Below are 72,089 nucleotides of genomic sequence, written 5' to 3'. Positions count from 1 at the left end.
CGAATCATACAGTGGGTAATCTGGGTGGCTGGTTGGCAGTTCCCATGTGCCATTGGTTCTGGCAGGAGCTGTGGGTGCAAACGTGACATTCCCGGATGTGCCCTCCCCACTTGGGCCACCTGGCTCACTTGGGCAATGGGCTATCATGGCACTGCTTGTGGACCGCAGACCCGAGAACTTGAATGACCGGGTTCCACTGGGTCCCTGAGCACATGGGGCTTTCTTCTGGGTCTTTGGGTCAGCTGCTTTGGAGCCTCCTCTATGGTTAATTCTTGGTGAGCATCCTGTAGGGGCTACCTGCTTCTTCCTCTTTGGAGGTGTTGCGCTGGTCCTGGCCAAGTAGCAGTAGTCATCCAATTGCCTTCTCTCTTAATGTTCTTGATGAGCCAAGGCTTGTCTCTTTGAAAGTTGGAATTGTGGTAGATATGAAAGAAAATTAATAATTTTAGTCACACTAGGAGAAAATGCATCTCTTTGACATTAACTGGCCTCTCCGAGTCTTAGTCTTAGGTTATCCCTGCAGGTTATCTCTAAGGGGGTGATAGTTTCATATGAAAATCTATACTTTCTCATCCTTCAATACTATCTCATGTGAAAAAAGAGTTATCCCCTGAAATAAAATCCTTTCAATATGGCCTAGTAGAAAGATGTTCAAGTAACAGGGAACATGGTAGACAGGAGGCCTTCCTACTTTAACATCAATCTGTTTCCTGGAGAGCCAACTGAAGAGTCAATTATACATATTTTGCTGAATCCATAGAGGCTCATCAGACAGATGAAACTCTTCAGGCTGTCTGATGAAGATTTTCTCTGTGCCCCTGCAGCAAAGAACCTCCCTCTGGAAAAGATCTTCCTTTATGATCAGGGTGTCTCCATTTTCATTCCAGTGCACAGATGTGAAGGTGTTGTCCTCCACTATCCTCCAAAGCTTTCTTGGGAAGGACAGCCCAAGAAAAATGTTTCCTTCTATGTTGGCAGCAACTTGGTTTGGGTTCTGTGGTTGCAGATTGTCTTGGGGGCTTGGGTTTTGGCTCTGGAGTTGGTCTCTGTGCCCCTTCAAAGCCTCCCTTGGATCCACATTTGGATCCAGGATGTATCAGCTTGGACCTTTATTGGTGGTGCTCTATCCTCTGATGGGTCCAGCTTGGCTTTGCCCATCTCCTTGATATTTGGACTAGCCATGGATCTGCTCTAGAATAAACAGCATTTGCCACACAGATTGTATCGCTGAACACTAGGGTCAGAAGTGCCTTTGGTTACAGCAGGGATGCCCAATATATACACTGTCCCCCATATTCTGGAGTCTTGGTCATGGAGCAACCAGCTACTGAAGTCACAGTCCTCTTTCCTGGTCATGTGATGTCACAGGGCCCACTGTCCTGGAGAGTGGGCCCTGGCCAAATGTGGAGGAGTCCCCAGCTTTTCTCTTTTCAGAAAGTACAGAAAAATAAGGTTCAGATGGCCAGAAAGGGCACTTCTCTGCTGCCAGGCACATTGTTTCATGTGGCTAGGCATTTGCCAGGTTGAGAAGTCATGATCCTAGCTCTACTCCCACTCCTACAGGTGCCTGCTTATGGCCTCCTTGATTGCTAAAGGGCAAGACTCTAGTTAGTCCCAGCTTGGCTACCACCAGGACTGCCTGAGTCAGATGCACCCCTGGGAGACTGTACTTCCCAGAAGATGGTGGTGGGCCTAGTCTCAGTTGGTAGCACCCTCCTCTGTCAATCACCCCACCATCAGTTTCCTGCTTTGTTCTCTTTCAGGTGCTCCTGATGGTTGGCTGGTCCTCCTCAGATGGCCCAAACTAAATCCTGTTTTCTCACCCTGGGTCAAGTTGCCCCTAGAATAGAACCGGGCTTCCCCACTGGTTGGAGCACTCCTCTTGTTCCTGAACCTCAGTGCTATTCCAAGCACTTCAGACACAGTATTTCCCATGATGTTGGTGTGTGATTGGATAGTTGCACCCTCTGCTCTCCTGGGCAGTCCCTACTGAAGCTCTGCTTGCCCCCAGGTCTCACCCCTCTCTGAATCACAACAGCATTGGCTTTAGTTTCCATTTCTTTTCTTAAAAATATATTTATTAATTATGCTTTTGCAGTTGTCCCAATTTTCCTCTTTTGTTTACCTCTGCCCAGTACCCCCTTTCCCTCCAGCTTAGTTCTCACCGGCTTAGTTCATGTTCATGGGTCATATGTATAAGTTCTTTGGCTTCTCCATTTCCTATATTATTCTTAACATCTTCCTGTCTATTTGGTACCTACCAATTATGTTTCTAAATCCCTGCATATTTCCCCTTATTCTCCCTCTTTCCCCTCCCAGCTGATAACCCTCCAAATGATCTCCATATCTATGATCTTGTTCATGTTCTGGTTGTTTGCTTACTTTGTTGTTTTTTTTAGATTCAGTTGTTGATACATGTGAATTTGTTGCCATTTTAATGTCCATAGTTTTTACCTTCTTATTTTTTAAATAAGTACCTTTAACATTTCATGTAATGATGTCTTGGTGAGGATGAACTCCTTTAGCTTTACCTTGTCTGGGAAGAACTTTATCTGTCTTTTCATTCTTGATGACAGATTTGCTGGATAGAGTAATCTAGGTTATAGGTCCTTACCTTTCCAGACTTTAAATACTTCTTGACAGTTTTTTCTTGCCTGCAAAGTTTCTTTTGAGAAAGCTGACAGTCTTATGGGAACTCCTTTATAGGTAATTCTCTGCTTTATCTTGCTGCTTTTAAGATCCTTTATCTTTAACCTTTGGCACTTTTATTATGATGTATCTTGGTGTGGTCCTTTTTGAGTCCAACTTATTTGGAATTCTATGTGCTACCTGGACTTGTGTATCTATTTCTTTCACCAAATGAGGGAAGTTTTTTTTTATTTTTTCAAATAAGTTTTCATTTTTTTGCTCTTACTCTTCTCCTCCTATCATCCCTATGATTAGGATGTTGGTACATTTGGACATGTCTCAGAAAGTCCTTATAACTATCCTTGTTTTTTGAATTCTTCTTTCTCCTTGCTGTTCTGGTTGAATGCTTATTTATTCCTTATGTTCCAAATTGTTCATTTAAATCTCACTTCCTCCCCTCCACTGATGGTTCCCTGCATATTTTTCTTTATTTCACTTAGTGTAAGCTTCGCTTTTTCCTTTATTTTGTTGCTGTACTCAGTGAGTTCTTTGAGCATTCTGATCACCAGTATTTTGAACTCTGCATCTGATAGGTTGGTTATCTCTGTTTCATTTAATCCTTTTTCTAAGGTTTTGTTCTGTTCTTTCATTTGGGACATATTTATTTATCTTCTCAATTTGGCAGCCTCCCTGTGTTTGTTTCTGTGTATTAGGTAGAGCTGCTTTGACTCCCTGTCTTAATAGCATGGCCTATTGTAGAAAAGGTACCTGTAAATTGTGTGGGGGCAGAGCTATAGGTAGTTGCCAGGGTGGGGCAAACCACTTCACTGCTTTATGTCTCTGTGTGGGGAGAGGGCTCAGAGAGGGGACAATGCTGTTGTCTAGCTTCTGGTACTTTGCCTGGGAGGAAGCTGTCTCCCAGCACTCACACTGTTTTCAGTCCCCTCACTTTCTCCGTATATGCCACTTGTGCCCTTCCAGCTGTTGCCCTGGTGCTGAATCACATAGTAGGTGGGTTTATTCACATTGTAAGTCCATACAGGCCCTTTAAACAGAGTTTCCTGCAAATCTGTCCACTTCTTTCACTGCCCCTACCTCAACTGGTTTTTACAGAAAGAAGTTATGGGGATTTATCTTCCTGGTGCAGGAACCCTGGGCTGTGTGGTCTGGCCTGGGGCTGGGATCACTGGCTCCCGGGGTATCCCTCCCAATTTTTATCTACCATACATGAATGTGGGACAGTGTGTTCAGCCTCTGTTGCTGGCTCTCTGTACCACACTGTGCCTCTCTGCCTGTCTCTGTGACTCCATCCCTCCTACCCCTCTGGATGAATGTGGCTTCTTTAAATACTTGGTTGTCGGACTTCCATACAGCTCACTTTTCTGATTGTTCTTGGCATTATTTGTTTTTAGATCTAGTTCTAATCCTATGGTTGTACAAGGAGGTTAAGTATGTCTACCTATGCCTCTATCTTGACTGGAAGTCTAGTTTCCACTTCTTCCCCATAGGAACTCTCCTCATTCCATAATATGCACCTACCTTGTGACACCTGCATTTGCCTTCTCAAATCACCCTCCTCAGACTCTTGGGTTCAGCTTCCCTTGAGGCCTCCTCTATATCTCATTTCCTCTCTTCAGTGAGGCTGTTGGGCTTTTGCTTTCCCAGACTTCTGGCCTCCTGCTTCCAAATTGGGTCTTCCTCAGGATTGTCATGTTGACTCCAGTCATGTTCTGGACATACCCTCTGCTGGTCTGAGAGGATGTGCTCTTCCATGGAGCGCCTAGAGTATCAGAACTGGAAGATATGGAAGTTATAATTCACTGTTTATGGTCATCCTGCTCTCCTGGCCTCCCAGGACTGACTGTTATAGGGTCCAGAGTTCCTTTGTCTTCTCTCCAAGTTCTCACTTTGATTTGAGGCAGAGTCAGGGCCATGCCCTCTGTGGATCTGAGGTTGCTCCTCTCAGACCTTGTCCTGAACTCCCAAGTTCCCTGAGGAGGTTGTGGGGAATGGGGGTACTCAGCCTGAGAGTCCTGCCTGGGATTCCCCAAAGCTGACAGTAATGTCCAAAGTTGGATTCTGTAGTGTCTTCTGTAATGGGGCAGGTAGATCCCTCAGATCTTACTCAGGAGTCTTCTCACAACCCTTGAAGAGATCACTGCAGTAATGAACCAGACAAATGCTAGATAGGGAGCTGCAGCTCCCAGGACCTTTGGGGAGAGTCAGAAAAGAAGTCCCATTTCTCATGACATCTCTTCACCAGCTTGACTAACACTTTGGAAAACCTGTGTTGTAAAGGTTTTATTTTTACTGAAGTTGCTGAATAGCAGCAGGAATTTGAGGAAGTCCTGCCAGTTTGTGATTATCTGCCTTTGCCTTGCTTAGTGCTGGTGTTTTCACTTTTTGATACTCATTCATAGAAGTAATACATTTTACATCTCTACCTAGTGTATTTTTAGAATATAATTTTAATATATTATACATAATATATTAATAATTTAATATATATTATATAATATATAATTTTAATATATTATACATACAATATATAATATATATTTATAATTTTATGAAAGAATACCTATCCATACTATGTGTGATTCACTAGTTATTCTATTTCTAGTCAATTTTTATATTAGATTTACATAATAATTTTTTTGACAAACCAGTTCTTACACACTCAGGCAGTTTCAGAAGGCTATAACACAGATTCTAGAATCATATGCCTTAAATCAACAGCATCTTTGTGCATGTGTGGTCTGAGGGCCTCAGATTTGTGCAATGAAGCAGGAAAGAAGTTTAAATATTTTTGCCTACCCACCCTGTCATCTGCATCTATGCAGGCTAGAGCCCATCCCTATGCCACTGGTCCCCAAGCCTCCATCTCAAACACAAGTCTTCAGTTTCCACAGGACAGCTCACTACAGTCTTTAGTCTCCTTCAGGGCTTTCTCATGAGTTTTTAAAAAAGATTTTCTTGTTGATTTCCACCCCTTTCTGCTTCCTTCTATAGTTTTCCAGGTCTGATTTGGAGAGCAGAAGTTAGCAGTGTGAGCTTGGTTGTCATTTTGGCAGTTATAGGTAAGGTATTAAATCTGTAAATCATTAAAGCAGAATGTACATGTTTACAAAATTCTTGTCCACATCAATGAACATGATGTACTGATTCATTTATTTGGGACTTCATTTACCTGAACTTATCAGTAAACTTGCATATTTATATATATTTATACAGATACATAAACCTATACAGGGTCTGGCAGAAGTAAGACTTGCCTGAGTGTGGTTGGTAGAGTATGTGAATGTCTCACATGAGATGAACAGCAATTTGAACATTTCACCTAAAATATACGGTGTGATTGAGTGTGATATTTTTATGTTACAGAATTACATGCTTATGGTTTTGTAATAAAATATTTTGTAATAAAAAAGTGGCATTATTTTTTCCATACCTTGTAAACCACATTCACCAGGTCTGTCCAGAAAAAGTCCAGCCATTGTTGAAATAATGAAAATGGTTTGTGCAACAGTGATGTAGCCTGAGAGCCAAGAAGAGTGGACAGAAATACACATGCATGAACAATGACAACTTGACTGTACTAATCAGTGGGGGCGGTAGATGCCATTGAGTGAGCTTGTGCAGCTGTTGCATGCACAATGATGAGCAAGTAGAGCAACAAATCTGCATCATAATTGGTAGCAAGCTTGAAAATTTCTCCACAGTAAATATTCAGATGATTCAGAAGGCTGCAGCTATGGGCAACTGGTGATTGGCAGCTCCATCATGACAACACACCTGCTCATGCATCATGTCTCATGCAGTTTTTTTGTGAAACATCAAATCACCCAGGGGACTCAGCCCCTCTATATCCCAGATTTGGTGCCCTGTGACTTCTGGCTTTTCTCAAAACTAAAATCACCTTTTAGAGGGAAGGAATCTCAGAACATTAATTGAGATTCAGGTAAACATGACAGGGCAGCTGATGGTGAATGAAAGAACTGTGTGAGGTCACAAGGCACCTACTTTGGAGGGGACTGAGGTGTCATTGCCCTATGTACAATGTTTCTTGTATCTTGAATCTTCTTTAATAAATATCTCTACTTTTCATAGTACATGGCTGGTTACCTTCTGGACAGGCCTCATATGATGTGATGTGCATATATATGATATATTAGATATGTCAGATATATTATATAGCTTATATATGTCATATATTTTATAATATACATAATTATATGTAAAGTAGTTATATAGTTTTATATATAGTTACATAGATCTTGTACATTTTTGGTAGAATTTTTCATAGGTGATTTTTGAATATTGTTGTGAATTTGGCATTTTCTGTTACATGTTCTCATTAGTTACTGAATTAGTGGCAGAGCTCTTTATTTTGTTATAGTAATCTTTCATATACTATCTTGTTTCATTCACTCAAATATCCCATGTGCCTACTATACCTTTGAATTTTCGAAATAGATACTGAGATTGTCACCAAACACTATCTCTTTATTTTAAATATTTATACCTCTTACTTATGTGACATCCAGAGCTCTGGTATTGTGTTTCAGTACAGTTATGAACAGTAGGGGTGAGAATATACATCTATGTGTAGTTTTTGATTCTAATGGAGCTGTTTCTAACATTTCACATTTAAGTGTGTTTATTGTTTTAAGAATTGAAAGTTACTTTAATCTTAGTTTATACTGTGAACTCATTTTGGATTTCTTTAAAAGACTTTCTTTATCCACTGACATGATCAAATATTTTTATTTCCTCTAATTTTTTAATATTACAATTACAATATTGTAATATGTCAATTACAATTGAAAGGAGTTTCTAATGTTAAATCAAATTTTTATTCCTTACAAACTGTTCATTAAATTCACCACACTATTGAATATGCTAATAATCATCAGAAAGATTTCGAGTGGCATCCTACAATATACCTGACTTTTACTCCTCAAAAGTGTCAAAGTCATCAAAAATAATGAATGCCTGTGAAACTGCCACAGCCAAGAGTGTCCTAAGGAGGCATGATGACTAAGTGTAATGTGAGATCCTTCATGGGATCTTGAAATAGAAAAAGGACACTAGATAAAAGGTAAGGAAATCTGAACAAAGTGTGGATTTTTGTTAATAACATTGTAACACTATTACTTCATTCATTATGACAAGGGTACCATGATATAACATGTTAATAGAGGAAAATTAATGTGGAGCATATGGCAACTTATTGTATTATCTTTGCAAAATGTTTTGTAAATCTAAAACCATTCTAAAATTAAAAGTTTATTTAAAAATTTAAAAAGGGAACATTTAACAGACTAGATAAAAATATGTGTGAAAAAACCTACAGCAAACATTCTACTTATATCAGGAAAAGTTGAAAGCTTTTAAGTTGAAAATGAGAACTAGAAAAGGATACCTGCTATCACCAATTCTATTCAATATTTTGATAGAAATACTACTACCTGGTGCAATAATGGAAACAGGAAAATAAACAAAGCTGCCACAATAGATGATTAGATTGTGTGTGAAGAAAATTCGAAAGAGCTAAAGTTAAACTATTGAATCAATGACAGTGTATATAAAGGTTGCTCGGTTTAACATTAATATACAAAAGGTAAACTTTGTTTTTACAACAACAAACAGTATGAAAGTGAAAGTAAACAAAATGTGCCCTGGCTGGTGTGGCTCAGCGGATTGAGTGCTGGCCTGCGAATCAAAAGGTCATTGATTCGATTTCCTGTCATGGCCCCTGCCTGGGTTGCTGGCAAGGTCCCCAGTAGGGGGCATGTGAGAGGCAACTACACACTGATGAGTCTCTCCCTCTCTTTCTCTGTCCCTTCCCCTCTCTAAAAAATAATAAATAAACAAAATTTTAAAAAAGAAAGTGAATAAAATGTAATCTATAACATATCATACCAAAATATGAAGAACAATTTTAGCCAAAGAACATTTAATAACTTAAATGTAAAAACTCTATTTAGATAAATTAATGAAGTTGTACATAAATATAAAATATAATACAATTTTGGATGTGAAGAATCAACACTGTAAATGTTAGTTCTTCCCAAAAGTAATCTATAGATTGACTGCAATTTCAATAAAGAGTACAAAAGATTTTTGTGGGTAAATGTATGTATTTATGGACATTTGTGTATACAACACAACACAGTGTTTCTAAGATTTAAATTGATATCAATTAGGCCAATGCACTCTTGAGCTATTAGAAGATAAGAGAAGCTATGCTACTAGATAAGAATTGTCAAAATGCTACAGTACGTAAGTTTGTGGTATGGATGTATGGGTTAACAAATAGACTGAGAGAACTGAATAGAGCCCTGAAATAGACATGCTTATATGTGGACCCTTGCTTTATGAAAAAGGTGCAATTTCAGGCCAGTGGGGAAAGGACAGTCTTTAATGAATGACAGTTAAACAACTGGAAATCCATAGAGAAAACAAAATACAACTGAAGCCCTCCTGTCACTATAAAAAATCAACTACAGAGGGATTAAAGACCGACTTTAAATTTTTTTTAAATTTTATTTATTTATCTTTAGAAGGGAAGGGAAGGGAAGAAGGAGAGAAATATCAATGTACGGTTGCTTCTCGTGCATCCCCCGCTGGGAACTGGCCTGCAACCCAGGCATGTGCCCTGAAGGGGAACTCAAACTGCGATCATGTGGTTCTCAGGCCTGCGCTCAATCCACTGAGCTATACCAGCCAGCACCTACTTTTTAAATTTTTAGAAAAATGATTAACCATACATATAAGTATACAGAATAGTAAAATGAACCTTCATATATTCTATCATCTAGAGCAGAGATTTTCAACTTGTTTCATCTCATGGCATATGTAAACTGCTTACTAAAATTCTGCAGTTGAAAATCACTGATGTAGGTCAAGGAGAGCATGATTAATGCTGGAGGGGAAAGAACTGAAAGAAGCTGGGGATATTGGTGGGATCAGTAACAAAAAGGATGAAGATGGTATGAATTGAGTAGGATAGGAAATGGTAGCTCCTTCTCCTCCTTTGTCTCCAACATTGATGGCCTTGGGCCTTCAATGGGCCTTTGGGGCCTTTGTTTTCAAAGAGCAGGACCTGGTACTTAGCCATGGCTTGGGAGAAAGCTACCTGGGCCATGAATCTTCTCACTTCATCTCCCACCACACTCACCTTTGTGATTACCTCTGGAGCTCTGGAGAGTATGCCTTGATGTACCTGTAGATGTGTGACTTGACAGTATGATTTCAGAGACTTATGACAAGGGGGTGTTTTGCTCTGGAGATATCCTGAAGATACTGCTGCCCTGAAGAAAAATCCTTTATGTAGATCCCCACCACTGGGGCTTAGGTTACTTAATAGAGAAACAGAGGGGTCTCTTTCCTTCCTGAGGTCAGAGTTACCTTAAATGGTGAGAGGATAGGATTCACAGAGTGATTCCACAGTGGTCAAGGAGCTTCCTGAGATGTCAATGGAAGGCTTCCTCCTCTAGCACATGATCTACCACCAATCTGGGCAGGATGTATCATGGAAATGTCTTAATGAAGTCCCCACACCATCAAAATGGGATTTGAATTTCCTGATTTAGAAAGGCTGCAGTCTCATCTCTGAATGAAATTTGGATTACCCATAAATAGGGCCACAAGTTTGTTGGCTGAGAGGTCCCCACAGGAGGAAAGAGTCGTGCCATATCATCCACCCATTGGGAGTTGCTAGCTTAGAAATGGGCCCACTCCTGTCTCTGGTCCACACACTTCTTTTCAGCTGTTCCCACTATTGACAGGAGTCTCAGAAGAATTCAGAAAACCTGAGATTCCAGAAGAAGTTTACTTGTAGTTTTGCAGAGATTTCACTAAAGGATTGGGGCATCTTCAGGTGTACTTTGTCCAGTACCAACGCAGCTATAGTAAGACTTGCTTTCTTCCTCAGTTTTGGTTTTAGTGTTTCAAACTCAGTTAGCTTTTCCTTGTAGCTGGAACTGGGTGCTAAATCTTCAGTGCTAAAGGTGGAAAGCTCAGGTAAGAAAGGTCTTCTCCCAAACCTGGAAACAGCTAGGGGCTAGGTTTCAGCTCTTGGCCCCATGATCTCTGGGATTTTGGTAGTGCAGATGTTTGAAATAGTAAAGTACTGTCTTTCCTTTTTCTGGGAGGAAACAGATGAGGAGAATGATTGCCTGCCTTAGGCTCCTATTGAACACTGAACCCACACCCACACACCATGAAGGTATGACCTTCAGCTAGTGCAACTGCTCCAGATGGGAGTAGTGGTGATTGGCTCATGGTGGCTGGAAGGACAAATTGCAAGATACAGTTTCCCCCCAAACCAGAAAGCCCTCCCTTAAGAATGGCAGACACTCTCAGTGATGAATGGCAGCATTTGGTATTTTAATGTGTGTTGCTGACTCATGTATCAAAGTTAAAAGTGAGAAGTCTACAACAAAAGAACCAATGAGTACTTATGACTTTGAAGAGGAGCAAGTAACTTCCCTGCAAAGATCACCTCTCCTTATAGTTGGATTGGGCTATAAGTCCTAGTTAATGTGTTGTGAATGTGAGTTATGTGTGTCCTTTCCAACCACTGCAATGTTTAGTCCCACTTTCTCTTCCCCCTGCTACAAAGATTGGAGAAGCTTGACATGTAACATGTCAATTGAAGCCTGTGTCCATATGTTTCTGAGTGGCTACAAGAAGCAGAAACTTCCCTGATGACCTGCATTGGATACAGAGTGTGAGAAGGAAATAAAGATGTTTTTGGGTTAAGCCTGGGATTTCAGGCCCACTACTGGGGACCTGGCCTGCAACCCAGGCATGTGCCCTGACTGGGAATCAAACCAGCGACCCTTTGCTTCACAGTCTGGCACTCAGTCTACTGAGCCACACCAGCTAGGGCCAGGTGGAGCTTGCAGTGGTGCACCATGCCTAGAGTGAGAATGGGCTGGCTAGTTGGTCAGAGACTGGGAAAAGAGAGGACTGGAAGAGGCACCCAAATGAACAGAGTCTTGCCCAATAGAAATAGGGTATTCCAGGCAGAGTAGGGTCTGGGGTCCACTACCTCCAATAAATTTTTAGCCTCCATTTTCCTGTGATATTAAAGGGAGACTTTGCAACAAGCTGACTTATAATTGAAATTTAGAAATCTAGAGTTGAGGATTCAGAAATGCATCTTGTTGTAAGTCTTAGCCTTGCTATTGGAAGAGTTCATATTCAACTTCTGGCACTTGTTCACTTGCAGTCTCTGAGCTGCTTCCAGACTACTAGATAGAAACTTCTTTGAGTCACATGATGAGTAGGTCCTTATTTCCTTTTGCTCTTAAACATATCAGTATAATGTAATTAAGGTTATCAAAAAATAAAACAGACTTGCCTTAATTCTGTATACCTTACTAATTTCCTTGAGATTCTGATCAGGAGGAGTTTGGGAGAGACCTAGACTGGGTTAGTAGCACCACAGCAGTACAAGGGGCCTCTGAGAGGCCCTGCCATGGCTTAGAGGAAGCTAGACCAATCAATGTAGGAGGCTGGAAAGAGAGGCCTTCTTGAAAGCTTGGAGCAAAGAGCTTCTTGGTTGTGGCAAGAGCTCTTTCACCCTGAGTTAGGGAAGCCGTAAAGGGGAAGAGATACCACATCCTCCTTCTTTCACCCTATACCTTAGGGTAGTTGTATAATACCCTGAGTGGGTAGTAAGTGACAGTTGGACCACTCAGGGTGCACAGGCTCCACCTGGGGTCACAGGTCATGTTCGGACTTGCTGACTTGTCAGAGAGAACTTAACCAGCAGAAAAGAACTCAGCACCTAATAGCAGGCTCCAAATATACTGTGACAACTGCCCTTGCCCCAACTGCATTTTCTCCTTTTGTATGTACCTGTGACAACACCAGCTCCCCCATCCAATAGGAAGATCAGCAAAGCAGCCCCTGCAGGGTGTGAATGCACAGCTCTCTCCTGGCCTCCTTTGGTCACAAAAGGAATCATGGAGGAGCCATTAGGTTAGGAGTCCTGTTGTAACTGCAAGGCCTCCATCAAAAGGTACTTGGAGGTGGGTGCTCTGACAAATGTGGGCTGCAGCAAGAACCTCAGCACCATCAGCATGGTGTTTTAATGTGACCCTGCAAACTTTTAAAAACCTGAGCATGATGCCCTCATCCCTCCTTTACAGGGCTTTCTTGCTCTCTATTCTGCACACCCACACGGGCAAAGGAAATTTAAAAAAATTAAATTTAATTATTGTTCAAGTACAGTTTTCCGTCCCCAACTCCCATCCCAGCCCACCCCTATGACCGTGCTCCCCACCTTCCTCCCATTTCCACCCCCCTTCGTTGTTGTCCATGTGTCCTTTATACTACTTTCTGTGAATCCTTCCCCTTTTCCCCTGAAATTATCTCCCCTCTCCCCTCTGGTCCGTCAGCCTGTTCTGAGTTTCAGTGTCTTTGGTCATATTTTGCTTGCTTGTTTGTTTTGTTGTTTAAGTTTCTGTTAAAGGTGAGATCATATGGTATTTGTCTTTCACCACCTGGCTTATTTCACTCAGCATAATGCTTTCCAGTTCCATCCATGCTGTTGCAAAGGGTAGGAGCTCCTTCTTTCTTTCTGCTGCATAGAATTCCATTGTGTAAATGTACCATAGTTTTTTGATCCATTCATTTACCGATGGGCATCTAGGTTGCTTCCAACTCTTGACTATTGTAAATTGTGCTGCTATGAATATTGGTGTGCATAGGTTCTTTTGGATTGGTGTTTTAGGGTTCTTAGGATATAATCCCAGCAGTGGAATTGCTGGGTCAAAAGGCAGGTCCATTTTTAGTTTTCTTAGAAAATTCCATACTGCTTTCCATAGTGGTTGTACCAGTCTGCAATCCCACCAACAGTGAACTAGGGTCCCCTTTTCTCCACACCCTCTCCAACATCTGTTGTTTGTTGCTTTGTTTATGATGGCCATTCTGACTGGTGTAAGGTGGTATCTCATTGTGGTTTTAATTTGCATCTGTTTGATAGCCAGCGATATTGAACATCTTTTCATGTGTCTCTGGATCCTCTGTATGTCCTCCTTGGAGAGAAGTGTCTGGTCAAGTAGAGATTTTTAAAATATTTTTCATGAAGGCCCCTCCAATGGGAATAAACGTGGACACATTTTGGCACCAAAATGGCTTGCCATGTTTTAAAATATTTTGTTTCAAATGGCTTGTGCAAAAATGGAAACTAATTTAAAATGTGATGTTATCATTTCCCATCTGTTTGAAAACCATGGATTCAAATGTCCTGTGGTATGAGGAGGGCAGTACCCAAAGCCAGGGGTGGGGAAGGTGAGGTGAGCAATGGAAGCCAGAAGTTTCCTGTGCTTAGACAAAGCTCCCTACCAACTCAACAAAGAAACACATTGACCCATAAGCATATTTGCCATTATATATATTTATTTCCTTCTTTTGGCTATTTACAAAACTTTATTTCAGCATATTTTTCAGAAGCATAATTTTATGTTTCTTCATGTTATCCTCCTTTGAAGTCAGAACTGATCAAGTCTTTTTCATGCAAGAATTTACATTTAATATGAACAAAGGGCACCGGTTATTTTGTGGGGTGTTTGCTGTTCTGCACCCTTTTGTGTGTCAGGCCATCCAGGGCACAGGGGTCTTATTCCTTCTCCTTTCTTGGTGTTTGCTGCCTGGGCACAGCACCTGTCCCAGAGACATACATGCGTGCATCTGTAGTTTTACTTTATTCCATCTGTCTCCAGAATGACACTGCCTTGGCTGTCTTTTGAAGATTTCTTTGGAACTGTGGTCAGTTGCACCACACCTGGTCACCTTCAATTCTGTTGATGACTATTGACCCCAAAGACAATCTGGCAAGATGGTGGATGTAAAGTCTCACACATGTTGAATCAGCAAAGGTGAACCTGACCGACTGGGGCTATTTCATAATTGAAATATATGAGAGAGACACTATAACACCCTCCCCCTCCCAACCATGAAAACCCAACACTGATAATAAAGATTTCATATTGATCACAAGACACTATACGACAAACACAAACACACTGCACTTTGTAGGACAAATCACAATTTCCTTTGATGTGCAGCACCACAGTAGGGTACCATGCAGGTGGATAACTTAGCAAATGCATTCATTAGTTAATAGTTCAGAGGATTAGCTCTTTTATGTACAGAATAAGGAATGGCCAGTCTCAGCAAAACAGCTCTAAATATGCAAAGAATTTGGAGCCTTGCTATTAACAAGATGGCATGGATTGTAAGAATGCATTTGACAAGCTCTGGTATGACCCAACAGATCATCTGTTATCTCTGCAAAGGCACCCCACAATGGCAGATGAAATGAGCAAGAATTTGGTAGGAAACATGTCACGTCCCCACAACAAAATGATACTTTGGAGAAATAGACAGTATCTTTCCCATAGTAGTGATGGAGAGGGGATTCTAGGGAGAAAGTTAATATGATAGTCTATGTGAGGAAAAGAAACGGAAGGTGGGTAGAGGAGTAAAGTGGGGGGTTGCTCCATCTCACACTCAGCAACAGTCTTCTCTCTTCCACAACTCCAAATATCACCACACAAGCACTCTCTGATTGGCTGGGGCTGACAAAGCCTCCATGGGCTGAATCCCAGGAGTGCCTTGCTAGATGCTCTGGACTTCCAGAGTTACTTGGTGTGAGGTGTGGAGTGTGAGGGGATATAGGCAGCCAGTTAGAAGAGGGTATGCCTGTACCACTGGGGACAGCTGAGGAGGGAGCTCAATGGCAATGCTGAAGACAGAACATACATAGAACATGACAAGAGAAGATCTGGCAATTTTCAGGCTAAAATGGCCAACTCCATGGTAAATTCAGAAGGTTCAACTTTCTTAAAAGGTGTCATTGCCAGACCTCCACCTCACCTTGACACTTAACCTCACACAGCATGAGTTGCAGTAGAGTTCAACACATTGCAGCACATTAGGGCAAGATATTCTTTTTAAGGTATACTAATATATCTAGCTACATGGATCTATAAGATATTTACAACTGGCCTCTGTACCATTCTTCAGGGTTTGAGGTCTTCCTGTGCATTGCTGCCAGACATATCTTAAAACCCCCTTTTTTGTCCCCCACTGCTCCAGTCTCTTTCACTAGTATGACCTCACCCTAAATGAGCTGCTTACCTCCTACAGGGCTCATAGGCCTTCCAGGATCCTGGAAACCCAAACCAATCAATCAATGTTTAAGCTTTTGTGTAGTCATGGTAGGAGCTTCATATGTAGGGTCATTGCTTTCCCTCCAACCTGGATCTCTCTGTGAGGGGTGTCCAAAAAGAAGCAATCTAGACATTTCAGTGGCAACTTTCTTGTTCTTATCTGTCTTACAAGGTTTGTTGGTGTGTGTGTGTGCATACAAGTGTAAATGCATGTGATTGTGTCTGTGAACATACAGGTGGCAATGTTTGTGTGTATGTATGTATATACTGATGAAGGTGAGTGCCCAATGTGTGTATGCATGTATGTGTGACTGTGTAGGTCTCTGTGGGTATGAACATGTAGGAGGCTATATTTATATGATGCCTGTATAGAAAAGAAGAGAAGAGATGACAAGCTGGGCTGAACTAGGCAGTCAGTCCCTGGCGCTCTTTGTACTTCTCTCCTTGGTCATACTTCTCACCCCATTGATTATCTCTTTCCTTGGAGGAGGTGGAAAGAGGAAGTTCCAAATCCAAGGCTGAAGTTCAGCCAAAAACCATCCCAGGGTGACTACTAAAGCGCCCCTGCCCTGAATGGGCCTATCACCACAGTCCATGCCTGCAGCCATCTCCCAGGCACCTTTGGTTCTCTGCATCCAGTTGCTAGCAGCCAATTCCCTGGGCCATTTCCTCACATCACCCACCTGCTTGGGGCTGCCTCCAAGGTCAGGCTTACAAGGCGATTGGAATAAAGGGATGAGTTATAAAGGCAGTAATATAACCATGTCTCCAGTTCTTTAGCTTTCTATATAATACTTCTGTTCTCAATGCATCTTCAAGGCATCCCAAACATGTCCTTCCAGGACAATGCAAAATGCTCTTCACTCCCAGCTCATCCCACCATTGAGCATTCCTCCCTCAAGGCACTAAATTATCACTTCCTAGGACTCTAGGACTACATTCACTTCTTCTGTGTCTTCTATCCAGGAGATAGCACAGATGGGTGGAGGGAGAAAGACAGGAGTGGATGGGGACCGGGAGATGCTGCTCCTTGGAATAGGAATTGAAATGAAACAGTTAATCAGCCTGGCCAAAGAGCTCCCGCCTCCTTATGTGGGAACAGGCCAAGGGAATTCTGGTGGTTCTAGAAGGGCCACCAATAAGAAATACATATGCTTCCAGGTGTATTTCCTTTCATACCCATTCAAATCATAAATAAACATAGGTATGCACACATGCACTTGGACACACAGATTATACCCATGTGTATATGTGCAAGCACACACACACATAACTCACAAGTTTACACACTCTTTCATAGGGGTGTGCACAAGCATGTATGTATCCACACATTGTTATATATACACTCTTAAACACACCAATAAAGATTTACACTGATATACATATAGCTATACAGCTTCTTAAATAGTTGTATGTGCACACAGAACCACCTTGATGCACACACACACCCTGGTATACACAGAAACACAGTTAAAAGAGGAGGTGGCTGAGGAGTTTTAGGGCAGGCTGCCTAGGGAGAAAGGAGGCCCATAGGCTGAGTGCTTGGCAAATCTTGTTCCCCCATGGCCTCCATCAATGAGGTGGAGTTGCTTGGCAAGTTGGAGCACAAGCTAATTTCTAGTTCCCTTAGGAGCCCCACTGTGTGGACAGTGACCATATTCCATATGTTTGGTTCACACTGCCGACCAGCCTCTTCCTGCAGATATGCTCCAGGTGTTATAGAATTAGGTCTGGTGCATGGTAGAACCTTATTGAGTAACCCATTTTTAAAGGGGAGGGGAGAAAAAGGGAGCTCCTCAATTGGGAGAGTTAAGAGGACAAGAAGAAGGAAGAGTAAGTGGGGTGGCTCTATCACCACTGGCTGCACATCCTCAAGCTCCAGTTTTTTCCCTTGGAACACTGAGGAGAATGTGCTTTGCCTTCCCTGGCTCACAGGGCCTCTGTGAGGGTCTGACAATGTGATGGATCAGTGAACTCATTGACACTATGCACTGGACAAACAGAAAGGATTAGTATAGAGATTCACGACAGTTGTTCATTTGCTATTCTAGACCAGATGGTGAAGTAGCAGGTCAGAACTTTTCTAACCCTAGTCTTGTTTCACCAAGTGCTTGCTGACTAGTGATCAACTCTGCATCTGACCTATACGCATATACTAAACTACCTATTGCCAAGAGTTCCAAAGCAGAGATTTAGACAGGAGAAGTTTCAATTCCTCCAAAGATGTCAGTTCAATTTGGGTAATCTCCAAACCGACATCACTCACCCTCTGCAAGCTCCTGCTAGGAAAATGCTCTCACCCTGACATCTTGCTAGCATCTTGACTGCCCACCTACATTCCACTCCCAACCCTGTGCTACAACAACACACTCTCAAAATATGGCAGACAAATAGTGGGGAAAGTCACTTTCAAAATTCAATTTCCCTAGGGCTAGTCCCTTGCACTCCCAAGCCAAAGCTGCTCACCTCTCATGTACCCTAGCCCAATCAAGCTTGACTTTCTTCCCTAAAACCCTAAGCAGTAGATGAGCAAGGGTCATAATCCCTAGCAGGAAAAAGAGGGGGAAAAGGTAATGAAAAAATCAACACTTCAGGGGGACAGAACAGCCCCCAGAAATGTTTGTGTGTAAGGCGCAGCTCCTTCTGTCCCTCAGTCTGGCTCCTCTCTGTCCTCTCCACATTTCCAGGGGCTTTTCTGTGCTGATTAGATGTTAGAAGTCTTTGAAAAGGTGACAGTCTTCTAACAGAAAAGGAGAATCAATGAGTTATTTACTCTCTACTCCTCAATCCCTTTCCTTCAAGCCAGAACACATTCTTTCCAACTACTCTCCACCTCATGTTTATAGAGAGAAAGGTAGAACTGATTCGACTGCCCAAATAACCTAAAATAAAACAAAGGAAAGAAGGCAAAATAAAACCAAAAGAAACTGTGAAAGGAGCACAGCACAGTGTCCCTGCTGCTCTGGGGCACTATGAGACTAAATGGCATTGTATGGCCAGTAAACAACATTGAACACCACAAAGGCAATAGGGAAGATGATCCGGGACCACTTGTCAACCTTAGAGACGTAGTCAGGGTCAAAGAGATCATACAAAAACCTTTCACTGAAGGAGTACCCAGGGCTTGGGGGGCAACTATCACCAGACTCTGAATTACTGTCCTCATCTTGATCAAAGCCCATGAAATTGTCACCATCACGGCTCCACGTAGTGTCATCCTCATGCTGGAATTGCATCCTAAGGTCCGGGTAGCCACATTCAACTTTGACATCATCAGGCATGCTAAGATACTCCTCAGATCTTCTAGGTATCTTACCAGGGTTGCAGCATACTTCTGGCACACACCTCTGGTTGTGGACATGTAGGGCCTGCTCTGAGGTGGAGGAGAGATCATTCAGGCTTTCTCTTATGGCCAGCCAGGACTGGCCTGAGAAAGAAGATAGTGAGCTGAGGCTTTCTGAGGTGGCCAGTGGGGCCTGCTCTGGAATAAAGGTCAAAGAGTTGAGGCTTTCTGGGCTTGCCTGGCAAGCCTGCAGTGATCTAGAGGGAGGAGAGACACTTTCATCTTTGATGTTAACATGATCACCCTTTGAGGAGACAGTAGATAGACTCAAGAAATCAGCAGACTCAAATCCTACATGTATAAGCACTTTTGGGGAGGGAGGAGGGACGGGTCCTTCTTCACCAGCACTTGTAATGTGATTGTTGATCTCTTCCACTGACAGAATCTCCTCTTCCTGGGGTCTCTGGTGCACATGGGGCTGAGGAACAGGACCAAGAGGCTGTTAGCATGTAAGAAGTCCCTGGTGGCTGCCAAACATGTGTTACCTGGGGCAGCTGCTCCCTCTGGAGTGTTGTGGGGTAGACAAAGACAAAGCTTCCTTAGGCAGGTGAGATTGGGTTCCCAGTGCAGTAAGGGGTGGTGCTTGACATTAAGGTAACACCAGCAGCAAAAGTCTCAGCATGGCTTTGGGAGTCAGAAGATCAAGGGGTAGGCCAGCCACTATGGTGTCTCTTTCTTTCAGCCTACCTGTGCTCCCTTCCCCTCTGGCTTCATTTCTTTCCCTTGGAAGCATGCTAAGCAGACTGGATTTGAAGGTCAAAGGGTAAATCTAGCCCTGCCACTTACTAGCCTTGTGACTTTGGACAATGACTCAACTTATAGAGGATGATAAATTTTTCTATATGTCTTTGTTATCTGGTATGTGTATCTGTATATTAAAGGAATTACTAAAAATGTGAAAGGGTCAAGTGCTAAGCTTAGGCTAAAGAAGTACTCAGGGGAAGCTGATTATTAGTCAAAATATCAAACCTGCAGGCTCAATACCTGGTAGCGATAGCGGTTCATAATTCTTCGGGCTCTCCTATGTTGCCTGTGACGGCGCCGAGTTCCTCCTCGGTTGTAGAAAAGATAGTTGATGAACACATATTCCAGCAAGGACAGGAACACGAAGAAGAAGCATGCAACCATATAGATGTCGATGGCCTTGATACAAGAAAATTGGGGGAGTTTATCCCGCAGATGTGAATTGATGGCATTCAGGATAAGCATTGAAGTCAGACCTATAAACAACATGGCACAGGTGAGTGAAGTTCTTGGCAAAGCCACTGGGCCCACATTATACAGAAAGGGAGCAAAGACCAATCTGGGGTGGGGAGGGCTCTCAGCAAAAAAGTCCTTCAGTTCTCTAGGCCTCAAGGCCTTTGCCTTTGGTTCCCGCTGCCCTATCTTTACACCCAGCCTGTGCTTTGATGGTCCAGTGACTTCCCATTGCTCTTAGGATCAAGTTAAAGATCTCCAGCTATGGTTTCACAGTGATTTACATGCCCAGCCCCATTTTGCCCTAGAATGGCCCTTTCCCCTTTTGCCTTCTAGTCCATAGGCATTTCTTTATTCCCTTAATACTGAGGTCACATCCTTAGAAGGTTTTGTGAATCCTAAAATATTACAGGAATATAAAGTTTTAGTGTAGCATGTGCTCCTAAGGAAGGAGGCTGAGGAGTCTGCTTCAAAGATGGTGAGGGAGAAACTAGACAGGGATCTGAGACATTATTCTTCAGGGTGGGGCTAGATAAACTTAGGAGCTGATTTCTTAGGCCCCTCCATGGTACTGCTCAGAAACTTTTGATCCTCCCCATTGTTTAGCCATGAAATCCCAACTGCCTGAACTGTATTTTTAAGGTCTTCCCAAGTCATCCCAGGCTCTTTTGCTGCTAGTCTCTCCACTTCCCCAGCTCCTGCCAGAAGTACTCTATAATTCAACCACCTTTTAGGGCCCCTGTGCCTTTAGTCAAGCTATTTCTTCTTTTAGGGAATGTCAAGTCTTGTGTCTCTGTCTCCTACAAGTCTTGAAAACCCAGTTTGTGCAACACTTTCCTGATGCAGTTTTAGCCAAGACCTGGGTGACTTCCTCCTGGACTCCACTATCATCTGCATAAGCATTCCACTAGATATTCATTGAATGCAGCACTTCTGGAAGCTGTCTGCTGCCTAGTAGGGCATTTGATATGTTGCTTAATAACTGTTGTATTGCATTTCTGATTTGTATTTATGACTTGCCCATTCATTTCTGTATTTAGAAAATAATGAATTCTGATACTTTGGGCCCAACATAATGAAGATTCCAGCCCTGATTTTTTCACACCTGTCTCCAGTGTTGGTCTCCCTGCTGAGGATTGGCTAAGTACCTGTACAAATGCCTGTTGGGTAGGACCCATCTTGTTTCCTTTCCTGTGCAGCCACACTCTATTCCTAGTACTCTTCCCTTGTTTTCAATTTTTTTCTGAGTGAGATGATCCAAGTGCCTTTCTGGGACTGGGGGCCAGGGAGGACAATACCTACCCACTGTCACCCTGGTTACAGAGAATTTATAGTTCATCCAAAACGTTATCCAAGAGCCAGTGGTGATGAGGACAGTAGGCCAATAGATTTGCACAAGGTAGCTGAGAATTCCCCTCTGGACCAGAAACCGCAGTATCAGGCGTACATAGGAACCTGGCAGGGAGACATACTGATATCAGGGTGGAAAGGTTAATGTGATCTTCAGGGTAATGTAGAGAATGGAGGAAAAGAAACCAATGGGCAGTTCAGCCTCTAATATTCCAGCCTGAGCAGTCTGTCAAACTGACCACATTTGCTGCCATTAGGCCATTGACAGTGGCATGTGTCAGTAGACTGCTATGACAGAGCAAGCCTGCTTTCTCCTCCTTCCTTCCTTCCTTCCTTGCTCCATGTCAACTGAAGTTTTGAAATTGGAGAGACATGACATGTTTCAAAGCTGCAAAGAGTTGGAGGGTGAGGGGCTGGCCCTGAAAGGAGGCCTATTTTTATAAACAAGAGCATGAATCCTTTACACCTGTAGAGTGTTAAATCTGACCAAGTGATTCCACACCCATTTCCTTATTTACAGAGGGTAAACAACTGAGAGTTTATGAAGGGATTTTGGAAGCTTCCAGAAGGAGAAGGAAATAATAAAGGAGGCAGTGCAGAGGTCTGAGGCAGAGGTCTGAAGGAGTTTACTAGGGTACAATAAAAAGACAAGATACAGGAGACAAGAAAGGGGTCACACCCACCTGTGTAGAAGCGTTCCTGTTTGCTAGTTACTGTCTTTCCCAGGAGGGTGAACTGAGGGATGTGTAGCTTCTCAGTCCCCTGGACGGCATTATCCTCGCCTTCCCAGTATAACATGATGTCCTCAACTGTGTAGCCATCTGGGAGATGGCGAGAAATAGAGTCAGTCAATCTCAGAAAACAGGCATAGGCAGATTTCACACCAGAGCAGTCTGTGGAATCTAAAACATGGTCAGAACCTGCACTTTTAGGGCTTCCTTTGTGTTTTGCTGACTCTGAGCATGGACAAGGGAGGCACTTGGAAAGAAAACTGCCAGTTTGGGGATTTTTAGCGAGGAAGGAAAGCACAGCAAAGATATGTGCTCCTACTCACTAGCTGGTGCACAATTTCCCAATATCAGGGTGCGATTTCCCCATGGGACTATTTACACCTTAGAGGCCACCTTCTCCCAGATGTCATATCTATCTATCTATCTATCTATCTATCTATCTATCTATCTATTATCTATCTACCTATCTATATATTTATCTATTTATCTATCTAGTAGAAGAGAAAGGGAGAGGGAGGGAGTAGGGGAGATATGCCACCCCTCTCACTATCAAGTCTGTCTGGTTTTCTGATGGTCACAACCACAGGTAGGGAAGAAGGGGCCACAGAAGATAGACGTACAGCTCTCCACCTCCAGCTTGCAGGTCTGCTTGTCCAGAGGGAAATTCTGCAGATTCATAGAACAAGCTGCTGTGGTAGTGAGTCTGCAAAGAAAAAGCAAAAGGAAGGAAAAAGTGAGTCTAGCCAAGTTAAGCAACCATTCCTGAGAACACTGCAGGAGTGAAAAGGAAGAGTTATCCCAAGGACTGACCTGTCCCAACACTTTCCTATACTGATTGCATTAGAGCTGGGCCCTCCCTCCCTCTCTCCATCTCTTCTTTTTTCCTTCCTTCCTTCCTGGAGGAAATCTGAGTATCAGTTGTGTAGGGAGGAGAGAGGAAAATTTTATGTGACAAAGAAACCAAGAGATCTGGCAGGACTTGAACAAAGAACACATGTGTGGCATGTCAGGACACCTCAGGATGTCAGAAAGAAAAGGGCCCTTGAGGAAACCGAGTACAGAGAAAGAAAGATGGCTTTCTTGATGAAGAAGCAGTAAGGCTGTCAAGAGCAGCTCCACATCTGCTGTGTAGTGGTCATGTGCAGTCCTCAGGTATGGATGTGAGCAGTGTCCCAGGCCCATCTTTGGCCATGGAAGCTGCTCCCACCTCACAATGCTCTCATCTCTGTGTATCTGCCTATGAGGGTACTTTGGACTAGCACAATGCCAGTGAGTATAACTGGATAGAAGGGATTAGCCTATCTGAGAAGGGCCATGAAGTGTTGGACAGGGGATACAAGTTGCCACGTGTTGGGTTTGTGACAGGAATCTGAGGAGTGGTCTTGGAGAAGCCAGGGAAATGGGAGGAGTTACTGGTGCAAAGAGGGTAATTTTAAAAGCTCTCTGCAGCCTCAGCTGGGTGGCTCTGCCCCACCCCTCATCCTGCCCTCCCCATCTGTTAACCCCCAGCCTAGTGCCTTTCAACCCTTGAAGTGATTTCCATTTTGCACAGTTGATATGGTGTGTGTGTGTGTGTGTGTGTGTGTGTGTGTGTCCCTTCTGTGAATCCTCCATGCAGCAGTAATCAGGTGAGGCTCCCTTTAAGTGAAACAAGTGTGACCACTGTCCTGTTCCTTGCAAGCTTTGTTGTTCTCCAGCTCGAGTGCCTTGGTCCATGGGAAAGTGGATGGAGAAGGAAGAGGGAAACAAGAGACAGAGCAAGAGCATCCTAGGGAAAGAGAGACCCAGAGATAGAGCTGAACCCTGGCAGCTACCTCTTGGAGAAATTTTCTGAGCTAAATTTCTCTGTCATGCTTGTCTTAAGAGATGGTTTGTAAGAGCTGATGCTGTGAGGAAAGCCATGGTGGCCATCTGCTATGCTATAAATAGGTCAGTGAGGAGTTCCAGCATGCACACATTCTGTGTGTACAGGGCTATAGACAACAGACCCATACTACACACCTCTGGGCCCCTACATGATACAAATATGAGCAGTAGCAGAGATTAGTCTCCCTCTCTCATTGCATGGGCTTCAGAATTTATGTCTCTTTCCCTCACTTCGTGGGGGAGAAAAGAAACAAAGATAAATAACAGAATGTATTAAGTGCTAAGGCAGAGGGAGAGCTCTTCCAGTTGAGAGAATCAAGAAGGAGTTTTTGACAAAGAGGCATTTCAGTTAGCAATTTAATGATGGCCAAGATTTAGATTCACAGAAAGGGCCTTTCCAGACAGAAGTAACAGCAGAAGCCAGACTGTGGGGACAGAACAGCCAATGATGTGTGTAGGAAACTGGGTAGGATGAGTGAGGGAACAATGCAAGACAGGTTTGAAAAGCAATAGGATCGTCTGTGTGTCCATTAGAGTGCATTTGTGGGTTTCTCAGTGGGAAGGAGGAAACCTGCCAGGAGGGTCCTTAGGCCCCTGGGGAACTCACCGGAGGCCATACTGAACTGTTCCATCTGGGTGAAGCTGAAACATCCGATTTTCCACAGTCATTTCATGCACAAAGGCATCCTTGCTATTTAGAAAGTAGCAGTCAGGGACCCACAACTTCTCAAGCATCCGATAGTCCAGAGTTAGGTTCAGGTTAGTTTCATAGTATGCTAAACGTGGATCTTTCCAGGTCTGATGAAAAAATACTGTGATCGTATAGTCCTAGGGAGAGAAAGGTAAATCTCAATTGTACTCGAGGTTGTTCAGCTCCCTGTTTTCAGATAGTGTGTGTATGTATGCAGGTGTAAGAAATACATTATAACTATAGTGAGTAATGAAACATATGTAAACATGTTAAATGTCAGCTATTTTTAAATCGTTGTTCAATTACACTTGTCCCCATTTCCCCGTATTATTCTACCTCACCCTACCCACCTCCACCTCCCACATTCAATCCTCCTCCACCCTGTTGTCTTTGTCCATGGGTCCTTTATACATGTTCCTTGACTTGAACCTTCTCTTTCTTTCCCCTCTTATCCCCCTCCCCTCTGGTCACTGTTAGTTTGTTCTTTATTTCTTTCCATATCTCTGATTATATTTTGCTCACTTGTTTTGTTGATTAGGTTCCACTTAAAGTTGAGATCATATGGTATTTGTCTTTCACTGACTGGCTTATTACACTTAGCATAATGCTCTCCAGGTCCATCTACACTTTTGCAAAGGGTAGGAGCTCTTTCTTTCTCTCTGCTGTGTAGTATTCCATTGTGTAAATGTGCCACAGTTTTTGATCCATTCATTTACTGATGGCCACCTAGGCTGCTTCCAACTCTTGGCTATTATAAATTGTGCTGCTATGAACACTGGAGTGCATAGGTTATTTTGGATTGGTGTTTCAGGGTTCTTAGGATATAATCCCAGCAATGGAATAATAAAATGAACCTCTGATAATTAAAATTCAGGTTAAGTAATAGAACATTACCAAGAACTTTCAAGCTTGAATGCACCTCTTCCAGAACATATTTCCCACACTTCCCAGCAGGAACTATTTAAATCTTATATTTAAACGACAATTCCCTTGCTTTTTGTTAAGAGTTTATTGTTTATGCATCTATTTCCAGGAAACATATTGCTTAGTTGGACCTATTTTAAGATTTTTTCCCAATGGAATCATCCTATGTATATTCATAATTTTCTTTCATTCAACGTTGTATTTGTGATATTCATTCAGACTGATGTATGTAAATAAAATTTGTTCACTTGCACTGCCTGAATATTAGATAATATTTCCTTATGTAAATATACTATGTATATTATTGTGTGAACACACTATTCATACCAAAATCATAATAAGAACTATGAAGTGAAAGTTCCAGGTTATACCCCCTCCAAGAGCAGATGGAAGTTTCCAGCTGGTGTTGTCTGACTTTTGATTATTGTCAATCTGGTAGATGTGTAATAGGGTCTCATTGTGGTCTTAATTTGCATTTCACGGATTAATAACAAATTCAAGCATCTTTTCATATGTTTGTCTGCTACTCAATTATCTTCACAAAAGTGAAGTTTCTGGGCCCTGGCTGGTGTAGCTCAGTGGATTGAGCACGGGCCTGTGAACCACAAGATCACGGTTCAATTCCCAGTCAGGGCACATGCCTGGGTTGCAGGCCAGTTCCCAGCAGGGGACTCACGAGAGGCAACCACACATTGATATTTCTCTACTTCTCTCCTTCCCTTCCCCTCTAAAGATAAATAAATAAATAGTGTTATTTAAAAAAGTGAAGTTTCTGTTCAAATGTTCTGATAATTTTATTTGTTTTTTAATATTCTTATTAATCCACAGGAGTTATGCATATTTCCCATATCAGCCCTTTGTGTTGCAAATACCTTAGTCCACTCTGACTTATCGTTTCACATTTGTTATACTGGTTTTGTTTGTTTTATAGAAGGGAAGTTCCAGAAAGTTTGGCTAAACAGAATTTTAATTTAGTTGAAGTTATCAGTGTTTATTTTTATGTTTGTGTTTCTTTTAAAGTTGTTAGCTACCATAAAGGTGCAAAGTCAGTGTCTTATATTATCTTTTAGAAACTCTGTAAGTCTTTTAGGTCTAGAATCTATCTGGGTTTATTCATTTTTTATTCCAGGTGGTTTCAGTTTCCAAAACCTACTGTGTTTTTCTATGTGAGCTCTGTTGCAGGTCAGAACAACTGGGGTTGGCTTATGACCCTGCCCCTTGTCCCATGTAATTTGTCCCATCTTATGGATGGAGTTGACACACTTACCATAGTCATTTCTGAGATATGGTCAATACTGGAGATATACATAGATATTCCCACAGGCACAGGAGCACCTACAATACACGAAGACCACTATTACATGCAGGGTAGGTAAAGGGTAAGAGTGTGGACTCGGGAGCCAGGCTGCCTGAGTTTGAACCTCATTTTTGACACTTACTAGCTGTGTGACCTTAAATAAGTTACCTAACCTCTCTGAGTCTTAGTTCCCTCTTGGGTAAAATGGGGATCATTTATAGCACTGATCTCATAGTTAATGCAGGCCAAGTACTTAAAGCAGGGCCTGGCCCTTGACATACTAAAAGGAAGAAATTAGGGCAATATAAACAGAAAATAAGGTGATGAAGCATTCTAGTAATAAATGTTTTCCTGATTGGAACTCAGGAGCAATGAGCCCCAAAACAAGAGCTAAGATTTTGGGTGTATATGAGCATATTTGTGTGAGTGCATGTGGGTGTCCGTATTTGAGGCAATGTGTTTTTGTGTGAATGTGTGAGCTGTGTACATGAGTTTATGTGAGCATGTTCACATATATGAGTCAAAATGTGTTCATGTGTAGGTGAATGTGTCAGTGTGCATATAAGTGTATGTGAGCATGTCTGTGTGTGAAAGAATGCATGAGCATGATTGTGTCTTTCAGTAGTAAGTGTGAGCACATGTACAAGCGTGTAGGCATGTTGTGTGAGAGTGAATCTATGAGTGGGTTCATGTGCAAATAAATATGTGAACATTTGTGCATTTGTGACCTTGTCTGTGAGCAAATTTGTATGTTCATACATGTTTGCATGTGAGTGAATGTGTGACCATGTACACATATGAGTGGATGGGAGCATGTTTGCACGTATGGTTATTTAAATATTAAATATTTTAATGTTTTTGAGGGAGTGCATGTGTGAACATGTCCATAAGCCTGAGTGTATTCACGTGGATATGTGAGGGAGGGTATGTTTGTTTATGAGCCAGTGAGTCTATGAGCACATTTCTGGGTGAGTGAATGTGTGACCATGTACATGTATTAGAGTGTACTGTATGGGGGTGAATATGTGGGTTGTCTGTGTAAGCTTATTCATGTGTTAGTGTATTTGTCAGCATGCCATGTGTGAGCAAATACATGGTTATGTCTGTGTGTGTAAAGTTGTGTTTACATGAGTGTACGTGAGTATGTTTGTGTTGAGTTTATGTGTCTGTATGCAAGAACATGTTCATGTGTGTCTCTGTGTGAGCATGTTATGTGCATGTTTGAGGGAATGTGTGTGCTTGTGTGAACATTTTTGCATATGTAAGTTGATTGGTGTTTATGTGAGTGAATGTTTGGGAATGTAAGTAAATTTATGAGAGTGTGACTGTATGTGTTTGTGTGAGTGAGCATGTTCATTATTGAATATGTGAGTGTGTTTGTGTGTGGCCTTGTTCATATGCAAGTGATCAGTGCAATAAGTGATCACACTTATACACTCGGACTCCTCGCATATATGTGAGTGTATGTAAACATGTTTATGTACATGAGTGAATGTGAGCATGTCTGTGTGAGTGTATGTGTGTGACTAAATGTGTTACTATGCCAACATGAAAGTGATTCTATGAACATATTCATGTGTGTTAGTATGTTGCTGTGAAGGTATGAGTGAAATATGAACATGTTAATGTGTGCAAATTGGTAAACATGTGGACATGTTTGTGTGTGTGAATGTTTGTATATGAGTGAATGCATGAGCCTATTTGTATGCAAGCAAGTTAATGTGGGAGTGTGTGTATTTGAATACATAAGTTCCTAAATATGAATGTCTAAGCATGTGGGTAAATTTGTGAGTGTGATTGTGGATGTGTGTGTGTGTGTGTAAATGTGTGAGCATATATTAATTGTAAGCATGTGCATGTGAGTGATGTCAGTGTGGACATATGTGTGAGTAAATCTGTGTTGAAGGGTGTTTGTGTGTATTCATGTGTGTGATTGAATGTGTGTGTGTTTTTGTCTCCTGGCTTTCTTTATCAGGCCTAGATGTGAGTGTTGCCCACTCAAATGTGAACAGGGATATGAAAATATGTGCTAAACTATAAGGTGCTGTGGAAAAACACATTTTATTGTTTCCTTGTTTACTTAAATCTACCTTCACCCAGCTCCACAACTAAGCATTATTCTATGTGCATTACATCACACTGCTGCTATGGGAACATGCATGATGCTTGTAGTTCAGCCTGATGGTTTCACCGCAGGCTGACTGCCCCAGAAGCTGAGCACCAAAGTGGGAAATGTGTAATTCCTATCCCACTGCTTCAAAAAGCAAAGTGCTATTGGGAATGAGTGTATGAATGGCAGCTAAGAAGTCAATGGGCCTCTGTGAGAGGGCATAGCCCAGACTTCAGCATTCAGGATTATTGTGAATAATCTCTAGTAAAATGCTCTGTAGTGACAGAGGTTTCTAGAAACAAAGTTATTTATTATAGGCTTTCAGGTTTCCTACATGCCTTCAAAGGATGAAGGCTGTTTTAGGCAGGTATCAAGCCCCAGAGAGTCCAGGCAGCTATCCCCTCATCACCTCACTCTACTGTCAGATTTCTCATCCTAAACCATTAGTGCCACTCAGGCAACCTTAACCCTTAAAGAGCATAGCCCTGTCCAAGGGCTCCCAGTTAAAGGGGCAAGTAGGAGCTGAAATGCACTCACCAAGCCATGTGTCCTGACTCAAGGATGTAGTCTGGGAGAAGGTGACCAGGGACCTTTTGTAAGTTTATCAACATAGAGGGGATACCTTATGTGCTAGCAGGGGTTCAAGATGAGAACTCAGCTAAAGTATCCCACATCCCTGAAAACATAACATAAGGGAGCAAGAAGCTTCCAGATAAAGTGTCTAAATGCTCTCTCTGGGTTGATGGCTTCAGCCCCATATCCCATTGCTGTCCCTCCTCATGGGCTCAGGAAGTCAGGAAAAGTGGGAGAGGGTAACCACTTCCCTCCCCTGGGAAATCATGCTGCTCTAACTCCTCTTTCTTCCTAGAATCCATCAGAATGCCAGAGGAAGACAAATAAATAAAGGAATGGTGATGATGTCCCATTTGTTCCTTCACTCCACACCTAGGTAATGCCAGGTGCTGGGCTAGATGAAGTCCTCAGGGACTTGCCTTTGGCAACACTGTGGAGTCCACTTCTCTTGCCCAGAAAGAAGCAACTTTGTTAACTTTCCTTGGCTCTTCCTCCTCCTCTTCTCAAAGGCATACTATGGCTCCTTATTGAAGCTGACCACAGTTAGGTGTGGCCTCTGCATGTGGGGTGTGTGTGTGGCCTTGAAATCCGATTTCACCTCAGACACAGAAGGGAATCTGACTCTGTCTAGTGGGAGGCTTTATAGGTTGTCCTGGGTTCCCCCAACCCTGAATCCCCTGACCCAGCTAATCCACTGATTGCTTTCCCCCACAATATAACAGCCCTAGACTTAGAGCCTATAGTGTTTCCTTTTGTGTAAATGCTAGAAGGTCCCGTGTTGTCCTGGTCCTCTCGCCTTCACCTACTGTTTTGCCAAATCAGGGACCCATCTTTTTTCATAGAGCACAGTCTGCATGCTTATAAGCTTAGTGTAAACCAAAAGGCTAGGCATTGGATATAAACAAATCCTAATTAGCTCAAAATATGATTGTCAGGGGCCTTGGAAATATTGTGAACAAGCCACACCTGACAATCCTCAGAGGTTGGACCTTGTCCCTGCTCCCTCCCCCTGGCCCTGGGTGCTTTCAGAGATGGCATCTTGAAACAGTTTGGTATACTTAAATGACTGTTGATCAGCCTTTGCTGAGAAACAAGAGAACAAGGAAAAGAGAAAATGTGGTAACTACTCCCTTGACACCCACTGGTGTTTGGTGTGACTGATTCAAAACCAGTGTCATGCAATGGGATGCTGACTGTCCCCTCACACCTGAATTCCCATATTGAAAGAGCTTGTGTTCTGCTCTCTCCACTCCTGCTTCCCCATCCCAGTGCACACTCACCTTGGATCCTGGGGCTGCACCTTCTGTCCTCATGAAAGGAGCACACAACAAAGGGGACACTAGTGAAGTCTCCCTGCTCTAAGCTTAGCCCAGGGTGACCAGGTTGGTTTTCAAGGTGCCCTCCTAGGCAGATCACTGCTGCACCCAAGCACTGCCCGCCAACCCCCCCCCCCCACTGGTCTACTGCAAGGGAAAGTCCCCACAGTTGTGTGCCTTTTATCACGGAGGCATTGTGTATTCAAAAGACCTCTATTCATATGTATAAATGTGACCCATTAGCATTTATTAACCCACTACACTGTGAGGGATCTACTTCTACCACCTGTAAGAAGTAGAGTGCTCTCTCTAACTTAGCCGCTCTGTTTTTTAGCTCCTTCTCTGTTCCTTTGAGAAGAAATGTGACTAACCTCTATTTAATGCACCCTTTCTTTTGTTTGTCCTTGGTTTAGGTTTCCTGGGCCAGAGGATGTTACTCCTGTTCTGTGGGTTTCCTGTAGCTTAAAGGCCTGGTGATCTAGGTCAGTTGCCCTTTCCAAGGTGGCAGGTTAGGTAGAGATATAGGGAGAAACTGATATATTGGCTTCCCGGAGGTTCACTTTCCTTGTCATTTCTTATCTCTGTGCTTGAGATCTGAGCGCTAGGCTAAGGAGTTTGGATTTTATTTGGCAGTTAAATAAAGGCATCAAAAGTTCCTGTGGTGAGCCCTGGCCAGGTAGTTCAGTTAGAGTGTCATTCAGATATGCCAGGTTGTGGGTTCAATCCCTGGTTAGGGCACTTAGAAGAAACAACCAATGAATGCATAGATAAGTGGAACAGCAAATCAACGTTTCTCTCTCTCTCTCTTTCTCTTCTCTTTAAAATCGATAAATAAAAAAAATTAAAAATGTTCCTGAGGTGATCAGGCTGGATTTATAAAAATCACACTGCCCGCAGAGAGCTAAATGAAATTAACCTGCTGGGAACTAAAGGTTTGGGGAGCGGGGACAGAGGCAGCAAGACAAGACAGAGAAGACCATGCCCTTAGTTTTGAAGTAGCTGAATTGGGAGAGTATCCAGGGTGTGCTCAAGTAGAAGAATTTGTGCCTTCTCCATATATGGGGCAGAAGACTGTAGTCTGAGAAGCATGGCCTGTGTTTTGTCTGGCAAACCCATTTCTGGGGTTAGCATTTTTCAGCCACAGCAGGAAGTGTGCTTCAAGCTTGCTCTGTGCCATTGTAATAAAATATATGTGTGTGGTGGGGGGGGGGGCAGAAGTCCTCTTGCATAAGAAGGTAGAGAAGTGGGGAAAATTCCAGGGGTAGAGCAAAAGGCCTGCAGTTCTCTCAGTAGGTCTCCACAGGGGAGAGATATTAAATGTTGAGCCAGAAGAGTGCCACTGATCAGCTTACTAAGTGGGGCTGGCTTATTGTATCTCAGCTCTGTTTCACCTAACACGAAGGTTTCCAGTGTCTGGATGTGTCTTACCTCCAAAATTTGGTCTCAGACGGGCATCATATTGCGATAACACCCTGTCCAAAATCTTGTGAACCATAGCTTCATTTGCACAATTTTTGCTAAAACAGAGAAGTAATCAGTAAATGTCATGTTGCTTCTCAGAGAACAAAGACAAAAGAACATGCCAGGTGTCAACTTGCCAGGGCCTTACCTTCTCCTACACACATGCAGACATGTACAGTCATACATGTATGCAGCTCTCCCTGCTCCCCTCCCTCCCCACAGTGAGTCAGCCAGAAGAGAAGCAGTGACGCAGACTCCTCTTTCCCGCTCCTGACGCAGAGTCCTCTTTCCCCCTCCCCCTCCATAGCTTTCATCTAGAGGATGGGGCACACAGATTGGATCCCTGTTACCAGGCAGGATTCTGGGTGGGGAAGAGAGGAGCCTATAGGAGATGTGGAGAGGGGATGGAGTAGGGAGGTAGAAGCCCACAGATAAATGCATTACTTCAACCCCATAAGGAGCCCCACCTTAACATCAGCCTGGATACAGCTTTCTGGGTTGGTGGGAATCCTCCCAGGGACACCTAATTGCCCCAGGAAATGTCATATTCTACCCTCAGTGCCGTCTTGAGCTGAGCCAACCAGTTTACATCTTCCAGATCAGTAATATTCCTCCTATCTAGGCTAGGACTGGGCATTTTGTTATCACATCTATGTGAACCTTCTTTTTGTACACCCGTTTTTAAGACTTGGCCTATAGCATATGACACAGAGACAGATCTGGCTAATGTAGCCAGATTTATGACCCTCACCCAACGAAACCATTTCAGATTCTTGAGGCTCAGGTATGCCTTTAAAAAGACTTGTATTCTGGGAGCAGGTATCTCTCTGGCTAAGCATATGCTTCCAGCTTAGATGTGTTTGGGGTGAACATATGTAAATGAACCCAGCTCAGCCCCAGAAAGCTGGCCCTTCCAGAAGTCTCTGATGTGCTCACCCAATTCACCTTTGGTGGGTCTCTTTTCCCCAAGAGGAATTTGTGAATTAGAAAAGTCCTGGGTATCACTCTGACTATTAGAATTTTTGATGCAATGACCAGAGAATGTCAGCCCCTGTAAATCTCAGTGTGTGTATGTGTGTGTGTGTGTGTGTGTGTGAGCATGTTCAGTAGCACAGTCTCGTATGTTGGGTGGGGGGTGAGGCCATTGCAGAGTTGTCTGCTGTAACCTTTCCCAACCCCCCCTTTTTCTGAATACATGTTCATTTCTGGTTTGCCATTAAAATTATTTCCAATCACCTTTAATGACAAAATTTTATTTTGTACCATTCTAAAGTGGACAGATAAATTATTCCAGAATTAAAGTAATGCGTTCCCACCTGTTCAGGACCACACATTACCTATATGTCCCACTCAGGTTTCTTGGCCACTGCAAATACACATTTCTGTTTGATTTACATGTAAAGGCTGACTGTTTAATACCTCTTCACATATTTGCATACCCAAACAAAATTGAAATCAAACACAGAAAAAAAAACACTGAATCTTCTAATGTTTTCACAGGAGTATGTACAAAAGTGCATCTGTCTATATTATTATACAGCCACTAATCGCATTGTCTGAGCTCCTGTGAGGTCGAGTCAATCATTTCTGTCTGCGGCATCAGAAAAGCTCCTCATTGCTCAACATGCACACGCAAGAACACACGCGCGCGCCTCAGGGAACAGACTAAAATGCGCACTCAAACAGGTGTCTCTACTGTCTATATTTTGAGAATTGCCCATCACCCTGTACTATGTCCATCCCAATCCCACAAATGCCAAAAGACGTCATTGGGAAAAAGCTTCCCATAGTCTTAGTCCCTGGGGATGGATGGCAGACCCCCGGGTGAGGGCATCCTCTCCCCACCCCAGGGTTTCAGTTTGGGCACACGCAGGGCTCTTTCAGGTGTTACAGAAACAGGTGGGCTCTGGTAGAGGCTTCTATTTCAATCGGTCACCCCCACTCCCACCTAACTCCCCTCTGGGGATCGGCAGGCAGGGCCCAAGTGCCAGAGCTCTTGCTATCCTGGGTCCAAGTCTCCCCCAGCCCGCTCTGTCCAAAAGGCTTGACGTTCCCCGCCTGACTCTGTTGCCACCCGGCCCACCCTGGTGGCATTGGCTTACCAATTAAAGACGTTCTGGACGACTTCAGGCACAGTAGAGGAGAGCTCAAAGTGGAATTCCGGGAGAGGAGTAGTGTTGTGGCCCTCTGAGAGCCAGGTCCTGATGAGCAGCAGGAGCACGGCGGCTCGAAGCATCCCTCGGATTCCCATGGCAGCAGAGCTCTGACGGCCGGAGAGCACGAGAGAGCCAACTGCCACCTGGGACAGGGAGGGAGTGGGGACGGTGCAGTGCGAGAGGAAGCTTGGTGGTCGCTAAGAGTCGCCTCTATGGAAAAAGTAACGAGTGTACTGGGAGCGGGGATGGCGGGAGGAGCAGCCCCCGCAGCTCTGCGGCAAGCAGCGCCCCTTGGACGCGCCTGGCAGCAGAGATGGAGCCCTCCTCCGCCTGCTTCTGGCTGCGACTGGGCACCCAGCTGGAAGCTCAACAGGCTCCACCCACTCAGACGGCAAGGCCGAACCAATCCAGCAGGCTCCTGGAGCCGCACTAAAAGGCGCGCACTCTTGCTTCCTCCCGCAGTTTGCGCGCCGCCGGGCATCACCCCCTTCCCCCGCCCCTTCAGGCCTCTGCAGTCTTCCCCAGGCCAGCCTTTGATAGAGATAGGGGCGGGACCAGCCGGGGGATGGGGAATGCTGGTTACTGATCTTCGGCTAGGGGCATGGGCCTGGTCCTGCTTTTCCTCTCTGCAAAAAATGTAAAATGTGCGTTTGTTTTGGAAAAGCGTGTGTTCCTGTGTGTGTGTGTGCGCGCGCGCACGCGCGCGCGCGCGCGTGTGTGTTGTGAAGGGAATGAGGTGATTTGACTGCTCTGGCTGAACATACGTTCTGAAAAAGTTGGACACATTTGGGAATCAGAAGGTATCTGACTGGTGTTCATTCTCAGCGTGCCTTGCCTCTGTGGAGCCTACGGGTGATCACCAGTGGGTTTTATGACACAGCTGTGGCCATAACGGGAGTGGCCCTCTATAAGGATGGAAATTGAGCTCCAGGAGCCTGATAGTTTCTTGAAGACTTTAATTTCCCAGAATACTCTTGACCCCAAGTTTGAGTCCCAGGGACAAAGTTCAGGGAATTGGAAGGGTTTTTATCAAGTGGGATTGTCGTGATTTGTGACTCTGTCCCATAGCTAGGGCATGCAGAGTTGAAGTGAGAGTCCATGACTGATAGCGTGGAAGGAGAAAGAAGACAAAGGCCAGTAGTATTTCGAATGCTCAAGGGAGTTAGACCCTGGAGAGCAGGACATGACAATGCTCCTAAACTCTGGCTCCAGAAATTAGGAGCTCTTTTGTGGAAAAGCTCTTATTCTTTCCATTACCTTGAATACTGTCCTATGAAACAGAAGGATCTCCGAGGATAAGGAAAATTCTCCACCCAGTCCCCTCTGTCTTTTCCACCTCAGACCCATGACAAGGCAAATTCAGAAAGAGGTCCCTCAGAGCCCACATGGACCAGGAGGGCAATCAATAAATAGACTTCAGTCATGCTCACTAGTGCTGAACCTCCTAAGGCAATGAGAAGGATTGCAATGAAAATAAGTTTCTAGCTGACTCTTGGTTGATCAGAATATTTACACAGAAATACAGCTCTTTTCCCCTTTCCCTCAGTATTTGGCGAAGTGAGTTGAGATTGCTTGTGCCCAGCAGAGATGCAGTTGCCTGGCTGGCTGAGGTTCCCCACAGCTAAGGGTTTAACTCTTTATCCCTGCTTTCTAAACCATTTTAGAATCAACTTTAAGTGTCATAGTTCTCTGCCTTCTTTTAATGAGCAAAGCACCCACACCTCTTCTTTTCCCTCTCTTTCTCCTGCCATTGCAGCAAACACTCTCTCTTCCACATGGGTACAGCAGTAAAAAAGGATGGTGGGACCTATATGTCACTATCACATACAGGAGTTGATCAGTCAAACACACTCCTACTGCTATTAGCTCTGTCCCCATTGTCCCTGGTCACCCAGGCATCTTTGTAGAGACGATCCTTACTTTATAAAAGTGGAAGGGCTATTCCAAGTCATTTCCCCCAAACATCTGGATTATAGCATGAGGAAACTGAGGCCTAAAGAAGGAAAAGGGAAAAAGGTATTAACCCAATACAGAAAGGTCACATAACCCTAAAAGTCCAAACTAGAATCCCCATTTCCAGGTTTGCCAATTTCCAGATATATTTTTCATAAAAAATTTATGAGTTAATTTGAGCCAAAGTGATGCCACATGCTGGGGAACAAGATTTCAAATGTTATCCCCATTAAAATTTTAAAAAAATTGTATTGTGTCTTTTCCATTACCATTTAGTCCCCTTTTATCCACCCCGCCTCCCAGCAATCACCACACTGTTGTCCATGACCATGAGTCCTTTTTCCGTTTTACTCAATTCCTCCACCTCTTGATCTCCCCCACACTAGCTGTCATCTTCTCTGCATCTATGAGTCTATCCCCATCCGCCTTGTTAATTCAGTTGATTCATTAGATTCCACATATGAGTGAAATCATATGGTATTTAACTTTCTCTGATTGGTGTATTTCACTTAGCATAATGTTCTCCAGGTCCATTCACACTGTCACAAACAGTAAAATTTTCTTCTTTTTTACAGCTGAGTAGTGTTCCATTGTGTAAATGTCCTATAATTGTTTTATCCATTCATCTATTGATGGACACTTGGGCTGCTTCCATAGCTTGCTGATTGTAAATAATGTTGTGATGAACATAGCTGTTATTACGTTGTTTGAGACGAATTAGTTTTTTTGGTTCCTTTGGATATATTCCCAGAAGTGAATCTGGATCAAAAGGCAGATGCATTCTTAATTTTTTGAAGCATCTCCATGCTGCTTTCCAGAGTGGCTGCACCAGTCTGCATTCCCACCAACAATGCAGAGGGGTTGCCCTTTCTCCACATTCTCACCAGCATTTGTTGCTTGTTGATTCATTGATGATAGCCATTCTGACAGCTGTGAGATGGTGTCTTATTGTGGTTTTAGATGTCATTTCTCTGATTAGTGACGTTGAGCATCTTTTCATATGTCTATTGGCCATCTATACATCCTCTTTGGAGAAGTGTCTATTCAGGCCCTTTGCCCACTTTTTAATTGGGTTGTTTGTTTGTTTGTTTGTTTTATTGTATTGAGTTTTGTTGTACTTTATAAATTTTGCATATTAGCCCTTTATCAGCTGTATCAGTGGATATGTTCTCCCATTCTGTGGGTTGTCTTTTTATTTTGTTGATGATTTCCCTTGCTGTGCAAATTTTTTTTTAGCTTGATGTAGTCCTATTTGTTTTGTTTGTTTGTTTGTTTCCTTTGGCTGGGGAGATATATCTGATAAGAATTTGCTACCAGCAATGTCCAAAATCCTAGAAGAAAACATAAGCAGCAAAATCTCAGACACTGAATTGTTTTTCAGAGTGTGATTCAGCTTTGACTGGAAGTTCAGGCAACTGCCAGTAGGTGGGAGTAGATTTATTTAGATGCAGGATGTTCTGGCACTTTGGAATCAAATTCCACAGGCAATGGGTCACTCATTTGTTAGGGAAAACAAGTCTGAAGCTTAAAGTTTTATTTTTAGGTACCCTTGAGACTACAGAGGTTGCCAAAATGTTGATGATAATTTCACTTTCAGACCTTACATCCCAGAGGGCCCTGACAAGAAATACAGCCCAACAACAACAACAACAACAAAACAAAAATGTACTTGTTGAACTTTTGTCTAGTTAATTTATTAGAATACTCACAAATATTCAAGTTGAATGGACTTAAACCTGGATATGGGATTATGGTGTGGGGCAAAGATCACTGACCTGGGACTTAGCCCATCTGTCTTCTGGATCCAGGCCTACCACATGACAATGAATATACCAGTTTGGCTGCACTGTAGGGTAAGTTTGGAGTTAAATAAGAGGTAAGAGAGGTAAGAGGCAGGCTATCAGGCAGAATATGGGCCAGTGAGCACCACACACACAGTATACAATAAATAAATAAAGCAAGGAAGAGAGTTTTGTACTTAATTGTCTACAGTAAGAAATATAAGACAGAAAACTGTACTTGAACAAGAATTAAATAAAGAAATAATAAAAAAATAAAAAATTTGAATTTTATTTTAGAATAAACCATAAGGTTTTGAAATGTTTGTTCAGGAAATGACTTAATCAGTGTGGTGTCTTGGAAGAATCCCTGGTTACTTTGGAAAGAAGAACTGGAAGGGAGACTGAGGACAATGAGAGTAGTTAGAAGCATATCATTTAACTCTGCTTCTAGGTAATTTGTACTAACTGCCCCAGTGAGTTCAGAGAGATAAACTGGATGAAATATAGGAAGAAATTGTCTTCATAAAAAAGCTAAAAATAATGAGGATAATCTATAGATTCAACAAAATGTCCATCAAAATTCCAAAGGCACTCTTTTCTTAGTAGAACAAACAATCTTAAAATTCATATAGAACCACAAAAGACCCCCAAATAGCCAGAGCAATCTTGAAAAAGAAGAACAAAGCTGTAGGCATCATAATTCCTGGTTTCAAACTTTATTATAAAGCTATAATAAGTTAAACAGTACTGTACTGGCATAAAAATAGACACGCAGACACAGAGAACAGAATTGAGAGCCCAGGAAAAAGCCAAGCATATAAACTCAACTAATATTTGACAAGGGAGCCAAGAAGACCCAGCGGAGAAAGGATAGTACCTTTAATAAATGGTGTTGGGAAAATTGGATAACCACATGCAGAAGATGAAATTGGACCCTATCTTATACCAAGTGCAAAAATTCAGTCAAAAAAGATTAAAGACTTAAACATAAGACTTGAAACTGTACAATTAGTAGAATAAAACATAGGGAAAAAAGGTCCTTGGCATTATTAGTCTTGGCAACTATTTTTTTTGACATGGCATTAAAATTATAAGCAACAAAAACAAAAATAAAAAAATAAGACTACATCAAACTAGAAACTTCCGCATAGCAAAAGGAACAATCAGCAAGATGAAAAGACAAGCTACAGAATGGGAGAAAATATCTGCAAACCACATGTCTGATAAGGTGTTAATATGCAAAATACATAAGGAACCCATATAATTCAATAGCAAATAATCAATTATCTGATTTTAAAAATGTCCAGAGGAACTGGATAGGTATTTTTCCAAAGAAGACATACAAATGGCCAACAAATTTATGAAAACATGGGCCATATCACTAATCATTAGGGGAATGCAAATCAAAACCATAGGGATTTATCACCTCATACTTATTGGAATGGCTATTATCAAAGGTACAAGAGACAATAAATGTTGGTGAGGCTGTGGAGAAATGGGAACCATTGTGCACTTGCTAAGAGTGTACAATGATACAGCCACTATTGAGAACAGTATGGAAGTTCCTCAAAATATTTTTAAAAAAACTACTATATGATCCAGGAATTCCACTTTTGGGTATATATGTGAAGGAAATTAAATCAAGATCTCAAGAGATATCTGTACTTCCACATTAATTGCAGCATTATTTACAAAATTAAGATACAGAAGCAACCTAAGTGTTTTCATTTATGGATGAATGGATAAATATGACATTATATGAAGGGTGGGGCATAAGTAGGCTTGCAGTTGATCATATGGAAAATAATACAATAATTCATAAATAACAATACAAGAATAAGCTGTTTTGCATACTGATAACTGTAAACCTACTTTTACCCCACCCTGCATGATGTATATACATATATATTAGAATATTATTCAGCCATAAAAAGAAGAAAACCCTGTTATTTCCAACACCATGGATGGATCTCGAGGAAATTCTGTTAAGTGCAATAAGTCAGACAGAGAAAGACATTTATTGTATGTTTTTACATATATGTGAACTCTAAAAAAACTTAAAGAAATAGAGAATAGAATGGTGGTTGGCAGGGCTGGAGGGTGGGGGAAATGGGGAGATGTTGGCCAAAGGGCACAAACTTTCACCTATAAGATGAATAAGTCTTGGGGATCTAATGTACAGCATGATGACTATAATTAACAATAATGCATTATATACTTAGAAGTTGTTAAGAGAGTACATCTTAAAAGTTATTGCCATATGCACACAATTGGTAATTATATATATATATATATATATATATATAAGAGATCATCATGTCATATACCTTAAACCTACATATATGTCAATAAAATCTCCATAAAGATGAAAAAAGACACAAAATAATGGAGCTAAAATCTAGAAGACAGGAATCCAGAAAGGAAAGTCCAGCACTAGAAGCTACTTTTTCCCTGAGGGCATTTGATGAATCAGAAGAGAGTTGTGAAACTGAGCTCTGTTTTTGGTGACCTCATGAACAAAGGAGACAAAGTTGAAGCTTAAGGCCTAAACAGGTAGATTTGACAAGCTTTCCTGCTACTTTCAACAGAGACCTTGAGTAGTTACCCTTCACCCGAAGTAACCAGCCCTTGTATAGACTTGTAGCCTAGGTATCCATTATCTGTGTGTCCCAGGAACTTGAAGCTCTAAACTTAAAATGACCTGAAATTAGAGTGGCTTTTGGTAGGCAGTGTCACCAGGTATTTGTCAGAAGCAAATGGACGTACTCTCTACAGGAAGATACTGTTTTAGTAGGCCTGAAATCATTCTTATAAATAATTTTTCAATTGTATATCAGCACATAGTAAAAAATAAATAGACATTCAAGAAAAATATATTGAGTTACAGCCAGCAGAAAAAATAGATGGGGGAAACAAATTCATGAAGATTTCAAATATCAAAATTGAGATACAGACTATAACTATGATTCACCATAATTTTTAAAAAACTTGAAAATACCTTCAGGGAACAAAAAATATAATATAACCAATTTGAAAAGGAACCAAGTAGAGAACTAGAACTAAAAAATATAACAATGAAAATTGAGCCCTGACTGGTGTGGCTCAGCTGAGCATTGTCCTGCAAAGCAAAAGGTCACCGGTTTGATTTCCAGTGAGGGCACATGCCTGGGTTGCAGGTCAGTCCTGGTTGGGGCACATGCAAAAGGCAACTGATCAATGTCTTTGTCTCACACATAGATGTTTCTCTCCCCCTCTCTCTCCCTCCCTTCCCCACTTCTTTAAATATAAATAAAAATTATTTTTACAAAAACAAGGAAAATTGATCATTTAATAGATGGATGGGTTTAACAGAAGGCAAAATACAACTGAAGAGAGAGTTAGTGAATTGAAAGATAGGTCACAAGATACTGTTCACAATTTTGCCTGGAAAAACAAATTATCTGAAAAAAGTGGAAAAGAGACACAAGTAATAGAGTGAGAAGATCTAACATACATTTAATCAAAGTTCCAGAAGGAGAGGTGGGAGAAATGAAAAAGAAGATGATGGCTGAAAATTTCAATCCACAAGTTTCAGAAGCCCAATGAATCTTAAATAGGATAAATAAAAATAATTCCAGTCCTAGAGACATCATAGTGAAAGTGTGGAAGATCAGAGATAAAGAAAGCTATGATAATGGTCCAGGTTAGTGGTTATGCATAATCCCAACTGAAGGCACATGCAGAAGAGATTGAGACAAGGGGATGGGAGCTAGACCCTGGCCTTTAAAATGTTTTTATTCATTTTTTCCATGGAATGCAATTTAATAAAGATGTTATCTGTTTCATTCTCAACTAATAAAATGCATTTGTTAAAAATCAGATTATTTAGAGCAAACTGACATGTAGGAGACTTTCCCAGTTGTCATGCTTGGAAGATCATTTTCCTATAAGTATATTTCCCATATCTCATGGGCCATGAAAGAGGCAAGTCTTCTTCATGGGTCTGAAATGCTAGCTGCAGCTGAGTTCTAAGGCTGGAGAAATGTCTTTATATAAGGCTTTTTAAGGGTAAGCAGAACGAAAATGAATTTTTGTAGAAAGCCTTCCTTTTGTTTACCTTTCCCTCCCAAACTTTCACTCTGTTTCCAAGGAAAAGTATATAAAATAAATAACTGTTTTGCAGGCTGTCTTACTACTACACCCTTCAAGCTTGACCATCTATACTCACTCACTGGGATATCTAATGCCGGACTGCAGTTAAATTCTGGAAGTGGTTTATATTTGTAACACACAGAGATAAACATTCATTGAACTGTATTTTGAGAGCATGAACTTCTCACTTGTTACTAGAGTTGTTCACACAAGGACTGACTAACTCAAGATCAACTTTCCTAGGCTGAAAACATCTGTCTATAATGTCTTCTAAGAGGAATTTCAAGTGTCTTTGATCAGACTCCTTCCTGTATTTCTTGTATTTGAGGGACAAACATTCTTATTAAACCCTCTAGAGCCCCCTCCCTAAAAATTGTCTCTCCAAGAGAAGATACTATTAGGATATGAAAGCTTTCTCTATTGCCTAATCCCAAGCCAATCAAAAAATTGTCCAGCTTCATTTGTGGCATGCAATATGTCAACACCAATTTTGACCAAATGTTATCAAGAGATGAGTTGCTGGAGTTTTGATTCTGAGTTAGTAGGGTTTCTCCACACTTTTTCTGGCCAGTTACAGTTTGTGTAACTGAGGCCACAGATTTCCCCCAAAATCTGCAGAAATCTACCCCTTAATATATAGCTTCTTCAAACAGTATCTCCCTCCCTTAGCTTGGAAGGACAGGAATAAGAAGAATGCCTCACTAACTCTAAAGTTTTGTCCCAGGTACTGGTGGTAACAGTGTGTGATAAAAGGGCATTCATTTGACGACAAATCTGAAGATCTAGATTGAACATCATCACCAGCTACCTAGACCTGTGTCACTACCTCTGAACCTTAGTTGTTTCATATGAAATATGGGGTGATAATAATTCCTACTTGTTAACGGAACAATTGGGACAGAGAGGAATCCCTGTCCATTCCAATTTTCTAGCTTTGGAGCTTAACCTCACTTGTTCCCTCTGCCCCATCAGGTTTCTCATAACCACCACCTGGAAAGACTGCTGTCATTACCACTGCTAGCCACCAGGTGTCCTCAGCTTTCTTTGTTTAATTGGAGACTGACCCGTTCTATTTATCTAATTGTTAACCTGAACCCAGGAAGGCCAGGCTGACATTTACGAAAAGAATCTTTTTCAGAAGCTCAGTAAAACAGAGGGGAATAAGCACAGGGAACAGAGATCTTTCCAGGGAGGAGGTTTTAGTGCACAAATGGATGGACCTCTACTTCTGCACTGGACTCCTAGCTGCCAATAACTACTCTGCTCCCCAGCGAGGCTACAGCTGGCTAGCCTTGGACACTACTGCTTCTGTTCCCAGGGGGTTTATAAAGCAGGGATCCTGTGCAAATGGTGAGTGAATAGCTACTGGAGTTGTGCAGGATGCAGTCTGTGTGACCATATGAGGTGCCCTGCTGAGAAGGGCTCCTTTCTTATGTGTCTCTCAGAGCTCTCCTGAGTGTCAGAGGGCCTGTACTAGTCTTGAACCAGTCCTCAATTCCTTTTCAGTTCCACTCTCCTCACACCCACATTTGGCTCCCAATTATTCTATGTTTGTGTCCTTAGCCATGTTCTCTCTGCTTCTCCCTTGGGTTAAGTTCTACCAGACCAGAAGAATTTTCTTTTATGATCTCTTTACATTTACGGTAGCAGTAATAATTCATAATAAGGCATTTAAGCTGTCAGCAGCTCTCTCAGCAACCCTCAGTTCCCCAAATTGCTCAGAAAAGTACTTTTCTCCATGATCTCTGAGACAGTTGGTAGAGCTCACCAAACATTCCAAATCCCAACTCTGATACCATCTGTATGACCTTGGCCAAGTCACTTTCTGTATCTGAGTTTTAGTTTTCTCATTTGTAAAATTTGAGGATTAAGTGGGAGATTAAGTGAGATCAACATGGTAAAGCATCTAGAGTACTTACTAACACAGTAATTATTAGGAAAAGTAGTTAAAAGAGAGGCAATATTCAGGGAAAGCAAAAGATGCATTGAGCTCCCCATTATAGATTTCCAAGGACAGGCTACATGACCATTTTGTGGCACTATTATGAAGAGACTACTAATTTAGTTCGAACTGAATGAAAATTGAAGTCCTTCCTAGTCTTCAGTTTTGTAATTCTCAGAATAGCAAACAATAAAATCACAGACACAAAGGATACTTACTGAGACTACTTGGCTAATAGTAGAGTGCTCATGCTCAGGTAGGGTTTTTTTGGAGCAACTGGCCTAGAGGTACATGACATCCAGGGGCCTCTGTGCGTCCAGCAGGGTTTTTTTTTTTGGGGGGGGTAGAGGGGTGCAGGTACTGTCTCAGATTTGAAAGTACATTGCCAGCTGTGCTGCCTGCTGGTGCATGCATGGCATCTTGCCTCGGCACTATATTTTCCTTCCAATAATCAAATAAGCCCCTGAAGTGACTGTATGTTCATTTTACTCCTTGACACAGTCAGCTGGGGCTTTCCATACTGATCTCTCATTTATTGTCTTGCAGTTATGACTCGTGTTTGGAAGAGAATATTGCAGGAGCTGATACAGGGAGAATATTTCTTGATTATCTTGGCTTTTTCACGGAGCACACCATATCTTCTTCAATTTGACCTTCGAGAATATCTCCATGATGATTTTTCCCACTGTGTTATCCTCATGTCACTGCTCCCACCCGTTCTTGCTTTCATGCCTGACTTGGAGTCTTGCAATAGGCTTCTAATCGCTTTTCCACTTTGATGTTCACTCTCTCTTTAATCTATTCTACATTCAAACCACTTGCTATGTGATTTCAATCTACCCTTCTAGCTCTCCCCTCCCCATCATTCTTGTTATGCATACCCAACTTCCTTCTGCTACTGGCCTCTCCCTGTGCAACTCTGTCTTGGTAGATACTCAATTTACCACCCTCATCTGTCAAAATCCAATATATCTTTTAAGTCCAAGATCATCTAATTTTCTCCCCAAAGCCACCTATCAGGGCTCTGGCTGTGTGAACCCTGTGTGCTTTCACTGTGCCCTGATCGTGTAGTGACTTTTATTAGAGCTCTATGTGCATGTCATTCCTCTCAAAGTCTATGAGCTTCATTTCTCTCACCATTACCTTCATTCTCCACATCTCTCTTCTCATTTTAAAAATAAACTCTTTTTGTCCACCATGATTTCTCTCCTGAGTCCCTATCTCATAACAAATAAACCCAGGATTTGTGTGGGTTGTGCTTGAAAAGTAATTTTATCATCCTACATACTAAAAACACAAATTATATAAGTTATTTTAGGTAATAATTGACAATGTAGAAGTCTCAGTGGATAAAAAACTCAGGCTACTAATGATTTATTCTGCTGAATGTTGCCTAAGTGTTCTTTTTTTTGCTATTTTAACTTTTTTTAAAATATATTTTATTGATTATACCATTATAGTTGTTCTATTCCCCCCCTTCATTCCTCTCCACCCGCACACTCCCTCCCCCACCATTCTCCCCCCCCCTTAGTTTATAACCACGTGTCTCAAGTTCTTTGGATTCTATATTTCCCCCACTATTCTCGCCCTCCCCCTATCTATTTTCTACTTACCATCTATGCTATTTTCTGTGCCTTCTTCCCCCTTCTCCCCCTCCACCCCCTGTTTCTAACCTTCCATGTGTTCTTCATTTCTATGGTTGCACTCCTGATCTAGCTGTCCTCTTGGTTTGCTTTTGTTTTAGGTGTGGTTGTTAATAATTGTGAGTTTGCTGTCCTTTCACTGTTCATATTTTTCATCTTCTTTTTCTTATATAAGTCCCTTTAACATTTCATATAATAAGGGCTTGGTGATGATGAACTCCTTGAACTTGACCTTATCTGAGAAGCACTTTATCTGTCCTTCCATTCTAAATGAAAGCTTTGCTGGATAAAGCAATCTTGGCTGTAGGTCTTTGGATTTCATGACTTGGAATACTTCTTTCCAGCCCCTTCTTGCCTGGAAGGTCTCTTTTGAGAAATCCGCTGACAGTCTGATGGGTACTCCTTTGTAGGTGACTGTCCCCTTATCCCTTGCTGCTTCTAGGATTCTCTCCTTCATTTTAGTCTTGGCTAATGTAATTATGATGTGCCTTGGTGTGTTCCTTCTTGGGTCCAACTTCTTTGGCACTCTCTGAGCTTCCTGGATTTCTTGGAAGTCTATTTCCTTTGCCAGACTGGGGAAGTTCTCCTTTATTATTTGTTCAAATACGTTTTCCACTCGTGGCTGTTTCTTTCCCCCTTCTGGTACCTCTATAATCCGGATGTTGAAACGTGTAAAGATGTCCTGGAGGTTCCTAAGCCTCTCCTCATTTTGTTGAATTCTCATTTCTTCATTCCTTTCTGGTGGGATGTTTTGTTCTTCCTTCTGGTCCATTCCATTGATTTGAGTCCCAGTTTCCTTTCCATCACTATTGGTTTCCTGTGCATCTCCCTTCATTTCAATTAATTTAGCCTTCATATGTTCCTCTAATTTGTGACTATGTTCCTCTAATTTGTGACTATAATCTACCAGTTCTGTGAGCATCCTGATAAATAGTGTCTTGAATTGTGCTTCTGAGAGGCTGGCAATTTCTCAGTCTCTTAGAGTTATTGGCTCTGGGACTTTGAGTTCTTCTTGCACCATCTTTTGGGCTGTTCGTGCCTGTTCCATAGCAGGATCAGAGCCCTAAAGTGTTCACTAGAACAGGGCAACTAAGTCGCTGGGTTGTGACGTTGTATGTGGGGGCGGGGTCAAAAAGGGACTGTGGCGTCCCGTCTGCCGCCTGCCGCCTCGGCCCTCACCGGTGCCGCAGTTGCTGCCGTCACCGAGCCCATGCATTTCGTTCCACTGCACGCGAGTGTGCCACCGCCGTCAGCCCTCGCCCCCTGGGGCCTGCGTGGTCTGTCTCACTGTGCGTGAATGTGTGACCGCGGTCAGTCTGCCCCGCACCCCAACTGGTTCCAGGCTGCCTCCGCGCCTGGGTCGGGGGACCTGTCCTGCCCAACCCTGCTCGCTGCTGGCTCCGCCCCTCTTACCGTCCCCGTTGAACGGTTAGATGTTGTCGGACTTCGGTATAATTAAATTTTCTGTCCTTTGGTTGTGTCTTTGTTTCTCCAAACCTTTGTTGTATTCAAACTTGGTTGTTGGGGAAGGCATACTGTTTCCACCTATGCCTCCATTTTGGTGGAAGTCTCCCTAAGTGTTCTTAATTAATCAAGAAAAGCCACACTTTCTGCCCCAGTACCCCCTTCTCTCTTTTAGAAATGCCAAACACAAGAAAAGATTGCTTAAATTATTTATTTGATTTATTTCTTAATTTCTGAGTTAGACTAGCTTAAGCCTTTGGTTTGTTCTTGGGGATTATGGGGTTTTTAAGAATTGAGCCATTCTCTAGTTTGCTTTTTAGGATATGGGCATATTGCATTCATTAAATCCCTTGAATTTACAGAGCATAGAAACCAGAGGTGAGCCAGCATTTATTTGGGTGGTGTGTGTTTCCATAAAAGAAGATGACAGAAACCTACTGTAGTCTTCTGACAGATCTCATATTTCTGATATTGTTTATGGCAACAGTGCCTGTTATAGTGGATTGGTTCCCCTAGATGTTTCTTTCATATGGAGCCTATTGAATTGCAATGTTCATGAAGGACTAACATGCCTTAGTAGATGAACAACCACCAAGGCTATGTTTGCTAACGTCAGCATTAAAGTAGGACAAAAGACTCTCAGAACAGGGTATGCACATATTCAAGTGCATGACCTTATTCCACAAGTTATTAATTAGGTCTGTAAAAGCTTTTCTTAAAGCCAAAGATGCTACTTAGGATTCAGCTTTGGCATAAAGTCAAGGTGACCCTGTGTTCCATTAAATGTGAACATGTTAATAGAGCTTCTTTCCAACAAAATTCATTATTATGGAACTTTGCTTATGCAGAACTTCACTTTGGGTTCACTTAGGTTTTTAAAATAAATGGAAATGCATGTTCCAGACTATGTCTGGAACTTAGTTTGCAAAATGTACTCTTAATTCCAGCTCACTGGACAGAAAACAGCCACCTTACTCTGGAAAAATAATAATAATTCAATACTCACAACATTGCTATAAACTAGATACTGTTTCTCAGCCAGGAGTGGAGAGGATAGGTTGGGGGTCAGAACTTGAACTGTGAAGCTAGACTGCCTGGGTGAGAACCTCAGCTGTGACATTCACTAGTTGTGTGCAAGTTACTTAATTTCTCTGTCTTCATTTCCTTATCTCTAAAGAGGAATAACAGGATTTCCTCATAGGGTAAAATGAATTAATATGTGGAAAATACCTAAAACAATTGCTGAACACGTGTTCAATGTACAAGCAATAGGAAATATTCTTCTGGAGTTTGGTGGCCATTTCCTGGCTAGCCAGTAGGACAAGTGAGATAAAGGGAAGGAAAAATGTGAGTCACTGGAGCAGGATGACCTTACCCCTAGCTCTTCAGATTAGCTATGTGACTCTCATAGTGGACAGGAACAACTGTACTGAAGGTTGCAGTATGCACCCCAGAGGAAGCCAGAGCCTGGAATGTATCCCAAATATGTCTGGCCTCTGCCTGAAGCTTCTGGAGCTCAGGAGATAAGAAAAGTCCTTTTCCCTACACAGACCAGACTCCAGGAAGGGTTTAGAATCTCAAGTAATAAACTATTAAGCTCAGTAAATCATAGTTCATTTTTTAAAATTTCCTTTTTCAATTACAGTTTATATTCAATAATATTTTATTTTCAGATTTACAACATAGTGGTTAGATAATCATATGCACTTTAAAAACTGTTCCCCCCAATATTTCCAGTGCTCAACTGGCAGAATACATAATATAATATTACTGACTATATTTCCTATGTTGTACTTTACACCCCCAAATCACAGTTCATTTTTTAAAGATTTTATTTATTTATCTTTAGAGGGGAAGGGAAGGAGAGAGAGAGAGAAATATCAATGTATGGTTGCCTCTCGTGCATCACAGCTCATTTTTAAACTACTAATTTATCTTCTCAGTTTAGATGCAGCAATTTACAAAGCAACTGACCACTCATCATAGGTTTGTTTTGTCAGACCTGGAACACAATTGCTGGTTTATCCGTTAGAGTTGTCAGAACTCTGAGTTGCATGAGACTTGTCAGATTACCCTGGAATTTGTAATGTTTTGTTGCCATTGTATAATTTAAGTGTTTCAAATATGGTTTTGTTCAAAGCTCTCAATCCACATAGAACTAACTGATGCCTTCTTTTGATTTTCTAGAAGGACTTTCAGGGAAGTTTCTACATGAGCAGCTTTAGCATTTATATCTTATGTTGTCAGCAGCTTCATTTCAGGTGCAAATGGAAACATAGCTCCGGCTCACAATGGAGCACAAGGGCAAAATACAGGATTTCTTCATTTTCTGGTTTGGTATAATGAGGAACAGTATACTTTAAAAGACCAAACATGACCCTGTACAGCAAAGGAGAAATTCAGCTCTACATAGCGTTTCAGAGCTTTAGTAAGCCCAGATCACATGACCTTCACTTAGAATCAAATTTTAGTTTCTGACTACCCAAAGGATTTCACAATGTACACTGGAAGATGCAACCACACTCAGCAACGCTGGCAATGAGTGAGAAGTCATAAAGGCCCCACGATACAGAGAGATTGACCAGGGCACTTAATAGATGGACTTAAGGTGATATGCTATTCCTTCATCCATTTCCTTTTCATTTCCTCCCTCCCTCCCCTTTCTTTCTTTCTTTCTTTCTTTCTTTCTTTCTTTCTTTCTTTCTTTCTTTCTTTCTTTCTTTCTTCCTTCCTTCCTTCCTTCCTTCCTTCCTTCCTTCCTTCCTTCCTTCCTTCCTTTCTTTCTTTCTTTCTTCTTTTTCTTCCATAGCACTTTCATTATAATACAATTGACATACCACACAACTTTTTAAAAAAACATTATTATTTTTTAAGATTTTATTTATTTATCTTTAGAGGAGAAGGGAAAGAGAGAGGAAGAGAAATATCAATGTATGGTTGCCTCTCCTGTGCCCCCACTAGGAACTGGCCTGCAAGCCAGGCATGTGCCCTGACTGGGAATCAAACCACAATCCTCTAGTTCACAGACCCACGCTCAATCCACTGAGCTACACCAGCGAGGACCAACTTTTTTAAACTGTACAACTGAATGGATTTTAGTATATTTACAGTGCTATGCAATCATCTATCTAGTTACAATTTTTATCACTCTCAAAAGACACCTCATAACCATTAATACTCACTTCCCATTCTCCCTCCCCCACCTTCTGGTCATATCAAACTTACTAAACTGCTTTCTGATTCTATGGATTTGTGTATTCTGGACATTTTGTATAAACAGAATCATTCCATATGTGGTCTTTTGTGACTAGCTTCTTTTATTTAGTACATTGTTTTCAAAGTTCATGTTGTACCCTGTATCAGTACTTCATTTCTATTCAAAGATGAATAATATTCCATTGTATAAATATATTCCATTTTGTTTATGCATTCACCAGTTGATAGACATTTGGGTGGTGTCCACCTTTTGGTTAGTGTAAAAAGTGCTGCTATGAACACTCTTATATGTCTTCACCTTGTATATACCTTGTGAGAATGTCTGTTTATAATTCTCTTGGGAATATACCTAGGAGTGGAATTGATAGGTCATATTATAGATTTAACTTATTGAAGAACCACCACCCTTGAATTCCTGGGATAAATTCCACTTGGTCATGATATATACTCCTTTTAATATGCTGCTGGATTCAGTTTGTTAGTATTTTTTAAAGACTTTTGCATATATGTTCATCAGGGATCATGAATGACCTATGGTTTTCTTTCTTGTCTGATTTTGGTGTCAGGGTAATGCTGACTTCATAGAATGAGTTAGAAAGTTCTTCCTACTTTTCTGAGGGTTTTTGGAAGCATTTGAGAAAGATTGGTGATAATTCTTTAAATGTTTGATAGAATTCCCCAGTTAGGGGTTGGTCCTGGGCTTTTCTTTGTTGGACATTTTTTATTACAGATTAAATCTCTACTTGATAGAGGTCTGTCAGATTTTCTACTTAGGCTTTTTTAAAAACATATTTTATCGATTAGGCTATTACAGTTGCCCCATTTTTTATCTCTTTATTCCCCTCTGCCCTGTATCCCACCTTCCACCATCATTCCTTGACTTTAGTTCATGTCTGTGGGTCATACATATAAGTTCTTCGGCTTCTTCATTTTCCACACTATTCTTAACCTCCCCCCTGTCTATTTTGCACCTACCATTTATCCTTCTTATTCCTGTACCACAACCTCCATTCTCCCCTCTCCACCTCTGCACTGATAACACTCCATGTGATCTCCATTTCTGTGATTCTGTTCCTCTTCTAGTTCGTTGCCTACTTTGTTTTTGTTTTTGTTTTAGATTTGGTTGTTCATAGTTGTGAGTTTGTTGTCATTATACTGTTCATATTTTTATCTTCTTTTTCTTAGATAAGTCCCTTTAGCATTTCATGTAATAAGGGCTTGGTGATGATGAACTCCTTGAACTTGACCTTATTTGGGAAGCACTTTATCTGCCCTTCCATTGTAAATGCCAGCTTCGCTGGATAGAGTAATCTTGGATGTAGGTCCTTACCTTTCATGACTTTAAATACCTCTTTCCAGACCCTTCTTGCCTGCAAGGTTTCTTTTGAGAAGTCAGCTGACAGTCTTATGGAAACTCTCTTGTAGGTAACTGTCTCCTTTTCTTTTGCTGCTTTTAAGATCGTCTCCTTCATTTTAATCTTGGGTAATGTAATTATGATGTGCCTTGGTGTGTTCCTCCTTGGGTCCAACTTGTTTGGAACTCTCTGGGCTTTCTGGACTTCCTGGAATTTTATCTCCTTTGCCAAGTTGTGGAAGTTCTCCTACATTACTTTTTCAAATAAGTTATTAATTTCTTGCTCTTCCTCTTCTCCTTCTGGCATCCCTAAGATTTGGATGTTGAAACATTTAAAGATGTCCTGGAAGAGTCCCAAAGAAGGTGGACCCAAGAAGGAACACACCAAGGCACATCATAATTACATTAGCCAAGACTAAAATGAAGGAGAGAATCCTAGAAGCAGCAAGGGATAAGGGGACAGTCACCTACAAAGGAGTACCCATCAGACTGTCAGCAGATTTCTCAAAAGAGACCTTACAGGCAAGAAGGGGCTGGAAAGAAGTATTAAAAGTCATGAAATCCAAAAACCTACAGCCAAGATTGCTTTATCCAGCAAAGCTTTCATTTAGAATGGAAGGACAGATAAAGTGCTTCTCAGATAAGGTCAAGTTCAAGGAGTTCATCATCACCAAGCCCTTATTATATGAAATGTTAAAGGGACTTATATAAGAAAAAGAAGATGAAAAATATGAACAGTGAAAGGACAGCAAACTCACAGTTATTAACAACCACACCTAAAACAAAAGCAAACCAAGAGGACAGCTAGATCAGGAGTGGAACCTGATCATAGAAATGAAGAACACATGGAGGGTTAGCAACAGGGGAGTGGGAGGAGGAGAAGGGGGGAGAAGGTACAGAAAATAGCATAGATGGTAGGTAGAAAATAGATAGGGGGAGGGCAAGAATAGTGGGGGAAATATAGAATCTAAAGAACTTGAGACACATGGTTATAAACTAAGGGGGGGGAGAATGGTGGGGGAGGGAGTGTGCGGGTGGAGAGGAATGAAGGGGGGGAATAGAACAACTGTAATGGTATAATCAGTAAAATATATTTTTTTGAAAAAACATGTCCTGGAGGTTCCTAAGCCTCTCCTAATTTTTTAAAAACTCTTGTTTCTTCGTTTTGACCTGGTTGAATGTTTATTTCTTCCTTCTGGTCCAAATTGTTGATCTGAGTCCTGGTTTCCTTCCCATCACTGTTGGTTCTCTGTACATTTTCCTTTATTTCACTTTGTATAGCCTTCACTTCTTCCTCTGTTTTGTGACCATACTCAACCATTTCTGTGAGCATCTTGATTGCTAGTGTTTTGAACTCTGCATCTGATAGGTTGGCTACCTCTTCATCCCTTAGTTCTATTTTTGAAGCTTTGATCTGTTCTTTTATTTGGGCCATACTTTTTTGTCTAGGTATGCCTGTTATGTTGTAAGGGCTGGAGACTTAGGTATTTGCCGGGGTAAGGCAAACCACATTGCTGTGTTGTGGTGATGCATGTGGGGGAGGGGTCTAAGAAGAAACAATACTGCTTTCCTCAGCTCTTGCCCTGCTTTCAGTCACTTCCTTCACTACCCACAAGCAAATTGGGCCCTTCTGGTACTGATACACAGGTGGGTGGGTTTGTGTATATTCTAGGACCCTGTGGGTCTCTCCAACAAACTCTCCTGTGAGGCTGGGAGTTTCTCCCATCACCACCACAACCACAATCCGCACAGGTTATTTCAGTCAGAAGTTTTGAGGCTTTATTTGCCCACATTGGAACCCTGGGTTGCGTGGTCTGTCTCGCTCCCATTATTCCTCCTGGTTTATCTGCACACAAATTTGTGACTGCCTGCTCCACCAGCTACCACCTCACCTGGTCTGAACCTGGCAAGCCATTGCCTTGCCCACCCCAGTCCTCCAGTTGCCACCTCGCTTTGAGTCCTCTCTGCCCCACTGCCCATCTCCACCACTCCTACCAGTCTGGATGAATGCTTCTTTAGTTCCTTAATTGTCAGACTTCCATGTGGTTCAGTTTTCTGTCGTTTCTGGTTGTCTTTTAAAATTTGTTATTGTTCTTCTTTTTTAAAACATTATTTATTTACTTATCTTTAGAGGGGAAGGGAAGGAGAGAAGGAGAGAAATATCCCTGCTGGGAACTGGCCTGCAACCCAGGCATGTGCCCTGACTGGGAATCAAACCACGATCATGTGGTTCGCAGGCCCACGCTCAATCCACTGAGCTACACCAGCCAGGGCATGTTATTGTTCTTCTTTTGGTTGTGTGAGGAGGCACAGTATATCTACCTATGCCTCCGTCTTGGCTGGAAATCTAGTTTTTTCTCCTTGTTGATATTTTGTTTGGAAGATCTATCCATTGTTGACAGAGGAATGTTAAAAATCCCCTAGTATAAGTGTGTTGCTGTCTGTATCTTTTGTAAAGTTCTCCAAGGTTTTCCTTATATATTTGGGTGTTCCTATGTTGTGCACATATGTGTTTACAATAGTTATGTCATATTGATGGATTCTTCCCTTGAGTATTATGAAGTGTCCTTCTGTGTCTGTTTTTATGGTCTTTATTCTGAAGTCTATTTTGTCTAATATAAGTATTGCTACAATGGCTTTTTATTCCTGTCTGTTTGCTTGCAATATTTTTTCCAACCTTTTACTTTCAGTCTGTGTATGTCTTGTTCTGAGGTGGAGTTCTTATGGGCAGCATATGTGCAAGTCATGTTTTCAAATCTGTTGAGCTACCTTATGTCTTTTTGCAGCATTTAATCCATTTACATTTAAGGGTATTATTGATAGGTGTTTATTCATTGTGATTTCCCCCCTTTATAGCTGTGCTCCTCTCTCTCTCACTCTTTTTCTACATCTTCTTAAAGCAGTCCCTTTAGCATATGTTACAATGTTGGTTTGGTTGAGATATATTCTTTTAGCCTTCTTTTGTGTGAAATAATGAAACTCCTTATTTCACCTTTCATTTTAATTGAGAGCCTTGCTGGGTAGAGTAGTCTTGGTTGCTGGCCTTGCTTTTCGTTAATTGGAATATTTATTGCCATTCCATTATGTCTTGTAGTGTTTCTGTTAAGAAGTCATGCTGGCCTAATTGAAGCTTCCTTGTATGTTATTCCTGTTTCTCTTGCTGCATTTAAGATTCTCTCTTTGTCATTGAATTTTGCCAATTCAATTATGATGTGTCTTGGAGTGAGTCTCTTTGGGTTACTCTTGATTGGGACCCTCTGTGCTTCCTGGGCTTGTATGACTTTTTCTCTCATCAAAATAAAAAGTGTTCCATCATTGCTTTTCAAACAGGTTTTCTATCACTTGCTCCTCTTCTTCTCCTTCTGATATCCCTATTGTATGGATATTATTATGTTTCATATCATTCCAGAGTTCCCTTAATCTCTCTTTATCTCTTTATTCTTTTTGAGTCTTTTTTCCTTCTCTTGCTGTTTTGGGGATTTTTTTTTCTACTTTGTCCTCCAGCTCACTCATTCAATCCTCTGATTCATCAATGCTGCTTTTCCTTCCTTCTACAGTGTTCTTCAATTCAAAAACTGTATTCTTTATTTTTTCTGCCTCTTGTTGATAGATTGTATATCGTTTTCATGCTGATGTTATTCGCAGTAAGTTCCTTGTAGCTTCTCTGTAGTTTTTGTAATTCTCATTGAGCTCATTGAGCTTCCTTATAACCATTGTATTAAACTCAATATCTGATAGTTTATGTGCCTCTAATTTCTTTTAGCACTCTTTCTGGGGATTCCTCCTTTCCTTTCAATTGGGTGTTTTTTCTTTGTTTCTCCATGTTAGGGAAGACTGTTCTTGTTTGCTTCTGCTTCTTAAACTGATCTGCTTCAACTCCTTGTCCTTCTGGTGTGAACTGCAATGACAAGAGACCTGTGAGATTCAGTGGGTTAGTCTCCTTGATCATCTGAACTTTGTGCTCTTGGGATGTCCTTTATGCTGTTTATGTTGGTTCTATGGATGTAATTTGTTTTGATTGTTGTTTGGCCATTCTTTGGTTGGTCCTTCCCTAGCTGGTTGACTTAGGGTCACTCCACCCACCATATCTTGTGTGCTGTTGTGCAGGTGCTGCCAGAACAAAACCACAAAGCTCAGCAAAAACACTCATACCTGCAAAGATAACTCCCACCTGCAATCCCACGATCAACAGCCAGTGAACCAGTATTAAGAAGGTTGTAAAGAGATTATGATGACTATAATCAAGGAGAGTGAATATGAGATGAACATCTGATAGCAAAATGAGTTTGAGAAGGTAGATGGAGGAGCACTAAAGAGAATAGAGAATCAGAGAAATGCAAATACAGAAAGCAAAATTTACATCATAAATAAAAAAGAAAATAAAGAAGGCAGAATTCAGTATGAGAAGGGAAGAGTGTTCTATTATGTTAAAATAGAAATTATGAAAATAAAATAAAGTGAAAGAAAGAAAAAAGTAAATAATAAAAAATAGAAACCAAATTGGAGAAAAAGATCCACCACAGCACTATCAACAATAATTGAGCTAAAATTTATATAGAAGAAATGGGAATAAGAGGGAAAAATGAAAGAAAAAGAAGCTTAAGAGATGTCTAGAGGAAAGGGAAGTGATTTTGAGATGATAGAGGAAGAGAAAATACTAAGAGTGAGTAAGGGAAACCAGGCCAAGACAGGGAATAATGAAAATTTGAGACAAAAAGAAAAAAGAAAAAAGGGCAGGATGAAAGAAGAAAAAAGAAAAGAGGCTAAGACAGGGAAAAATTAAAATTGAGATGTAAAAAAGAATAGGAGAGGGGAACGGTAAAATTTGAGATTTGAAATACTAAAATAATGAATATTTAGATATAAAATTGAAAAAAAATGGAACAACAACTACCCTATTTACAACCAACAAGCAAAGTCTGCTAAAAATGGAGGGACAACACAGGTATTTTAAGAGTAGGAAAAAGTATATGAGATGATCACTGACAAGAAAATTAGTTTTGAGAGGCTGGATGGGGGAGAAATAGTAAGAGGAGGAATGGAATCAAGTTACAGCAAGAGGAAAAACAAAATTTTAAATGAAAATAGTGAAAGGAAAGAGAAGGTAAAATGGGGCAAGAGAAGGGAGGAGCAAAATATGTGAATTAGAATGATGTATAATATAAAATCTAGTGACTTAATATGCAGAAACGTGAAGGACAAGAAATGAATGTTAAAAAGTTAAGTAGGAAAGAAAATATCACAAATCATGGAGATGACCATGGTGGATTTTGTCTCTGTAGCATCTGGTATTTACCACTGTTTTTTCTTTCTGGATCTACCTTTGGTGATGTCAGATGGTGACCCTGTCTGGCCTTAGGCAGCCTGTTTGAGACTACCAGGGATCTACTCTCTGTGGCCAACTCCTTCAATTATTAATTTAGTCACTCTTCACCCAGCAGTCAGCCTTAAGCACCACAGGGTGGCTTAGAATTTCTCCCGGGGTCAGGGCTATTCATTCCTCTCAGGCTGCTGCCACTTGGAGGGGAGTGGTTTGCCTGAGCAAGATGGCTGCTGCAGTATGGGGGATGACTCATCACCGGGGTCCAGTTGGCTACTTTCTCAGTTCTCTCCCCAAAGCCTCCATCCCCAGTCTCTCCTCAAGCATTTCTAGTCCACTCTGTCCTGTTTTTGCCGGAGCCCAGGTAAGTGGTTGGAAATGAAAATGTATGAGTTTGCCCTTTAAACTGCTCTTTGCATCTCACACTGTCCATCTCTGGCAGAGAGAAACCCTGCTGCTTTTTGCAGCTGGATATTATCTCTGTATTTTTTGGCTCTGATGCCCTAGGCTGGAGTTCCTAGCTTAGTATTTAGACCCCACACTTCTCAGGGGGACCCAACTGGCTGCTTAAGTATCCATCAGGCACTTCATCTGTCCCTTGTGGGCATAGAGCCAACCCCTCTGGCATCTCCACCACATTCCCTATCAGTCACATTGTGCTAAGGCTGTTTCTTCTGTCTGTCCATTGCTATGAGGCTTCTCTCCTGCTATTGTTCAGTTGTTTGTTCCAGGTTATTTCTCCACAATTCAGTTGTAATTCCTGATTGTTCCTGGGAAGAGGTTAGTGTAACTTCTACTCACTCCTCTGCCATCTTGGATCTCTCCCCTATCTTCATTCTTTTTCAGTCTTTTTTATTGCATTGTCTGGGTGTTTCTTTCCTACCTTGTTCTCCAGTTCACTGATATGATCCTCTGCTTCACCTAACCTGCTTTTAATTCCCTCTATTCTATTCTGCACTTTAAATACTGTATTCTTAATTTTCTCCTGGCTCTTATTCACAGTTCCTATGTCCTTTTCCATGCTGATATATTTCCCAGTAAGTTCCTTGTATCTTCCACAGAGTTCCTTGTAGTTCTCACTGAGATCCTTGAGTACCCTTATAACCATTATTTTGAACTCTATGTTTGATAGATTGTTTGCCTCAATTTCATTTACCATTTTTTTTCTGGAGAGTCCTCCTTTCCATTCAATTCCTTTCAAGAATTGTTGTTTCTTTGTCTTCCCATTTTAGGTGACTATTCTTATTTGTTTCTGCATATTAGGTTGATGTGTTTTGATTCTACATCTTTATGGGGTGGCCTTCTGTGGTAGAAGACCTGTGGGACTTTGTAGTACATCTCCTTGATCTTCTGAGCTGGATATTCTTAGGATGTATTTTATCCTGTTTATGTGGGCTCTCTTATTGTGATTGGGTTTTAGTTGTTGGTTGATCTTTGTTGATATCTTCCCTCTGCCTGACTGACTGAGAGTCACACTGCCCACTGCTTTTCATAGTACAGGTGCTGCCAGAACAAAACAAACCAACCTGAGAAATGAAACCCACACCTGAAAAAATAACCCCCACCCTCAAACACACTATAAATGATGAATGAGCAAATGTTAATAAAGGTGTAAAGAGATTAAGATTATTATAAGGAAAAATGAAAATGAGATGAGTAACTAAAACCAAAATGATTTTGAGAGTATAACAGGAGGAGAAATAATAAGAGTAGAGAATAGAAACAAGGTAAAGAATAAAGAAAATAATATTTACATTGTAAATAAAAAAGGAAGGAAGAAGGCAAAATGGAGTAAGAAGAGGAAAGTATATAGCATAAGAGTTTAAAAAAAACTAAAAAAATTTTGCTGTTCGAGTGTAGTGGTCTCCATTTCCCCCACTGCTCTCTGCTGCCCCACCAATTCCCACCTCCCACACTCAATCCTACCCCTCTTTGGCTTTGTCTATGGGCCCTTTATACATGTTCCTTGATGACCCTTTCCTTTCTTTCCCCTGCTATCCCCTCCTCCCTCCCTTCTGGTTTTTGTTAGTTTGTTCTTTATTTCAATGTCTCTGGGTAGTAGTCCATTCTTTCTTTGTTCTGTGAAGTATTTCATTGTGTAAATGTACCATAGATTTTTTATCTCCTCATTTACTGATGGTTACTGAGGCTGTTTCCAGCACTTGGCTACTGTAAATTGTACTGCTATGAACATTAGGGTGTATAGGTTCTTTTGAACTGGTGTTTCAGGATTTTTAGAATATAATTTCAGCAGTGGAATTGCTGGATCAAAAGACAGTTCCATTTTTAGTTTTTTGAGGAAATTCCATACTAGATTGCAGACATCATAAGATATCACAAAGGGAATAGGAGATGACTAAAAGAGTGGAAAATGTATGTTCAGAGGGAGAATTGATAAGAGTTGGGATACAACCAAGGGGAAAAAAGGGAGAGAGAAAAATTAATAATGGAAGTAAAACACCAAAGGGCAAGGAGAACAATGGGGTAAGAAGATGGAAGTATATACTATGAGGTTTGATGTAAAATTGAAAAGGCAAGTGGACCAATGGGAGAAAAATTGCGTAAAAATCACAGCAGGGTCAATAGCAATGGCTGCTGAATGAAGTTAATAAATGTTGAATGGGAATAAGAATATTATTGAAAAGTAAAAAGTGAATGTGAGGGTGGGGTCTCAGGGATGTGAGTAAGGATGGAGGCTGCCGGGCCGGTGGCAGCCCTCGGCCGGCCGGCGCGTAACGGCCCTGAGCCGTGGCCAGCACATAACGGCCTTGGAGCTCCTGCTGCCGCAGCTTTCAGGGCCCAGAGGCAGAGGACTCATCTGGAGCCTGGCACCTGTGAGTAAAGACAAAAGCGGCAGCGGCAGGGCCATCTGCCCTCGGCCAGCCTGTAATACCTCACAGCTGCTGAGTTAGGGGTGTAGAGGCTTCTGTCTTCGGCCAGTGCCATGGAGGACTCATCAGAAGCCCGGCACCCAGTGGAGGCTTGGGCCAGCTGCAGGGTCCTTGGAAGAGAGCTGGGTCTGTCCCTCCCCATCTAGGCAGGGCTGGGTGGCAGAGACCTGTCTGCCTAGGTTTGCAGGGAGGGTGGCAAGGACAGGGGGCTGTGTTCAGTTGTGATCTCTGTGGTCGCCAGCCCACCAGCCCGCCAGCCCAGGAAATTTGAGAGGAGCATTGTCCTCACCAGTCGGGTTGGGGATTGGGCTGGCTGAGAGCCAAGCTTTCTGGAGAAGTTTTTATTGGAAAGTGGACTGAGATGTTCTCCTGTGAAGGCAGCTTGACTTGCTTCTCACCCAGCCACAGGACTGGGAAGGACCAGTACCAGATCCCATGGGACCCAGACAGCCAGTTGGGTGTGTGGGCACCCGCAAACCAGTCTGGTAGCCTGGCTGGCACGTGGGAGTTGCCTGGGCCTACAACCCAGCCCACAGAGAAGTCCTGCTGAAACCAGAAAAACCGGATGGGACAGTTTGAAACCACCAAGGAAGGAGGTTTTTTTTTTTTTTTTTCGTTTTTTACTTAAAAAAAAAAATTCTAAACTTTTTTTTCAGTAATCATATATATTTTTAATTTTATTGTTGCTGTATCTTTCAGTACTTTGTTCCTCTCCTTTCTTTTTTCCCGTTTTAGTCTTTCTTCCTTTCATTCCAAAGTTATTGCTTTTTCCTCAATTCTCCCGCCCTTTTTTTGTGTTTGTTTGTTTGTTTGTTGCTTTCTATACTGCTGTAAATACTTCACAACACATCTCTCAGGTCTTAGACCACTTTACAAGTTCCTGAATTCTATTACTGTAGTGATTAACTCTACTTGCTCACATGCTACGCCTATTCTTTACTCTTACCTTACCTCAAAATCTGACCACCCGCAACCTCACTGCTTTCTAGATACAACTCACAAGCCTTCCCTCCCCAACAAGAGCCTTATCTTTGGTCTATCCTTTCTTAAAAGTGGCAAATTGGGTTGAAGTTTACAGTTAACACTATATATCGCCTAAAGATCTTCTATCTCTTCTCTACCGGCTGTGACTGTAAATATCATAAAGCACTCTCCTGATGTCATAAACCATTTTGCCTCCCCCTCCAGCTGATCACACACGCACAAAGAAAGGAGTAGGTGGAAGTAGAGAACATCAAGATACCTGCAGGAGACTGCACCACTGAATATCACAGGTATTCTACCACAGAAGTTCACGCTATAAACCCAGGGAGTCAGAACAGATAAATTTAAGATGCTGAGGCTAACAAAAAGAGTCTCATGAACAATGGGAAGACAAAGAAACAATGTCCAAATGAAAGAAAAGGTGGAAGTCTCAGAAATAATGTTAGATGAAAGAGAGGCAAGTTAGCTATCAGATATTGAATTCAAAGCACTACTTATCAGGAAATTCAAAGAGCTCACAACGAGCTACCAGAAACTAGAGGGGAGCTACCAGAAACTAGAGGGGAGCTACAATGAGCTCTCCGCAAACTATATCAACATGAAAAAGGAAATAGAAACTATCAGCAAAGGCCAAGAGGAAATGCAGAATACATTTCGGAACTGAAGAACACAGTAGAAGGAATGAAAAGCAGGATCGATGAGGCAGAAGATCAGATCAGCGAGTTTGAGGACACAGTAGAAAGAATCTCCCAGAAAGAGCAAGAAAGGGAAAAGAGGCTCAAAAAGAATGATGAGGGATTAAGAGAAATGCAAGACAATATGAAACATAATAATATCCGGATAATAGGAATACCAGAAGGAGAAGAAGAAGAACAAGGGATAGAAAACCTATTTGAAAGAGTAATGATGGAAACTTTTCCTAATTTGATGAGAGAAAAAGTTACAGGAATCCAGGAATCACAGAGAGTCCCATTCAAGAGGAACCCAAAGAGGCCCACTTCAAGACACATCATCATTAAAATGGCAAAATTCCAAGACAAAGAGAGAATCTTAAAGGCAGCAAGGGAGAAAAAAGAAGTAACATACAAGGAAGCCCCAATCAGGTTAGCTACTGACTTCTCAATGGAAACACTCCAAACAAGAGAATGGCAGAAAATATTTCAAGTAATGAGAACCAGAGGCCTACAACCAAGGCTACTTTACCCAGCAAAGCTCTCAATCAAGATAGAAGGCCAAATAAAGAGCTTCCAAGGCAAAAGAAGTCCAAAAGAATATGCCTCCACCAAACCAGCTCTACAAGAAATACTAAAAGGACTGCTTTAAGGAAAGGAAGGAAAAGAGAGACAGAGAGGAACTGTGGTACAAAAATGGCAATTAATAAGTACCTATCAATAATAACCATAAAGGTAAATAGATTAAATGCTCCAATCAAAAGACATAGAATAGCTGAATGGATAAGAAAGCATGACCGACACATATGCTGCCTACAGGAGACCCACCTCAGGACAAAAGACCACCACAGACTAAAATTGAAAGGCTGGAAACAAATTTTTCAAGCAAATGGTCAAGAAAAAAAGCCGGGGTAACAATTCTAATATCAGACAAAATAGATTTCAAAATAAGGGCCATAAAGAGAGACCCAGAAGGTCACTTCATATTACTCAAGGGAAGAATCCACCCAAAAGACATTAACATCGTAAATATATATGCACCCAACATAGGAGCACCCAAATATATAAAAAAAAATCCTAGACGTCTTCAAGAAAGATATGGACAGCAATACAATTATAGTAGGGGAATTTAACACCCCACTGTCAAAAATGGACAGATCTTCCAAACAAAATATCAACAAAGATATAGCTGCAGTATACAACACCCTAGATGAAATGGACATGACTGATATATATAGAGCCCTTCATCCCAAAGAAGTTAAATACACATTCTTTTCAAATGCACATGGAACATTTTCAAAGATAGACCATATGATAGGACAAAAAACGAGCCTCACAAATTCAAGAACATTGAAATCATACCAAGCATTTTCTCTGACCACAAGGGACTGAAATTAGAAACCAACCCCACAGGAAAACCTCAAAACACCCCAAATCATGGACATGGAATGATATGCTATTAAACAACGAATGGGTCAAGATTGAAATTAGAAAAAAATCAAAAAGTTTCTGGAAACAAATGAAAATGAACTCACAACAACCCAAAACTTATGGGACATGGCCAAGGCAGTCCTGAGAGGGAAGTTCATAGCAATACAGGCTTACATAAAGAAAATAGAAACATTTCAAACAAGCAACCTAACCCGATGCCTGCAAGAACTCAAAGAACAACAACAAAGACAGCCCAGAGCAAGTAGAAGGAAGGAAATAAGCAAGATCAGAGCAGAATTAAATGACATAGAGACTAAAAGCACAATTCTAAGGATCAATGAATCCAAGAGTTGGTTTTTTGAAAAGATAAACAAAGTAGACAAGCCTTTAAGTAGGCTCATTAAGAAAAGAAGAGAGAGGACACAAAAAAGCACAATCAGAAATGAAAGAGGAGAGATTACAACTGATACCACAGAAGTAGAAGGGATTGTAAGAAATTACTATGCAGAACTGTATGCTGAGAAATTTGAAAACCTAGGTGAAATGGACAAATTTCTAGAAAAATATAATCTTCCAAAACTCAATGAAGAGGAAGTAGGAAGCCTGAACAGACCAATAACAGCAGATGAAATTGAAGAAGTAATCAAAAAACTCCCATCACACAAAAGCCCTGGACCAGATGGTTTCACAGGAGAATTCTACAAAGCGTTTAAGGAAGAGCTAACCCCTATCCTTCACAGACTATTACAAAAAATCCAAAGTGATGGGAAACTTGCAAACTCTTTTTATGAAGCCAGCATCATCCTAATTCCAAAACCAGATAGAGATACAACAAAGAAAGAAAACTTCAAGCCAATATCACTGGTGAATATAGATGCTAAAATCCTCAACAAAATATTGGCAAATCACATCCAACAATACATCAAAAAGATCATACACCACGACCAAGTGGAATTCATCCAAGGGATTCAAGGATGGTTCAATATCTGTGAATCAGTAAATGTAATACACCACATACACAAAAGCAAAGACAAAAATCATATGGTCATATCAATAGATGCAGAAAAAGCTTTTGATAAGGTACAACACCCATTTATGATAAAGGTACTCAGCAAAGTTGGAACAGAGGGAGTGTTCCTCAATATAATAAAGGTCATATATGAAAGACCTACAGCCAACATCATACTCAATGGGCAAAAACTAAAAGCTTTTCCACTAAGATCAGGAACAAGACAAGGTTGTCCACTTTCACCACTTCTATTTAATATAGTATTGGAAGTTTTAGCCTCAGCAATCAGGCAAGAAAAGGAAATAAAAGGCATTCAAATTGGAAAGGAGGAAACAAAACTGTCATTGTTTGCAGATGACATGATAGTGTACATGGAAAATCCTATAGCCTCTACCAAAATACTGCTCGAACTAATAAATGAATTTGGCAAAGCAGCAGGTTACAAAGTCATTATCCAGAAATCAAAGGCATTTTTGTATACCAACAATGAAACAGAAAAAGCAGAAATCAAGAAAAAAATCCCATTCAACATAGCAAGAACAAAAATAAAATACCTAGGAGTAAACATAACCAAGGAGGTAAAAGACCTGTACTCAGAAAATTACACAACACTGAAGAAAGAAATCAAGGAAGACAGAAACAAATGGAAACATATACCGTGTTCATGGATTGGAAAAATTAACATCATCAAAATGTCCATGCTACCCAAAGCAATTTACAGATTCAATGCAATACCTATTAAAGTACCAATGGCATATTTCACAGACATAGGACAAACACTTCAAAAATTTATATGGAATCATAAACGACCCCGAATAGCAGCTGCAATGTTGAGAAAGAAGAACAAAGTAGGAGAGATCACAATACCAGATATCAAACTGTATTACAAGGCCACTGTAATCAAAACATCCTGGTACTGCCATAAAAACAGGCACATAGACCAATGGAACAGAACAGAGAACCCAGAAATAAACCCAACTCTCTACAGTCAATTAATATTCGACAAAGTGGGCAGGAAGATAAAATGGGGTAAAGATAGCCTCTTCAACAAATGGTGTTGGGAGAACTGGACAGCTACATGCAAAAAATGAAACTTGAGCACCAACTTACACCATACACCAGAATAAATTCAAGGTGGATAAAAGAGTTAAATATAAGCTGTGACACCATTAAAGTCCTAGAGGAGAACATTGGCAGGAAAATGTCAGATATTTCACGCAGCAACATTTTTACTGATATGTCCCCTAGAGCAATAAATATAAAGGAAAGAATAAACAAATGGGATCTCATTAAAATAAAAAGCTTCTGCACAACTTAAGAAAACAGCATTAAAATAAAAAGACAACCAACTGTACGGGAAAACATATTTGCCAATGATACCTCAGACAAAGGTTTAATCTCCAAAATATACAAAGAACTCACATGACTTCACTCTAAGAAGACAACTAACCCAATTAAAAAATGGGGAAAGGAGTTGAACAGACATTTCTCCAAGGAGGACATACAGAGGATCCAGAGACACATGAAAAGATGCTAAATATTGCTTGCTATCAGAGAGATGCAAATTAAAACCACAATGAGATACCACTCTACACCAGTGAGAATGGCTATCATAAACAAAGCAATAAACAACAAATGTTGGAGATGGTGTGGGGAAAAGGGGTCTCTGGTCCACTGTTGGTGGGATTGTAGACTGGTACAACCATTACGGAAAACCATTATGGAAAACAGGGAATTTTCTCAGAAAACTAAAATTGGACCTGCCTTTTGACCCAGCAATTCCACTGCTAGGATTGTATCCTAAGAACCCTAAAACACCAATCCCAAAGTACATATGCACCTCAATGTTCATAGCAGCACAATTTACAATAGCCAAGAGTTGGAAGCAACCTAGTTGCCCATCAGTAAATGAATGGATCAAAAATCTATGGTACATATACACAATGGAATTCTATGCCGGCGAAAGAAAGAAGGAGCTCCTACCTTTTGCAACAACATGGATGGAAGTGTAAAGCATTATGCTGAGTGAAGTAAGCCAGGTGTTGAAGGACAAATACCATATGATCTCACCTTTAACAGGAAGCTAAACAACAAAACAAACAAGCAAGGAAAATAAAACCAAAGACACTAAAATAGAGAACAGGCTGACAGTGACCAGAGAGAAGAGGGGAGGGAATTTCAGGGGAAATAGGGGAGGGATTTTTATGAACATATATAAAGGATATATGAACAACAACTGAGAAGGGTGTAAATGGGAGGGAGGTAGGGAGTACGGGGGGGGGAGGGATGGGATGGGAGTAATAGAAAGAAAATTGTACTTGAAAAATAGTTAAATAAATAAAAAATACTGAATGTGAGATGTCTATAGTAAATAAAAATGATTATGAGAGGATGGTGGAAGCAAACTATTGGAGTAAGGAGTAAAGCCCAGGTTGAGAGAGGGGGGATAAAAAGAAAAAAATGGGAGAGAGAAATCAGTGAAATAAAATTCCTTACTCAATTGGTCATGGGCAGGGCAAAGGCAAAATGGAGTAAGATGGGGGAGAGTATTGTATGGGATTTAATGTACATACTACTGTTGAAAAATAGGAGTTACTTTTGGGAAGTACAGCAATAACCATGAAATTTCACCCAACCAGACACAGTTTATAAAAGATGAAAAAGAAATAAGACCTTTATTAGAAGGGAAAAAGAATATGAGCTAACTTAAGAGAGAAGAGCACTTATGCAAGGTTATATGCAGGAGAAATAGTGAGAGTAAGGGGTAGAAACTTGATGTAGTATGAGGGAAAATAAAGTTAACCACAACAATCATAAAGCTCAGGAAGGCGGTGAAATGGATTAAGACCAGGGTAGGGTGCTGTGTGGGATTTGAAATAACAAGTCTGGTAAGAAATATATAATCTGAATAAAAAGATAAAAATAAAAGACCAAGGGTAGTTTGTTATTTGTAATACATTTGAAGTGAAAGAATAAAAATTAGAATGCAATATAAAAGGGAGAATGAAAAATCAAACAATAAAACAAACAAAACAGAAAAATCTAAATAAATGAAAAGTAATTTAAAAAACATGCAAGTTCTGAAAGACAGCAAAATGAAATTTGTCTCAGCTGTCTGATTTCTTTCTAGACTAGTCTCTGGTTTTCTCACAGTTCCAGGTCTTATTGTCTTACTCTTGGGGGGAAAAAGCCTCCTGTTGATTTTAATGTTTGTTCACCTGCCAAACCAATTTTGCAGGTCCTCATGGATCCTGCAAGTAGAGGGGGCTGGGCTCTGTTATTTTCCTTTCCTGTTGTTCCTCAAGGATGGGGGCTCAGTCTGGGCTATAGTATTCACAGGTGACCAGTTTCCAGCCCAAGCCCTCAGAGCACTGTCCACTCTGTACATTTGCACCTGGCCATTGCTGATAATCCACCTCATTTTGTCCTCCTTTGGTCAATCCATAAGGTGCCCTGAATGGGAGTGAATCATGCCCCCATCTTCACTGACCCAGCTACTCCGAGGGTGAGGTCCTTGTATGGGTGCTCAGTCATTTATTTATTTATTTATAGAGGGGGAGTGGAAGGAGAAAGAGATGGAGAGAAACATCAGTGTGTGGTTGCTTCTTGTGCGCCCTCTGCTGGGGATCTGGCCTGCAACCCAGGCGTGTGCCCTGACTGGGAATTGAACCAGAGACCCTTTGGTTTGCAGACCAGCACTCAATCCAATGAGCCAGGACTCAGTTCTTTTTTTGAGAGACGTCCCCTTGTGTGCTGCCTCCCATTTCTAACAAGCACCCAGCTTTCCACATACTCCAACTCTGACCAGTCCAGACTCTATCTGGGTCCTGGCCAGTTGCGGCCCTTCTCTTCTCCCAGCTCCAGGTGTTACCTGGTTCCTCAAATTCTCTGGTACTGTCCCAGCCAGTGACCACTGTCCCAGCTCGGTATGCCACTGGCTGTGTGTCACTTACTGCTTTTTTATCCCTCCCCCCACCATGACTTTAAGTGTCCAGGTCTCTGCTGGTAGGGGTCTGAGAGTTTCCTGTTCTGGGAGGGGAGGGAGCTGCTCAGTGGCTATCACTGACATGACTCTCCTCCAGAGCTCCTGCCCCAGCCACAGTCTCCAGTGCAGGGCCCAGGGACCTTCCTGTCAGCCTACAAAATCTCCTTATCACCTGTTTTTAAGCATCTTCTACACACTTTGGCTTCCAAATGTCATATCTGCTGAGATTCTGTTAGCTGTTCACTCTGTTCTTCAGAAGATCAGCTAGGTGTCCCAGTGGGGTGCATGAACAAGTGGGCTCAGCTCCCACCTATAATATTGCCACCATCTTCCTCCCTCCTAGTATGAGGTTTTAAAAGAAATTTTAAAAGCAGTGAAACATAGGAACCAAATTGAAGAAAAACATCCACCACTGCAACATCAGTAATAAATGAGCAAAGATTAATATAGGCAGAACAGAAATAAGCAGGAAAAAAGAAAGAAAAAAAGCTTATGATGTGTCTAAAGGAAAGGAAAAAGATTTTGAGAGGATAGAAGAAGAAAAAAAATACTAAGAGTGAGGAATGAAAACCAGGCTAAGAGAGGGAAAAAGTGAAATTTAAAACAAAATAAAGAAAGAGCAAGAGGAAGGCAAAATGGAGTAGGAAAGGGGAAGAGTACAATTTGAGATTTTAAATACAAAATAGTGAAAATCTAGAAATAAAGTGGAAAAATGCAACCACCACCACCATATCAACAGCCAACAAGGAAAGATTAATAAAGGTGGAGGGTGAATAGGGATATTATAAGAACAGGAAAAAGAATGTGAGACAACTAATGGCAAGACAAATGGTTTTGAGAGGCTGGATGGGGGGTGCAAATAGTAAGAGTGTGGCATGAAAACAAGTCATAGCAAGGGAGAAAACAAAATTTAAAACAAAAAGAAGAGAAGGAAGAAGGCAAAATGGAATAAGAGAAGGGATGAGTAAAATAGGAGATCTGCAATAAACTAAAATAAAGAAACTAGTGAAATAACAGGAACAAACTTGAAGAAAAATAAATGAATGTTGAAAAGCTACCCAGGCAGAAAAAAGCCCCCACAAATAATGACTCAGGCTGTGGTGGAGTTCATCTCAGCAGAGTCCAGTGTTTGCCACTGTCTTCTCTTTCTGGATCAGCCCCTGGTAGTGTCAGGTGGTGTCTTAGTCTAGCCCTAGGCAGCCTGTTGGAGACTACCAGTGATCCTTGGTTTGTGGCTGTCTCCTTCAGGCTTGGCTGATTCCCACTGTTATGCCCTGCAGCACAAGGCCCAGGAGTGGTTCATCTAATGTCTGAAAGCACTGCCAGTACTGACTCCACCTGCCTCCAGAGCAAGCCTCTGGTGCAATCAGGAGGGTGGAATCCCTGGGTCACTTCTGGGGGGTACTGTTCATTCTTCAGTGAAAATGGTGGGAGTGTTTCACTGCCCACTTGCCACATATGTTTGTCCAGACTATTTCCAATAATGTGTAGTTTCTGGTGACTTAGCTGCCCATTTCCTGTGAGCAGCCAGTCTGTGTGAAAGGGGCGGCTCTTTCCTACTTGATGCAGATGGCAGCTCTGTATAAGAGCAGAGGCTGGGTGGGGGCCTGAACAACCCTCATTGTGCCTGTCTCTAATCTCTGCTCTGTTAGTTACAGTGGATCGAGGCCGAGGAACAGTGTAGCCCATGGTGTCTGGTAAAAGTTCTGAAAGGGCCCTTTCAGAGCTTTCCCTTATTTCCCCTGTGGGCTCCTGAGCCTGGCCTCCCTGATCTGCAGAGCCTGTAATCCTACAGATGGGGGACCTGACTAGCTACAAGGAAACTCAGGCATTCATCTCTTGGCCTTCTGCTTTCACAGGAGACTTGGACCTAAACTCTCCACTCTGCACAGTCCACTACTTTCCAGCTATGCTGGGTTGGGTCACACAGTCCCTTCAGCATGACTCTATCCCTCTGATTTCTTGCCAGAGCCACTGTGTGTGAACGTATGTGTGCCCAAGCACTGAGTCCCTGCAGTCTTGAGTCTCTCCTCAGCTTCTCTTTTAAAAGAGTTTCTATGTTGCCCACATACTGCAGCATCAAGCCCTTGGGTGCTTGTTCTCTGCATGCTCCACCTCCCACATTTTACATTTTTATTATTTTTATATTTTATTGATTATGCCATTACAGTTACCCCATTTCCCCCTTCATTTCCCTCTACCCTGCACACCCTTCCCCCCTTTAGTTCATGTCCATGTGTCACAAGTTCTTTAGCTTCTACATTCTCATACTATTCTTACCCTCCCCATGTCTATTTTCTACCTACCCTCTATGCTATTTTCTGTGCCTTCTCCCCCCTTCTCCTCCTCCTGCTCCCCTGTTGTTAACCCTCCTTGCGAAATCCATTTCTATGGTTCTGCTCCTGATCTAGCTGTCTGCTTAGTTTGCTTTTCTTTTAGGTGTGGTTGTTAATAACTGTGAGTTTGCTGTCATTTCACCATTCATATTTTTTTATCTTCTTTTTCTTAGATAAGTCCCTTTAACATTTCATATAATAAGGGCTTAGTGATGATCAACTCCTTGAATTTGACCTTATCTGAGAGGCACTTTATCTGCCCTTCCATTCTAAATAAAAGCTTTGCTGGATAGAGCTATCTTGGATGTAGGTCTTTGGATTTCATGACTTGGAATACTTCTTTCCAGCCCCTTCTTGCCTGCAAAGTCTCTTTTGAGAAATCAGCTGACAGTCTGATGGGCACTCCTTTGTAGGTGACTGTCCCCTTATCTCTTGCTGCTTCTAGGATTCTCTCCTTCATTTTAATCTTGGCTAATGTAATTATGATATGCCTTGGTGTGTTCCTCCTAGGGTCCAACTTCTTTAGGACTCTCTGGGATTCCTGGATACATTTTGCATTTTTAATGACATCTTTGTGTTAACTTCTCTGTAAGGATTATGGTCAGAGAACCTAGATTTTATGATACTAATCCTTTGGAGTTTATTGATGCTTCCTTTTCCTAATTTATATTCTACTTCTACAATGGGCAATGTGCCTGTAAAAATTTGTACTTTTTTTGTTGGAAAAAGAGTTTTATATTGTCTATTAGCTCAAATTTATTATTGTGTCTCTGATATCACTGCTTCTTTTTTTAAATATCAGTTTCTGAGACTGGTAAGTGAAAATATCCAGCTATGATTGTTAATGTGTGTGTTTTCCAAACAGTGCTAAAATTTATCAACTAATAATTTAGTCTAAAAATAGAAGAACAAAAGTGGACAAAGTTATTAGGAGAAAAAAGTAATCATAGTTGGATATTTTAACATACTCCTCTCTGTAATTGATAGAACAAACAAAACAGAAATAGGTAAGTATATATAAGATTTGAAAAAAGTGATTTACAGACTTGACCTAATAGAGATATATGCATGTATATCTATGTATCTATTTCTATACCTATACCTACATTTATATATTTACATATACATTTATATCCACCAAG

The 72,089-nt window shown here is 41.4% G+C and overlaps 1 protein-coding gene across 1 annotated transcript; it reads right to left on the bottom strand.

The window, feature by feature from the left end:
• Positions 1 to 14,038: 14,038 nt before the first annotated feature.
• Positions 14,039 to 35,184, bottom strand: GABRQ (gamma-aminobutyric acid type A receptor subunit theta). Its single transcript, XM_037060260.1, has 9 exons — positions 34,783 to 35,184; positions 32,648 to 32,736; positions 27,191 to 27,258; positions 24,916 to 25,136; positions 23,063 to 23,145; positions 22,395 to 22,532; positions 21,664 to 21,816; positions 20,149 to 20,384; positions 14,039 to 19,582 (listed from the first exon to the last, which is right to left on the bottom strand). Exons 1-9 carry the CDS (start codon positions 34,929 to 34,931, stop codon positions 18,800 to 18,802), a joined length of 1,920 nt encoding a protein of 639 aa, XP_036916155.1. The 5' UTR covers positions 34,932 to 35,184; the 3' UTR covers positions 14,039 to 18,799.
• Between the last annotated feature and the right edge of the window lie 36,905 nt (positions 35,185 to 72,089).

This window comes from Sturnira hondurensis, unplaced genomic scaffold (assembly GCF_014824575.4).
Source record: "Sturnira hondurensis isolate 20B ecotype Veracruz unplaced genomic scaffold, ASM1482457v3 Scaffold0011528, whole genome shotgun sequence".
Lineage (NCBI taxonomy): Eukaryota > Metazoa > Chordata > Mammalia > Chiroptera > Phyllostomidae > Sturnira > Sturnira hondurensis.
Note: the sequence above shows the minus strand (reverse complement) of the source record. Positions and strands in the feature narration are given on the sequence as shown.

Excerpts from the sequence above, each read along its gene's own strand:
- GABRQ (XM_037060260.1), bottom strand. The coding sequence starts at position 34,931 with ATGGGAATCCGAGGGATGCTTCGAGCCGCCGTGCTCCTGCTGCTCATC. Across the intron at positions 25,137-27,190 it reads ATATCTCAGAAATGACTATG|GACTATACGATCACAGTATT; the intron begins GTAAGTGTGTCA and ends TTCTCTCCCTAG. Across the intron at positions 19,583-20,148 it reads TGAACCGCTATCGCTACCAG|CCCCATGTGCACCAGAGACC; the intron begins GTATTGAGCCTG and ends CCTGTTCCTCAG.